This window comes from Equus przewalskii, chromosome 7 (assembly GCF_037783145.1).
Source record: "Equus przewalskii isolate Varuska chromosome 7, EquPr2, whole genome shotgun sequence".
NCBI lineage: Eukaryota > Metazoa > Chordata > Mammalia > Perissodactyla > Equidae > Equus > Equus przewalskii.
Window position 1 is genome coordinate 629,319 of NC_091837.1, and position 68,969 is coordinate 698,287.

Sequence of the window (68,969 nt, forward strand, 5' to 3'; positions counted from 1 at the left end):
TGGTCTGGGGGCCGCAGCGGCCATGGGAGGGTCGGGAGCCCTGTCAGAAATTCCTCCTGACGATGACCACGTGTACTCCAGCAGGGACAGGCCCGTCGGCCGCCCTGCCCTCTCTGGGCCAGGGCCGCTCCCTCCCGCCCAGCCCGGCTCCTGCAGCCCGCCTTCCAAGCCAGGCGCCCACTGCTCCCTGTCCACAGGGGTAACAGTGGCTCGGGGCACGGCCTCTGCACCACCCTGCCAGTGCCCAGTGGCTGCAGCCCAGGTGCTGTCAGGTGGTCCCAGGTGGGCACAGCTGAAGGAGGCCTGTGGTGATGGTGGTGGGGACATTCGCTAGAGGGCATGCCCAGCAGAGGGACCAGCATGTGCAAAGGTTAGAGGTACTGCCCACACTTGCCCCCAGGCTTCACTCTGAGGGTACTGCCTGAGGGCAGGGGTGGGGGCCCAAGGGCATCCTACGACAAGCCAAAGTCAAACCAGATGGGCTGGGGGCCCCATGGGGCATGCGGGCCATTCGTCACCGTTATCTGCCCCGCCGCCGAAATCACAAACACATTTTTAAGTGAAGGACTGGCTGCCACTGGCCTGTGGGCCCTGATGCCGCCCAGCTGTGGCCACATTGGGTGGGGGTTGGGGTTGGGGGAGGGGGTAGAGAGGGCGCATGGGGGGGCCAGCAAGTGTCCAGCCTGAGGGAGGAGTGCCTGCCACCCCTGTCATGCCCTCTAGGGCTACTCTGAAGCCTGAGCCAATGCCAAGCCCTCCACTGTCTGCCCCAGCTCTGCCCTGGGCGCCCCTGCCTCCTGCCTTCCTCCCAGGTTCATCCTCAGAGCCACACATTGACCCCAGGCTGTGTGTCATGGCTGCTTGGGGCAGCCAAGGGGCTCCAGGTGGGGGATGGGCCTTCTTCATGGGGCTGGTGGTTGAGTGGTCATTCCATGGGATGGAGCTGGGGGCAAGACCCAGAGGGACAACGGCAGAAATAGGAGCCAGTGATAAAGAGAGACAGAGATGGGAGGGTGAGCCTGGTGGCTGTCACCAGAGACCCACCCTGTGTGTCACCACAAAGTCAGCCTCAGTGGCATGGCCCAGTCTCACTCTTGCTGTAGCCTGGCTATGTGACAGTGCAGCACGGCTGTCCTCCAGGGCGTGCAGGTGAGGGTGGGGCTGGCCTCTGTCTGGCCATCACTCTAGGAGCCAAATGCAGGTCCTGCCCGGCACCCTGGACTCTTGGGCTGGCCCACGGGGGTGGGGGCGCCGGGAGAAATGGCGTGTGACGGGGGTGGGCGTCCCGGGTGGGAAAGCAAACAGTGTCAGCGGCTAATGAGCGGGAACCGGGCCTGGGGCCGAGAGCCCAGAGAGGGGCACGGCCATCGCTCATCCTGACAGGCGGGCGGCGAGGGGGGCCGGGGACCAGAGATTGGAGGGAGCATGAGAGCCGACAGAGGGTCCCCTGGAGACCCGACCCTACACACAGACAGACAGAAGGACAGAGCAGGGCATTGAGGGCCCCCAGCCCCGGCTGGCTCCCAGTCTCGGCAGTGGCCCCGAGCAGACCTGACTTGCTCCATCATCTTCCCCTGCGGACCAGCTGACATCATCTTCCCAGCCGCCCCCTCCCCCACCCGCAGACTTTGCAGGACAAAGGAGATTGCCCAGGGATGGGGGCTAAGCCAGGGACCCCCACATTGCACGCTGAGGAGCAGGAATCTGGGGTCTTGAGGCCCTCCCCCTCCCTGGACCTTGGTTCCCCATCTTCACAAGGCAGAGGAGAACAGGCGTGCTCTGAGGGGCCCTCCCGGCCGTAACTTTCCACAATCACCTCTCCTTCCTCCCTCGGTGCAGCACCAGCTGCCCTCAAGGTCTCCACCCTTCCAGACAGACCTCCCCAAACCTCCCTGCCTCCAACAGGCCCAGCAGCAGTGGATGGGCGGACACCACGCCTGAGAGAAGCGACCCATCCAGTCCTGCACATTATAGCTACTGCCCCGTTTCACACGTAGGAAGACTGAGGGGCAGAGTCGGGGGGGCAGATGGACAGGGAGGGCATCGACCGAGCTCTTGGCTTCTATGCCTCAGGCAGGTTAGAAGCCCCTGCAGCCCAGCCCTCGCCCAGGTGGAGCCCATCCAGCCTCTTGGCCTCCCATCTGCCCTGAGCTCTCTGAAACTGCTGGGTTTCTGAGCAGGTGAGACCTTGGGGGCGCTCCTGAGACCCTCCTGGCCCAGCCCCAGTCCCAGTGGTCCCACGACAGCCTGGCCGGCTGAGTGGCCTGTAGCTGCCTGCTTGTGGGGCGCTCAGGCCCCTGTCCTGCCTCAGCCGGCAGGGAGGGGCAGCCATAAATTCGCACCACCAGCCGCCCGCGGGATAAATGTGTCATCGACTGCACGATTTACGAGCACACCCCTGGCCCGCAAGGCAGAGAAAACAAGCCTCTGTGTACACATGGCACGGCGGGCGGGGACAGGCGGCTGCCGGGGGGCACACGAGGGCACAGTGGGCCAACAGGACACGCGCACACAGGAGGTGTGAGGACATGCACAAACTCACAGGGATGTGGGGTCACAGACACGCAAGCAGATATTTGGGGACACAGACACATTCACACGGGGAGGTGGGACTGTACATCTCCAATATACCCATGCACACGCACATGCACAGTGGTGCTTACGCACACCAGAAGCATGTGTGGTTAGCCTCGTGTTCGACCCACCCTGGAGGTGTGCTCTCTCCAAACCCTCAGAGGAATCAGACCCAGGGAAGGAAAGCCAGGAAGGCTCTCTGAACGCTGTGTGTGCATGTGTGTGTGTGCGTGTGTGGGTATGTGTGGGTGACTTTGCAGGATCTCCCCTCTCCTCAGACAGTCCATGAGGAGGGTCGTGGTGGAGGGACCCAGGGCTACTGCATGGGGAGGCAAAGGCAGAGCAGGGGACCAGCTGGCCAAAGGAGGACACGGCGAGCGTGCAGAGAGACAAGGATGTGCAGGAATGAGGGCGCGGTGGTGATGCCTCCGTCTTGTTTGGGTCCCACCTGCTTTGAGGCTTAACTGTCTTGGAGGCCCGGGGGCGCCAGGCAGCCACGGCCCCGCCAGGCCAGCCACTGAACACAGCCCAGACACCAGTGCTAAGGGAAAGAGGCCACAGTTCATCCTCGTGCCTTGACAGTCCTGCTGCCAGGCTTGCCCACCACTGTGCCCATTGCCCACCTTGCCCACCAGGACGGTTCCAGGCTCAAGGCTCCAGTGGCACCACCCTCAGTTACCTGCTGGGACCAATCCAGGGAGAGCAGTCCCAGCCTGAGAATGTGGAGGCACTGCAAGCGGGAAGCCTCAGGGAGCACTCAGCAACGACCTGAGGAGGATTAAGGAAAGGTCCTGGGGAGGACTCTGGACAACGCAGGAGGACTGGAAGGACTTGTGGAGGACCTGGGGAGGAGTCGGGAAGGGGTCAGTGGACTCAAGACTGCATCACTGCAGGCTGGCAAGGACCTGGGGGTCTCGTGGAGTTTGAGGCTGTGGGTCAACCTTAGCTGTCAACACCTTTCCATGGACGATCTGGGGACACAGTCATGCTCCAGCCACTCCTCCTGCTGGCCTTGCCACAAGAGGCCCTGGAGTGTGGCCCCCTGGGAGGATTCTGATGGATCCCCAGCCCAGAGAGAAAGGCTCATGGATATCCTAGAGACCACTGTAGCAGAATCATGTCACCCTGAGTAAGGAGACGCAGCATCACTGACCCCCACACCGGGGACCCGTGGGGAAGAGACATACGGAGCTGGGGCCCGAGACGAGGGACTACAGCAGAGAGATCCACAAAATACAGGCCCCCACCAGGGCCCCCAAAGCAGGGGGTGCCCAGGTGAGGCATTTAGTGCAGGAGAGACCCAAGGCTCCTACGAACAGGCCTGTCCCCACTTTCCTGTAAAGAAAGTTGGTGACCTCCACTGTGACCCTCAGCGTGGCTGCCTCAGGATTGCAGCACCCATGGGCTCCCACCTGCTCTGAGTCTGTGTCGCAGGTGCTCTCCTGGGCCTGGCCCCAGGCTGGGCTCCCGCGGGAAGGTGAGGCAGCGCAATGTGGGAGCACCTTTAGTGGGCACACAAGGGCATGGGCAGGCGTGCTGGGACAGGAGGCTGTCAGGGCGCCTGCCCTCCCCAACCCTGCCAGACAGAAGCCCTTTCCTCCGTATCTGCAGACTGGCTGGAATTCTCCAAGAGCATCTTTAAACAAACAAAGCCTAGAGAAAAGCGAACTCCCAAATACAAATCACATCAAAATAGAGTTCCACGCAGACGCACGGCAGAGCTTGGCCTTCGGGCCTCCCACAGGCGCCTCCTCAAAGCCCCCTAAGCCTGGGAGCCTTCAGAGGCCAGAAGCACAGCCAGCCTGGTGACGCACAGGTGGACCATGTGGGCCCCACTGCCCTTGGACCCTCACACCTCCCCGGACCCCAGCCCCAGGCTGCAGCCTCCCCTTGGAGGTGGGCATGCCAGTCCTGTCTAAACACCTGGGCAAGGGAAGTGGCTGCCACGGGGACCCTCTACTTCCTCTGGGGTCTGTACCTCCACACCCCAGGGAGTCCATCACGCAGAGCTTGAAGGATCCCCTTCCAGTCCCTCCCACCTCTGAGGATTTCTTTATCCCACTGGGGTCATAAGTGACCTTGTGGGGATGGCCCCAGGATCCCGTGTGACTGGGACAGAAGCAGAGACACCTGGGCAGGTGGGGTAGGTGGGGCAGGCTGGTCCCTCTGGTTGAAGGTACCCTCCCTTCCCCTCTCCGCCCCTCCCCTTGCCACATGAGGGTCTGTCTGGCCCAGAGCCCCTCAATTTGTCTGACGTGCTTCGACAGGGCGAAGTGAGCCCCCAGGGACACTGGTAGTAGGGAGCTGGCCAGTTCCCTCAGGCAGGCCCCATCAGGAGGGGTAGAGGGAGGGTGGGGCCTTTGCTGAGGGAAGTTCTGGGGACCGAGGGACCTGTACCCTCCCCCCTCGCAGCCAGCACCTCCAGGCACGGCTGCGCACTGGTGGGAACCACGAGGATTGGGAATGAATGAACGAGTGGCCCCCTGTGCACTGGGGCGCCCTCCGGTCCTCCCTCAACACACTGGGTCAGTGCTTCTGATGTCCCAGTGCCAGTGCGGCTCAGGAGCCTTGTTCTGAGGGTCACAGGAGGCCCAGGCCAGGCCACTGGACACTCTCAGGCACAGAATTCCAAGAGCTCCGAGGGTCTTTTGAGACAAGGAAGCTCCCATCTCTGCCTCCGCTGCTCTTTGAGATAAACCACGAAAGATTTCACGATGGACATTTTGTGCATTTCCCTGTGGACACGTGGCCTTATCTCTGCTGCATGAGCCCTGAGGGACTGTCTGCAGGACAGACCCCTGGGGCAGGGATCGCTGAGGCCTGCCTGACTGGGTTGGGGGTCTGGGCAGTGGGGGTGCTGAGCACACTCCGTAGGTCCTGGGAGCACCCCCAGATGCTCTCTCGAGCCTTATCCACCAAGGACTGACCCCCCCAGGGGGTGCTCACACCTGCGGAGGGGGGCCCACCCAGCCCATCTCTCAGCACCCTTTGTCCAGCTGGCCCTCAGCACCCTGGGGGGGGGGGTGGTGACAGGAAGGTAGGACAGAAAGAGGGACAGACGGCATTTCCCCTGGGGCAGAGTGGATCTCTTGGGGGGCTTCACTGACCCCCAGTTCCTGCAGGGCCAGCCTATGGGGTCTCCTCATAGGACAGGACATCATTCCCTGCTGGCGTTTCCTGTCTGTGGACAGAGATGAGGGCAGTGAGTGGTCATGTAGTATAGACAGCACTGGGTGTAGACAACTCTGGATATGTGACTATGCTGAGGAAAAAGAGAGGTGGGGGCTGGGGGAGCCCCCAAGGGCTGTTGAAGCAGGGAGGGTCATAGCTAAGGCCAGGCCCAGTCACCAGGACCAGTGACCCCAAAGACCCCCCCCCCTCACGGGGAGGGGCTGGGGGAGGGCTTGCAGAGAGCCCCCTGCTGATTTATGGTCCTGGGGGCGGGAGTCTGGGAGTAGTGGCTGCTGAGGCCTGCTCCCTCCCTCCTCCTCCTCCCTGTTGGGGTGGGCTGGGGTTGGGTGACTCTCAGCTGGTTTCCAGATGGGCCTGGTTTGGGGGGGGCGCGCCTGGGGGCAGGAGGCCAGACACCCTGTGCCAAGGGACCTGGCTGGTGTCAGCCGGCCAGCCATAGCTGCCATTGTCTCTGTGGTTGTCTCTCTGTCTCTAGGTCAGTCTCTGTCTCTGTCATATGCAGACCCCCTTCCCCACAGCCGCCTGGGTGGGTGGGGGTGGGGGCTGGTGATTTATCACCCGCTGCCTGTCTTCCATCGGAAACACTGGGGGTGGGCACAGACGGTGCAGTGAGCTATGGGCCCCCAGGGCCTCGCCACCCACCCCAATGTTGTTGCTCTGTCTGGGCGGCGGGTGCGCCCACCCCCCAACGTGGCCAGGGCTTCAGCTCCCCAGATCCTCCCAAGGCCGAGAGGACAAGCCCCACTTAAGTCCCCAGGCTGGAGGGGGCCCACCCAGGACCTGCACACAACCCCCACTCCTACGTTGGTGGGGAGGTAAGGGAACCTCTCTTCCACTCCCCCGGAGAAGCCTGTTCCAGGGCCCCCCAGCCGGCATCCCGGGCAGAAGTGGCTGAGGCCAACCTCTCCCTGTCGTCCTCCACGCCCGCCTGGCAGCTGCTGGCCCTGCCCGGCCGCGCACACAGCAGGGGCTCAATAAGTGTTTACGGAGCAAACAGGCGGCGGGAGGGCCGAGGGCGCACCTGGGCTGACCGCCCCCTCCGCCGGCGGAAGAGGTCCCTTATCTTCCCGGTTGACAGGCTGTCAGGGAGCCCGCGGGGAAAGGGAGGCGGATGGAGGGGCGCGCTCACCACTCCCCGTCTGTCAGCGCCGCTCGGCGCACCCCTCCCCTCCCCCACGGGGGTGCGACCGGCCCGCCCCTGTCGGCGGTCCACCCCCGCCAGCCTGGGCAAGTCCCCCTCTCCCGGCCTCTGTTTCTCCGCCGGCCGGGTGTTTGCACCCCCGGCGCCCGCTCTGGCGGCCCTGGCCCACCAAGGCGTTTCCCGCAGCCCGCGCGCGCCCCCTGGTGCCTGTGAGGGGGCACTGGACCGGGCGTCGGGGCGGGAGGTGGGCAGCGCGGGCGGCGCCCATTTCACAGGCAGGATGAGGGGCTCGGTGGGAGGTCACGACTGTGTCTGCCCCGGGAATGCCATCTGGCGCTGCAGGGCTCACTCTATGCAACCCCTTGGTGGGTCACTCGTTCTCCAGGTGGCTGCACCCAGGCCCTGGATGTGGCTTGAGCCTGGCCCGACTTCAGGGGCCCAGCATGGAGGCAGTGTCCTGAGCCATGTACTGGTCCAGGGCAGGGCTGGAAGCGCTCTGCAGAGGACATGCTTGAGTGGGCCTTGTGTAGTGAGGACAGAGTCCCAGGAGGAAGGGCATGCCGCGCCTTGGGACTGGCGTGGCAAGGGTGTGGAGGGCCTGGCGCTGTCGGGGAGGGGGCACCATGGCTTGGGCCTGATTGAAGGCCAAGGATCCCGGGAGCCCAGAGAGGCTGGGTGGGCAGCAGTGTGGTCAGAGGACCTTGGGCTGTAGGGCGTGGAGCCCTGAACCAGCCAGCCTGGGGGCTGGAGGTGTGGGGGCTCAGCAGGGCCTTGAGTGGACCCCGACCTGTTCCTATCTGGAAGGAGTTTGAGGCCACAGTGGGAACCAGCCTGTCAGTGGGGAAGGGGCCCTGCGGCAGGTGTGTTGTCCACGAGATGGAGGACACTGCTGGGGGAGGGGCACAGTAGGCCCCTGAGCTGGGGGAGGGGTGCATAGTCCCCCTCTGGGCACAGGGCCATTCAGGGGCACTGAGCTGGGACCGTCCACTTCTCCACACTCCTTGGAGGCTGAGGCCCTGGCCAGCTTGTGGAGGGTCAGCTCAGGGTCAGGAGTTGGGATTAGGCGCTCCCAGGCAGCCTGGAGCAGGTCAGCCAGCGAGGCCAGGTCGGCGCCCCACCGCGGCCGGTACCTTGGCAGGAGCCAGTCTAAACAGTGGACAACTGGTGGGGGGCCCCAGAGAACCATGGGGTGCAGTTGTCCCACTCGCCAGCTAGCAGGAAGTTCTTCCCTAGTTCTGCCCACACCGCGGTGCCAGCCTCTTTCTTCCGCGCACTGCTCCCGCGGCTCCTGCTCCTCAGGGCCGTGCCCACCCTCTCAGCCAGACTGGCCTGGGAATCCTGAAGCCTGTGGGCAGTGTGCAGTGTGCCTGCACTCCCGCTGACCACTCCCCACAGCTCCTGCTGGGGCCTTGTCCCACAGGAGGGCCACTTCTGTTAGCTTGGGGTCACCTAGGACCCCCAGACTACTTTCTCCTGGGCCCTGAATTTGTTCCCTGAAGGCCTCCGTGAGGAGGAGAAGTGTCTGGGGGCCTGGTCTCGGCTCTGCCCGGGTCAGCCGTGGAGGCTCTGGGGCCCAGCAGGGAGCCCCGCTCTCAGATCTGGTTTCCTCCTCTGAAAGTAGGGGGACGCCCCACCCTGTGCCGCGTTGGGACTGAGTTTGGGGGCTGGCTTGTGTACCTCGCTGTGACAATGACTGTTCCTCTGACAACCCCACCAGGGGCTCTGGGGGTGCTGGGCTCCCTGTGGGGAGGGCAAGGTGGCAGTTCATTTGTACAAAGACGGCCCCCATCCCCAGTGTGGTGATAAGGCCGGATGGACGGCTCGACCGTCGGTCACAGCCCACAATGGGCCGGATGCCATGCACCTGCCCACAAAGGAGGGGGTGGCTCCTGTCTCACGTCCGACCGGCAGCCTGGAGATAGCATCAGCCCGACCGGAGGGTCATCCGTCTTGTCCCACAAAGGCCAGGACAAAGGCCGTGTCAACGGCAGCCTCCCCGACCCGGTCAGTGGGGCCAGGGGTCTTCCTGTGCCAGGCGGCTGGGGCCCAGGCCTGAGGCTGCTCATCGGTGTCCTGTTTGCGGTCTGTGGAGAGTAGCCTTCACTATTCACAGGGCCAGCCAAGTGGGGACCACACCTAGGGCAGGAGTGGGACCCTGATGGTGAGGAAAGTGTCACTGTGTCATCTGGGCACCCTAGGACACTGTTGGCAACCTGTGCCAGGCTCAGGCACCCATGGAGGAGCCCCAGGCCCTGGTTGCTCGGGTTTAGGGCTGGGACGGGGGACCAGGACCTGAGGGCCCTGAGAAGCCCCTGGCCGGTCTGGGTGGTCAGAGGTACCTTCCTGCAGGAAGCATGGTCAGGTGGAGCACGTGATTCGAGACCCTGCCATGCCCGGTGCCCCTCAGCCCTGCAGTGACAGCCACAGACCCACCTGGCAAGCCTTGGGCCCAGTGACCCCGGCCCCCAGAGGCTGAGCTCCTCACTCGGGTGCCCAGGGAGTCGCAGGCAGGCCGCCAGACTGTCTTCACTGTCCCCAATCCATCGCTAATTGCCCCGAAAGCTGGCCCCATGGCATGGTCACTGCCACTGGGGAAACCTCACACCCTGAACTGTCCTCAGGCCACCTCACGGCCCCTCACTGTCCCCTGGAAATGCTCACTTCACTGCCCCTCACTGTCCTCACTGCCCACAGTGTCCTGACTGCCCACAGAGTCCTCACGGCCCACAGAGTGCTCACTGCCCACAGAGTCCTCATGGCTCACAGAGTGCTCACTACCCACAGAGTGCTCACGGCCCACAGAGTGCTCACAGCTCACAGAGTCCTCACTGTCCACAGAGTCCTCACGGCCCACAGAGTGCTCACTGTCCACAGAGTCCTCACGGCCCACAGAGTCCTCACTGTCCACAGAGTCCTCACGGCCCACAGAGTGCTCACTACCCACGGAGTCCTCACGGCCCACAGAGTCCTCACAGCCCACAGAGTCCTCTTGGCTCACAGAGTGCTCACTACCCACGGAGTCCTCACGGCCCACAGAGTCCTCACGGCCCACAGAGTGCTCACTGTCCACAGAGTCCTCACGGCCCACAGAGTCCTCACAGCCCACAGAGTCCTCTTGGCTCACAGAGTGCTCACTACCCACGGAGTCCTCACGGCCCACAGAGTCCTCACGGCTCACAGAGTGCTCACTCCCCACAGAGTCCTCACGGCCCACAGAGTGCTCACTACCCACGGAGTCCTCACTGCCCACAGAGTCCTCATGGCTCACAGAGTGCTCACTCCCCACAGAGTCCTCACGGCCCACAGAGTCCTCACTGTCCACAGAGTCCTCACGGCCCACAGAGTGCTCATGGCCCACAGAGTGCTCACTGCCCACAGAGTCCTCATGGCTCACAGAGTGCTCACTACCCACGGAGTCCTCACTGCCCACAGAGTCCTCACGGCTCACAGAGTGCTCACTCCCCACAGAGTCCTCACGGCCCACAGAGTCCTCACTGTCCACAGAGTCCTCACGGCCCACAGAGTGCTCACGGCCCACACAGTGCTCATGGCCCACAGAGTCCTCACTGCCCACGGAGTGCTCACGGCCCACGGAGTCCTCACTGCCCATGGAGTCCTCACTGCCCACGGAGTGCTCACGGCCCACAGAGTCCTCACGGCCCACGGAGTCCTCACTGCCCACGGAGTGCTCACGGCCCACGGAGTCCTCAGGGCCGACAGAGTCCCTCAGGGCCGACAGAGTCCTCATGGCCCACAGTGTCGTCACTGCCCACAGAGTCCTCACTGCCCCCTTCTGTGTGCCCACTCTCATCCACTGCTCCCTGCCTTCCCAGGTGACCCTCTGTGATCATCAGTGGAGGGGAGAGTTTACTCAGGGACCTTGTGTTTGCCTGGAGGCTATTTTCGGGCATGTAGCTGTGGGGTGTCCCCTTGAACCCCTCCCAGGGGTTTTCCCGCGGTTTGGGGAGGTAGATTTCCACGTGGCGCGCCGCAGAGCCAGGTCGGATTTGGAGCAGGATTTATTCGCACTGGACTTTGGCCCGGGGGACCCGGGCGGGGTCCGGGCTGCAGCTCACCGCCTGGACCTGCCTAACGTGCAGGGATTGGCTTCGCCTCGCTAGTGGTGGCGGGAAGGAGCAGAGCCCATGTGGAAGGGCCTGCCGGGGGCGGCGTGGTCTGGGAGATTGTGCCTGGGCGGCGGAGGGGCATGGGTCAAGGTTAGGGCGAGGACTCCCGGGACTGGGTCCTGTCGGGTTGGCTCCGCGTCGCTCGGCTCTCAGGACTCGCCGGCTCCAGCCGGCTCCGCCACCAGCGGGGCGGTCAGCGACAGCCGGTGCGCGGCGCGGGTGCGGGCGCGGGCGCGGGCGCGCAGCCTCTGCAGGCGGCACAGCAGCAGCAGCAGCAGCAAGGCGTGCAGCAGCCCGAGGCCGAGCAGCAGGAGCTGCGCCGCCAGCGCCCCCCAGCAGAGCGCGCTGGGCGTGCAGGCGGCGCGCAGTTCGTCCTCGGTCAGGTAGGGCAGCAGGCGGCCGCGCAGCGCGGGGGGCGCGGCGCAGCGCAGGTCCCGGTAGGGCGAGCGCTCGGGCTGGCCGGCGAGCCAGGCGCGCAGCGGCACCAGGTGGCAGTCGCAGCGCCAGGGGTTAGCGCCCAGGTGCGCGGCGCGCAGCTCAGGCAGCGCATCCAGCAGCCCCGGCGGCAGCGCCGTCAGGTTGTTGCCGGTCAGCACCAGATCGGTCGTGTCTGATGGGAAGGCGGTCGGCAGCGAGGCCCACGTCAACCCGCGGCGCCCGCAGTCCACGAGCGTCCCCGCGCAGACACAAGGAGCGGGGCAGCGTGTGGCCGCGCAGCTCCGTGGCGCGAGCAGCAGGAGCAGCAGGCTCAGCGCCCTGCGCGGTCCTGGAAGGGAAGCGCGCGTTGAGCTGGGCGGCCTGTGGGGCACCTGGGCGGCATCTCTGAGCCTCCGGAGCGCCAGGCCAGGCCCGCGACCCCCATTGCCCGAAAGGCTCTCCAACCGCACCACCTGCGCACTGGGTGGAAGTCTCCTCTAAGTCCGACCCAAATCTCTCCCTGCTGCAGGCAAACGACTGGCGCCCCTCCCAACGCCATTGTGCTTAGGGAGCGGCAGGGGCTTGGCTGGACCCTAGACTCACCGGAGCTCATGGCGAGAGGATAGTGACCCGGCTGGCTCTGGAGCGCCAGGCGTTGGCCAGAGAACCAGGCGATAAGGCCGCCCACCCCTGCCAGGCCCCGGCGCCAGCCACGCCGACCGCAGCGCAGCCGCCCCGCCAGAAATAACCCCGAGGACGCGCGGACAGGCGCTGCGGCCCCAGATAGAGCGCTATCACCGGGCTGCCAGCTGCCCGGCTTCCGCCCCCACTGCTCCCAGGGGCGCACAGAGCACTCAAAGCCTGCTGCGACGGTCACCAACATTGTTCTCCTGTCACCTGGACAGGACCCGGCATTCACAACTGAACAAAACTGGAGAAGAGGGTTTGTGGAGAGGGATCATGCGGGTGGCGGGATGGGGAGGGCAAAGGCTAGGGAACCCTGGGCGACAGTGCTGCTGGGGAGAAGGGACCTCCAGCCATGGGCAGGGAACGGCAGTCTAGGCATGGGAGTTGCCAGGGGGTCACCCACCTCCCACTGCTCCTGGAGCCCTGGGACCCCTTAGTGGGGGGCCCGCCGGCTGTCACAGATGGCCCCGCTCCCGGAGCTCCTCCCCCTGCAGCTGGCTGGCCTCCTCAGGTCTGGAGGGATCCTAATTGCTTCTGCTGCCCAACCCACCTGCTGAGCTGCAGGTGAGATGAGGGAGAACCTGGCCCACCTTGGCACAAAGCGCGGTCCCAGCATACACTGTGGCAGTGGGCGCAGGAGGGCTCCCAGGTCTGCTCTGCAGCACTCGCACGGGGGGACAGGCCCAAGACCCTGGGGACCTGCGCCCCTATTCTGCCTTGGTTTACCCACCCCGAGTAGGGCCTGGAGTCTGAGTGCTAGGATCTTCTGGGGTGGGGGCAGATCTCAGAAGTCACGGCCCAACGAAGCTCCTGGTCCCTCAAGGCCAGAAGGAACTGGTTGTAGGGGCAAATACAAATAAGAGGAGGGATTGATGCTGAGAATAAATTAGGGTTGGCTGGGGGGTGCAACCCCGCGTCTCCGGGTCAGGTCTGGAACGGCAGGGAACAGTTCGGGTCTGGGCCACTCTGGGATTGGGGTTGTGTCCAGGCCTGTCAGAAATCCAGATGAATCCAGGGTAGAGTACAGACCAGTAGGGATCCAGGGGTGGGAAGGGCCAGCCTGGAGACTGGCAGTATATCCATGGCAATGTGAGGCTGGGGGGTCACTGGTCCTGCATTTGCTGCTTCATCTTCTGCAGCATCTCCTGCATGCGCCTCAGCTGGTAGGGGGAGAAACTCGATGGGAGAGGCCTGGCCCTTCTCCCTGCCAGCCCGTTCCTCCCCTGCCACCTCACCAACCTCCTCATCCTTCATCCTAATGAGCTTCTCTGTCTCAGCGTCAGGCGTGGGCAGTGGCAGGATGGGGATGGGGCTCTCCATGCGGCTGTCCTGGGTGAGTTTGCTGTGGGGTGGATGAGAGGGACAGCACTGATGGGAGGTCCAGCTGACCCCAGGTACTACCAAGCCCTGCCCTCCTGTGCTCCCACACCTCTGGGCTGGCTCTGGGGAGACAAGGCACTGGGCAGCTGATTTGGGGGCTGGGGCAAGGTTCGGGTCTAGGTGGGTGGTGGGGACCAGCCCTCCGTTACGGAGACGTGGCTGGGGCCACAAGGTACATGGTTCAGGTCCAGGGCGGGAGCGCACCTGGTCATCTGCTGGATGCAGTGCGCACGGTAGTTCTCGTAGTGCACGTCGCATGTCACGTCCTTGAGGTCATGCATGTGTGTGCGAATGAGCATGTTGCGCAGCTTCACGAAGTCGCAGTGTGCCTGGTTCTCTACTGCAGGGCAGGGGTGAGTGGTCAGCTGGCGCCAGCCAGGGGAGCCTGCCCACCCTGGACCCTGTGCCCCCTGCCCGAACTCACCCTCCACGATCCCCCAGGGGTACAGTCGCCCCCGGACCCGCTGCCCCTTGGCCTCCACCACCGTGTTGCTGCCGATAACAGCGAAGGGCGCACTCTCCTGGGAAGGGGCAGGTGAGGGCTCATGCCCAGTAAGTATGAAAGTGAGTTAGTGGCTGGAGAGGGGCCTGAGCCTGGTGGGGCCCTTCAGCATCACCATCAACAACCTCTCCCCAAAGAGATCCCGACGTTGCCCCTGCTTCTAGCCACTCTGCTGCCAGCTGAAGCCGGAGCTGGTGCAGCTCACACTCTGCGGCCTTTGCCAGGCTGTGCCCAACCAGGCATGCTCTCCCCTCCCAATACCCACCTCAAGGCTGCTCCATCTGGCTACCTCTCCCTTCCCTCCCCAGAGCTGAGCCCAAGCCTCTGGCTAGTGATGCCCCTGCTGAGTTTGGTTGGGGCCAAAGGCCAACCCTGCTCCTGGCCTGATGGCTACCTGTCCCCTGGCTTGAGCTTAGTCATCACCACTGTAGCTGCTGGGACACCCAAAGCCACCACCATCCTCTGGAGCTCAGAATTCTGGGAGCCAGGGCATGCACAGGCCTGTGGCCGTTGGGCTGGGCCCTTCTGCTGGTGAAGAACACTGAGAAGCAGGGTCAGGGTGGGGGCCTGGCCAGCAGCAGTGCCTTTGGGTCCCAGCAAGTGCTCCATTACCCACTAACCATTTGGGGCCCAAACTACACAAGGCAGCTGGGGACACATGTGATCTTAGCCTTCTAGCCCTAGGTGAAGGGCCTCTACTGGCTGGACAAGAGAGCCCTGCCCCTACCAGGTTGGACCTGGGGGCTTGGCCCTCCTCCGGGCCCTGCGTGAACTGGCCTCTGGCTCCCTCCCCTGCCCCACTGGGCTGCATGCTCACCTTCAGTTCCCGATCCTGCTGCTTGAAGTCCTCGTCCTCATCCGAGTCACACTCAGGGAACTGGTACACGTGGATCCCGAACTTGTCAATCTCCTCCCGGATCTGCGGCGGGGCAAGGGCTGTCAGATTTGGGGCTGGCCAGGTCCCCTGAGCCAGGTACAGTGATGCCTGGGGTCACCATAGCTGGTGCTCGCAGACCCAGAGCCCTGGGCCAGGCCCCACTGCCACAGCAGGCTCACCCGCTCCTTCAGCTTCCGAATCTCGCCGGGGACAAGACAGTCAGCTTTGGCGATGAGGGGCACTATGTTCACCTTCTCATGGAGAGCCTTCATGAAACTCACATCCACTGGCCGAAGCCTGCAGAGAGCAACCGGGGCGGTGACGGGCGTGGTGGGGGCTGCCGTAGTGCAGGGAGAGGGTGGGGGTGGGCTAAGGGGGGGAATGGTTGTGGGGATGCAGACAGGGGAGGGGCAATGACATGGAGATCCATGGAGGTGGGTGCCTCCCCAGCCCGGCCCGAGGACAGCCACGCACCCGTGCCCAAAAGGGGAAATGAAGTACAGGCAGCAGTGCACCCGGTTGTCTTGAATGTTCTTGCGGTTGAGGCCACTCTCGTCACGGAAATACTGCTCAAACTGCTGGTCCACATAGTCTGTGATGGGCTTCCAGCTGTGGGCAGGGGAGCGCATAAGACCAGCTGCGAGGACGGCCCGCCAGCCTGGAGGAGGCTGAGTCAGCCTGGGCAGGGACCATCCCCAGCCAGGCCTTCCTTACCACTCAGAGTTGTTGACAGCATCCCCGAAGCCTGGTGTGTCCACAATGGTGAGCTTCAGCTTGACCCCCTTCTCCTCAATGTCCACCGTGTGCTTCAGGATCTCCACTGTCTGGTTGATGCGCTCTGTGGGGGTGGGGGACTGTCTGGAGGGGCCTCTGTGACCCTCACCCCCTACTCTGGGCAGCCAAGACCCTCCTTCTCATCCATCCTAGTGTTTTGGCCCTGACCACCGGGCCTGTGGTCTGGGACACTCCTCCTAGACCCTGAACAGGAGACCCACGCTGTGGGGAGAGAGAAGCAGGGCTGGCCCTGGAAGGGTGCCTCGGAGGGGTCACACAGCAGGGGAGGGTGAAGCAGTGCGAAGGCAGTGTGGGGCCCACTCACCCTCGGCACTGAGCAGCTTCCGGTCCTTGTACAAGTCGGTCAGGAAGAGGCTGTGGACCAGTGTGGATTTCCCCAGGCCCGACTCACCTGCCCACAGGTACAGTGAAGGAGTTGAGTCAGTCCAAGGTGCCATGAAGAGCCTGGCTGGCCACTGGCCCGCCCCTCCTGGGAGCCAGGCCCACTCACCGGCCACCATGAGCGTGAAGTCAAAGCCCTTCTTCACCGACTTGCGGTGCACCTGGTTGGGCAGCGTGGCAAAGCCCACGTACTGCTTGTCGACGTCCTGGAGGCAGGGGCAGGAGCAGGGCAGGTCAGGGGCATGCTGGGGCTCCTGGGGCTGCCCCCTGCCCTGTCCCCTGCCCAGCTCAGTCAAGGAGGCAGCAGAGAGGGCGGAGTTCCCAGGGCGGGGTGTTTCAGTGGCAGAAATGGAGTGATGGACTGTGGGCAAAGGCCTGGGGGTGGGAAGGTGAGTGGCAGCTGAAGGCTCCCTTGTGCCAGCGGCAGAGAGGGGCTTCACAGGGACCCGAGAATGTGTCTGTGTGTGTAGAGAGGGGTGTCAGGCCGCAGCAGGCACAGGCAGTGTCCTCCCTTGGGTGGTGGTCAGAGACCACCATGACTGACACCTCAGACAGGCCCAAGGCCCTCCACAGGCAGGAGGAGCCCCCGGCCTCAATACTCGCCCCTGCCCAGCGCGCTCACTCCCCCGCCAGTGTACCCGGGTGGAAGGCCCCGTCTGGCCGCGATCCAGCCGCGGGGGTGGCTGGCTGCAGCGACGGCGGAGCAGGGGCTATTTATAGACAGCGGCGCCGAGCCATCCCGCTCGCGGGGTCCCTGCGCCCACCCGAGCGGCCGTGGCCCTGCTGCCCCTGTCCCGTCCGGAGATAGTGGCGGAGGCCCCTGAGGGCCCGGCCCCGGCGGCGCGCACGCGGTCCCGCATTCGCTCCCCGCTCCACACACCTTGAGCCGCCGCTGGGCCTGGGTCCGCGGTGACAGCAGCTGCTCCACCAGGCGGTCCTGGGGCGCTGCCAGCGAGTCCATCGCAGCGGCCCCTGCCACCCCGCTGGCCGCGTCAGGACCCCGGACCGGGCCGGGCGTTCTCGAGGGACGTACGCGCGGCACCACCTTGAAGCCCTGTTCTCGCCCGGGCTTCACGGACGCAGGAACAGAGGCCCGGAGCGGGGACGCCGCGCCCGGGTGCCGCCGCGCGCGGAGGCCATGCGAGACCCCTCCCGCCCGTGCGGCCCGCGCCGGCCCGCGGCCGCAGCCTCGCAGGCCCGGCTCTCGCTCCAATAGAGGCGGGGCGCGGCGGGCGCGCGGGAGGGGCAGGGACCGCCCGCCGGCGCTGTCGCCGGGAGACCGGCGCCGGGAAAGTGGGCCGCGGGCGGAGCCACGCAGGGCTGCGGGGAGGGCCGCGCGGGGCGCGGGGCGCGGGGCGCGGGGGCCGCGGCGCTGCGACGGGGCCGCGGCCTCAGTCCAGGCCTCGGGCAACCGGGGCTGGGAGCCGGGTGCCACGCGCGGGCCCGGGGTCTGCGGCCGCCGCGCCTCCCGCCCCCAGAGGTGCGGTACGGCTTCCGCCCGCCAGAGGGCGCTCCGCAGACCCGCGCGCGCACCCACGAGGGACCGGCCGGGTCCAGTCCTTCTCTGCTCGCAGATGCAGCCCGAAAACCTCCCAGCGGTGTCCCAGCGCCTCCAACCAGCCACGGACACATCCCTGCCTGCACTGCCCCTCTCCCCTCGTGTGTGTGTGTGTGTGTGTGTGTGTGTGTGTGTATGTTTGGAGGATCCCCCAAGACATGTGGGAGGGGGCGAGGGCTGAGCCTCCTTAGCCTGCACTCCCCCCACCCCCCATGTCCTCGGAGGCTTAGAGGGGGAAGTCAGAGTACTAGACGCTAGCTCCTCTACCTCTGGAAACTTGGGTGCTGCCCTACTGTGCAGCTCTACGACCCGCCACCATCCCTGCTGGCCATGGCTGCTCCCAGACCACCCCTGCCAGCCGGGACCCCTCCCTCCCCAGCAGACAGTTTCCTCTGAGCTTCCCTGTCTGTTCTGACCCACAGGACTGGGTGCACTGGGACTGGAAAGCTCCAGCCAGCTTACCCCTCACTCCCATGTGGCCACTCCAGGGACAACCAGGGTCTCCTGAGCTGCCAAACCCTTCCTCACCCCCTCATCCAGTACCCCGCCGGAATCTGAACAAGCCAGCGCCAGCCCGACAGGAGGGAGGCCTGGAAAGAGCTGGGGTATGAAGAGACGCGCCCCTGGACTGTGTGTGTCAGCAGGGACAGGCAGCCCCCCAGCTCTCCCCCACCCAGACCCTCCCTTCTTGGCTTCCCTGGTTAAGGGGCCTCTGTCCCCCCGTCCAGGCTTATGCTGTTGCTGTGGGGCCTTGAGACCGCTGGCACCTGGGGAGAAGGGGTGGGCCCACAGCTGGGAACAGGAGAGTCTTTCATCCAGAGGAGGGTGTAGAGAGCAGGGGGAGGCCACAGGGCCCCCTGCTCTCCCAGCCTGTCCCCCGGCCTTGCTCCGAGAAAGACCCCTCACTGGTCCCCAGCCCTCTGCCATGCTGACCTCAGGCTGAGTCCCACTCAACTTCACTCGTGGGTGCACTTGAGACATGGTCCTCAGCCCAGCACCGCCCAGACAGGCTGGCAGCTCAGGCCCAGGGCATCTTCAGGCAGACAGACAGACCTGGGCCTGGCATCAGGCTGAGAAGGAGCCTCAGCTCTCCCAGCCCGCTTCCGTTCCCCGCCGGTGAGGCACAGCGTCTGGGGAGCCCAGGTCGGGAGGGCAAGAATCCCACTCCCAGCTCCCACCCTGCCCGCCCCACAACCAGACCGCGCCCAGATAGGACCTGTGGATTCCCTAGGGGAGCCCCAAGGAAGGGGCCCTGCCACCCCCTTTCTATGGCCACTGAGACACAACAAATACTCCTTAGGGCTTCCCGAGCCCTAGACACAGCTGCGCCCACCTCCTCCCAATGCCTGGCTCTCGAGGCATTTCCATTCTTAGAATTACCAGAGTCAGCTCTGAAAGCAGACGCCAAAGCCGACAGAGCCCCCATCACTGCCTGAGACGGGGTGGGCGTGGGAGGAGGGGGCACAGAGCGCCACCAGAGCTCCCCCACCCCCTGTCACAGAGTGTGGATAAGCTGAGGCTCAGTAACACCAATAATGGTAACAGTGAAGCTACCACGTGCTTCTGGCTCCCCCCAGACCCACGGGGAGCCCGCCCCAAACACCTGGCTCCCTGGCCCTGCCTGGGGCTCCCCCTCCGCCTGCACGGAGCCATTTCTCTCTGGTCTTAGGGGCAGGGGAAGGGTGAGGCTGGCTCCTGGGTGACCTCGAAGGATGGGCTCCTCGAAGGAGCTCATGCCTCGGCAGGAGGGGTCTCTGGGTGGTGCTGGGCAGCAGCTGCCTGGCCCAGTGACCCCAAGAGCCTGCAGGCCCAGGAGAAGCTGTGGGAGCTGCTCTCCCAGGCCTTCCCTCTCTCTCCGTCAAACAATAGCCTGGTGGCGTGTGTCCCTGCATCTCAGGCATTGTCTGACCTGCTAGAATAGGGAGGCAGCTCCTGGCCCGGCTCCCCAGGGAGCCCCTTGCTGGCAGTGTAAGGTCGACAGGGCCCCTCCCCACAAGCCTCACCTGTCCCAGGGTGGGACACATCCTTGCCAGGAGATGCACTGAGCAGCCAGTGACTCCTGGCTCCCACCCCCCCCACCCTCCCCCCCAGGTAGCTCCTGGCCCAAGTACCACATCTTGGGCCAGGACTCCAGGGTTCTACCCAGCATCCATCCGGTGGGTGTGTGAAGCCCCATCCCCGATCGGGGCTGCCAAAGCCACTGCTGGGCCCTTCTTTTCTCTCCCAAACATGGCTGAGCTTCAGCCAGAAATGCCTCCAGCGGGGCTGCCCAGAGCCCCCAGCCCACCTGGTTACCCATGCCCACCCCACTCCCAGGGTCTCCAGCTCTGTTTAACGCTGACGTCAGCTGGGTTTTCACAGTGGGTGTCCAGGCCAGCCTCCTGTTGGGTCCTGCATTCCTGGAGGGTGGGGACCAGGCCACCCCTTTGGGAGGCCACAAGCCTATTTGTACCCACTAGGTTTGAAGACCTGTGCTGGGTACAGAGATGACTCAGGCCAGGCCCTGGAGGCTCCCAGTCTGGGAAAGAGGCCTGGCCACAGACCAGCTCACTCAAATTAGTGTGTGGGGAGAGGGGCATAAGATGCAGAAGAGCAGGGTAGGGTGGCCACAGGCTCTCTCATGGGGCTGCTCAGGGTCTCTGTGCTGGCTGGAGGACAGAGACCCCTCCCCTAGCCCGTGGCCTCACTCAGGACCCCCAGCACACGGTCAAAAGCCAGGTCAGCAAGATCCTGCTGGCGCTGGACCCATGGGAGAGGGGCACCTGGGAAGGGTGCACGGGCATGCTGTGAGGGACAGGGGCCAGGCACCCTGGGCATGGCACCCACTCCTGTCCTCCGCAGCCGCAGGCGCGGCGGCATTGCCCAGGCTGACAATCTGTTATCGCGACAGGGCGGGATGACGGCTGGCGGGGGCGGGGTCGCGCCTGGGCGCCAGCGGCGTTGGTGGCACAATGGGTGACAGCAGGCTGGGTGAGCGGCGGCGCGCACGTACCTGCTTGTCCTCTGCGGGGTCAGGGTCAGGTCAGGGTCCGGGTCCGGGTCCGGGCGGGTCCAGCCGGCGGGCGGGGGAAGAGACGGAGACACGGTGAGAGGCGGGCGGGCGGGCTGGCGGCGGGGACAAAGGCGCGCGCGGGCGCGCGGGCGGGCGCCGGGCTCACCTGGGGTCGCCAGTTTGCTCTTGTACCGCAGGCCGGTGCTCATGGTGGCCGCCGGCGGCGGGGGACGTGCGGCGGCGGGCGCGCGGGCGGGGCGCGGCGGCGAGCGACGGAGGCCGAGGCCGGGCTGCGGGGTGACCGGCCCCTCCGCGCCGCCGCCGCCGCCCGCCCCGCCCGCGCGCGCGACAGCCAATCGGCGCCCGCCGCGCCCACGCGCGACCCGGCGCGGCCGGCGCGGGCGGGGACCAGGCGCCCCCCAAAGGCCCCAGTGCCGCCGCCTCCCGGCGACGCCCTCGCCTCCAGCCTCTCGGCAGGGCCCGGGAACCAGGCGAGATGCGCGCTGCCCTCGCCCTCCGCGCGGACCTGCCGCTGCCCGCCCCGGACCCCCGCCCTCGCCACCTGCGGGGGCCGGACCCTGGCTCCCTGCGCTCTCGCGGGACCCCTGTCCGTGGCTGGGCTCTGACTGTTCCTCGATGTGGGCCTTCTGCAAAGCATGCCCCCGGGGGTCTCGCTGCCTCATGCTAGCCCCTGCGCGCTCTGCCCGCTGAGGTCAGTGGATGCCGCCTTCTCTCCTTGTCACGAGGGACGTGTGAGGCCCTGGCCTGGGGAGTTCTGTTCCCGGCTACAGCTGGAAAGGTGCTGGTCACAGAAGGCTTGATACCTGGCACAGGGCCACCACCCCAGCTACCCTCCTGCAGCCTGCTGGGTGCTGTGCCCGTGTGCTCTGGCAGTGGACACATCTGGGCAAACTGCAGAGGCCAAGCAATTGTCCTGGGCCAATGTTCCACCTCTCTTTTCCTGGGATATTTGTGAAGGGTAACTGAGCTGACATCTGGGACAGGACTGGCCCAACCTGAAGCCTGCCCCACCCCAACCCCAACTCTGCACGCTCTGCTCTGCAGACCCACAGGCAGACCTGCGACCACCCTGAGAAGGGGTGCAGGGGGGTCTCAGCCTCCTGTGCTGGAGGGCAGCCAGGGACACTGCGGAGGCAGAGCCAGGGCCTGCACCCCATTTACAGATGGGGAAGCTGAGGCCCCAGAACTTCAATGAGTTCACAAGCATGAGTGCCTCCAGATCTCTCTGTCACTGTCTGCCTGGACCTCTCCAGGGTGCCCCCAAGTGGCACGTCTGGTGCCTTCTGTCCCTCAGAAAGGGACAGTTAGGCCTGTGGGCACTAGCTCCCCAGGCAAGGGTCCCCTTGGAGGGAGATGGCCTGCTGCACCCTCCATGGCCAGGAGCTCCTCCTCCCTCCCCAGCCCCTCTTGTGCCCTTGGTCTCTTGGCTGACCCCTGGGTTCCAGGGCGGCGAGGGGCGAGGGAGGAGGAGGATTTGGGGTTCCTGGGACTCCATCTCTGAATCAACAGCACCCAGCACAGAGTTGTTTGCTCACTAAGTGAAAAAGTCACGTAAGCAGCACCATTTCTCTGCCAAGGTCCGTCGGTGGCCAAAGCCTGTTCTCCTTCTGCAGAGACCCCCCGCCCCCAGAACTGGGATGCATGGGGGACACTCCGCTGCTCCAACTCTCATCCAAAGAAAGCCTCAGGACCAGATGCGTTTGCAATTCAGAATTTTTCATCCATTACGGGACACCTTGTTGGAGCTTGGGGCTGCACCTCCTGGTCAAACACATTGCTGTGTTTGCAGTAAAGCAGGACGGGTCCCACGGCCTGGAATAAAGAGCGTGATGTGTGGCTGCCCGGCAGGTCAGGGCTGGCTTTGCCACGAGTTTTGAAAACTTTTAAGTTTCAGGGCTTTGGGCAAATTTGGAATTGTGGATAAAGGAATGGAGCAGGAGAGGAGACACATGAAGTGCCTGGCAGGACTCCTGAGCCTTCATCAGCCCCAAGGGTCTCAAGGGGAACCCCGTCTCATGGGGCCTAGAGCTTTGCAAAATGGTTCCATTGGTCAGTGAAAAATGACGTTTGGACATTTAGCATGGACTGACCCTTGCTTGTGCTCTTGGGGACAAAGGAGGAGAGACAGAAATCTGATCTTGAGGAGGCAGGCATGCTCCTGAGGCAGGCAGCACTGGGGCTCAGGTGGGTGGGGCTCCAGGCACCCGGGTGGGGGCGGGGGTGGGGTGGGGCGATGGGGGAGTGAACTGCAATCAAAGGCATAGCTGGGGAAGAGGCAGGGACATGCGCGGGTACAAGAATCTGGGGTTTAAAAGTGATTCTGCAGATGGGAGACAAAAGGACGAGGTGCACCGCATGAACAGGATCTTTTCCACTGAGGTAAGTGCGCTCCAAAAGACGACATACGGAGACGCAGCAGGATTAGAGCCCAGCATTTTAGGTCTGGAGGGTTGGTGTGGAGCTGGTGGAAAGAGGACTGGGAGCCACTCCCTGGAAGAAGTCAGAGGCAGGCCTGGGTCAACGCCTCCTGAGCTCCCTGAGGGTGACCAAAGGCTCCCGGGCGGGTGGGGTCTGCTCCTTACCCTGGGGCTTTGGCCTCCCACTTCTGTGAGTCCAGGGGACAGCCCGAATCCCACCACAGACACCCTGGGGCTGTCCCCCTCTAGCTGAGAGACCGGAGGGGTAGCAGCACCCGTTGCTCTATAGGCAAAGTATCTGCCTGGGACATTTCTGAAGTCAGGAAATTGGGCCACCAGGGTGTTGGCCAGCAGAATCGTAGGATGTGCCCCCAGATTTCCCAGGTGGAACAGCATAGGGCCTCTCTCGCTTTCTTCAGCCGGGATGCTGCTAACCCTTGCACGGCTCCTGTCCATCAAACAGGGCAGCTCTGCAGGGGTGACAGGGACGTGCAAGGTCAGGAACGGGTGGAGTGGTAGGGCCTGCTCTGGACGCACCACCTATGCCTACATCCTAGGGGCCATGGCGTCCTCGAGCAGGATCTGAGTCTCCCTCCCCAGCAGGCAGAGAAAGTGCTGGTTGTGGCACTGAGAGAAGTAAATAAAATGCTCCTGGGTGGGAAAAAAAATGCTACTTTTTAATTCATAAAGAAAAGAAGTTAATGAGTGATAAAATAAGCTACACCCAGAAAAATCTGCTCAACTGACTTGGGCTACAAATAGCTTGACGTTTTTCAGGAAAAAACCTCCTTTAGTGAAGAAATTCTCTAGAGGCTGCGTGTAGCCTGTGCTGTCTCCCTCCCCTCCAGCACAGACTCGTGGGCGTCCGTGTGGTCACCTGGGGCCGGAAAAGGAAGCAACTTGTGGGGAGATGGGCTCTGTGTAAACCACAGTGACAGGCATGACGGAGGTGGCAGGTGACACGGGTGCCAGTTTCAGAGATGGAGCAGTTTGCTCCAGGTGACACACAGATGTCAGGTAGAGCAGGCTCGGGTGCTTGCAGCCCTTACCTACCCCGCCCTTCCCGGAGGCACCAACACAGGCTGGAATGGGTGTAGTTGGGCCCCTGCTCAGACCAGGAAGCGGAGGTTCAGAGTGTGGTGAGACCAAACAGCGAACCCCAACCTCTGGGCCCAGACCTCGCTCCCCCAAAGGGTGTGACCAGCTCCCAGGCAGGCCAGGGACATGCCCTGGTTGGTCAGGCTGCCCCATTGGGCTCTGATGCCCTCCTGGGCCCTGCCTTTGTCTGATTGTGGGCACCGCTCCCACGTACTGTCCTTGCTGGGCCTGCTGCACTGGCTCAGCCATACAGGTGAGAAGACCTGAGACCACTGAGTCAGGAGGGCTGCCGCCCCACTCACACCTCCTGCCCTGCACTTGTGGGTGCCCCCTGGCTTCGTGCCTCCCTCTGCCTGGACTACCCTTCCCATCCCTGCTGACCCCAGGCCTCGGAGCCTCGGGCAGGTGGCCGAGTCGGGTGCGTGGGCCCCAGGAGCTCTGGAGGGGGGCTTGTGTGTGCAGTGAGGGCCATTGGAGAATGTTTCTCTTGATCTCCTTGTTAGAAAAATGTAAGAGCGTGATGACACACACCCGTCCTCGTCACCGATGGACACAGGCCAATTAAAAGAGCTTGGAGTCCACAGCAGCTGCCCTGCCAGGAGGGCACGCTCACCCCGTTAAAGCGACTGTGTGCTCCAGGGACAGAGAGGCTTCCAAGTGGGGCAGAGCCTTGGTCCACACTGCATCCGCCACTCACTGGGCAGCTGGAGCAGGCCACAAAGGGCGCCTGTGCTCTGCGGCGGTGAGCCAGCCTTGGGACCCGGGGACCCAGAGGGGAGGCGGGCGCCCCTGCCCCCTCGAGGGTCAGTGGTCAGGGGACTGTGGGCCTCCAGCTGCAGCCAATGAGAGACAGACCACTGAAGGGCCCTGGGAGAGAACGCAGCCCAGGGCAGGGGTCGGGGTGACAGGGACCCTGAGCACAGTGTGACTCAGTGGGGAAGAGCTGCCTGACCGTGTGACCCTGGGGGCCCTCCAAAGGGATGCGCTCAGGGGCTACCAGGGGGCTGGAGGCGACCTCCTCAAGGTGTCCTGGCATCTCTGAGACTCTCTGTCCTCGCTGTAGCTCTGTAATGTCACGAAAAGCCGAAGGTGCAGATACGAAATGGCACCAACACTGAGTTTCTCCCAGAGGCATTCAGGTATTTAAAAAATCCCACGGAACACAGCTTGCGGAAGGCAGAGAGTGAGGCTGAAGCACGATGACCTAGATCTGGAGGCGGCCCGCCAGACAGCGGAGGGAAGCTCCTGCCCCTCCCCCACGGCCCACCTCTCTGCCAGCGAGGGCCGGGGCTTGGGGTTGCAAAGGCTGGCTCCAGCTCTCCACTGCATCCCAGCTCCCCGGCTGGCCATGCGAGCATCAGGCCAGACAGATCGGAAAACCCTCCCAGAATCAACAGGACGCAGCGAGGGCTCTGGTGCCCACTGCCCAGCTGCGCAGGCCAAGGCCCTCCGTGGCCCTGGTACCTGCCCTGCTGGTGGCACCCTGCCTGGTGCAGGCTGGCCTTGGGGCCCGGGCACCAGCCGGGGAGGGCAGAGTGGGTTGGTGGCACAGGTGCACTGGCTGTCATGCCCAGGTGAGAAGGCGGCGACCAGAGCCCTCAGAGCAGACATCCATCATCTGGTTTCCTGGTCTCTGGTGACTGGTCATACTTGGGTGAGGGCAAGGACTCAGGGTCTCAGTTCACTCCCCTTCATCATCTCCTTCCCACCCCTCTTTCTGGCTGCAGGTCGTCGGGGGTTCCTCTGCCTGCAGAGAAGAGCCATCTGCAGAGCTCTGCCTGCCCGGCACAGGGCAGAGGTCTGGGGCCAGGATCACGGTGGATGCTTAGGAGGTGAGGGGCTGCCATCCCCAATGCCTGGGCGAGGCCTCCTGCTCCCGCCTCCAGGGTGAGGGCCCGGCTCTGCCCTGCTCCTCTCTGCTCCCGTTTGGCCTCAGTCCCCATCAGGTGTTCCCTGCACACTCACCACAGGCCAGAACCGCACCAAGCCCTCAGGAGGGGAGGGGCTCCCAGTTGGTGGTAGACAGACCCACCACCATACGCCATGATGCCTGCAAACTGATGAGGCGAGACGTCTCAGGTGCTGGGCCAGCCCAGGCCAGCCCCAACAACGAATACACGAGGCAAGGCAGTCGCTCTCCAGCGGGGTGCCCTCCTGTCCTGCGCTGAAATCGGCGCCTGTCCCCTCCCTGTTCCAAAGGCTGTCTGTAAAGTGGAGCCCCCGGGGCTGCTCCAAGGCCAATGGGCAGGACCACTATCAGGGTCCCCTCGAGGTGGGGGAGTGGCAGGAGACCGAGTTCCCGAGCCCAGGCTGCTCTTGCAGGGAAGGAGGGCCTCTTCAACATCACCAGTGGCTCCAAGCAGCCTGTGGGAGGCATGGGCCCAGCTACCAAGCCTGAGCAGTTCTGGCCAGCATCCCACCAGGGGTGGCTGAGCCGGGTCAGACCAAAGAAGCATCACTAGAGTACATTTGGGAGCTGGAACTGGGGACACGCAAGTGAGACCTCACAAGAAAAAGGAATCACTGGGTCTCATTTCCCTCTCACAAACTCTTACCAGACTCATTTTTGCAGCCACGACTCTTCGCAACCACCCCCAGGTGCCGCTGTCTTCTGGGGCGTGTGCTGCCCCACGCTCTAGCCTCGTGAGCAGCCGTGCATGGCCCCCGGGGCAAGATGCACTGCCGGTGTGCTAGCCCTGTCCTCCCTCCAGGACTTCCCAGGCAGTTGCCGGCTGCAGGCAGAGGGCACAGAGTAGGCAGGACTGGTGCTTCTGGCCTGCATGGCGGCCACCAGCCCTGTCCGGCTGCAACACACAGCAGCACATGCAGGAGAAAGCGGTGGTCGCCACCCTCCTCTCCCAGGGTTCACACTGGGGGGTCAACATGCCACAGGTCCCCATGAGATGCTGACCACAGGCCAGGAGAAAGGGGCTGGGCACAGAGGCCCAAGGGACCGCCTAGAGAAGGGCGGAGGGACCCCAGGCAGACGATGGCCAAGTTGGGGCCCAGAAAAGCAGAGAAGCCTTTGGGCCTTGCTGCCGCAGTGGCCTTGAGGGCTCTGCCAGACCTCCTCCCCAGGCCCGGGTCCACGATTCCGATGAGAGACACCAGTGTAACCAGGAGTACAACCAGAACGCCTTTGCACCCTCCAGTGCCCTGTCCCGGGCCACTGTCCCCAGGCCCAGCTGTCCCGAGGTCAGGAGGTCAGGAGCAGGCCTGGCTCAGTCTCCCCATCTGTGCCCAGGGGGACTGTTTGGCTGCAACTGGTCTTCGAGGTTATTTTGAGCATCAAAAAGAGCGACAGTCCCAATTGTGACAACATGGATTTTCAAGGGAAGGAAGCAGCCCGGGCCTCCTGGAACCCCAGGGAGGAGACAGCTGTGACAAGGGGTGGGGGGGCAAGGATGGAGAAGCACGACAGTGGTGGTCTTGGTGATCGCGTGGCGACTGGGGATGGCATTCCAGGCCTGTTGATGTCACACCCGTGGAACTCAAGGCAATTCCAAAGGGGAGATGGGTAAACAGGTAATGAGAAGATATGGTGGCCGAGCAGGAAGCTGAGAAAGGGGGCCTCAGCGTGTTGGTAGGCTCTGCGTCAGTGTCTGGAGAGGAAAGGGACTGGAAGCAGCCAGAATTATGGGAAACAAGCGTAAGCGAGGCCTCCATGACCACCTTCTGGGCCCAGTTGATGCCAGCCCCAGTGCCAGGCCTCCTGCCAAGCCTGGCAGGGTGCAATTGGGGGGCGGGGTTGTGTTGGGCACAGACCATCTACCTGACCCCCAGACTGGGTCTTCTCCATCCAGTCACTGGAGAGGCTCCTGGGCAGCAAGCAAGACACTGGTGGCTGCTCATCTGCAGCCACATGGCCATCTGGCATAGACAATGTGTTCAATAACTGATGCTTTTTGGGACTGAGAGGAAAGAGAGGCACATAGCTGCTGCGGATGTGGGACAGACAGAGGGTGCCTGAAGGATGTCAGAGCCCTGGGCAATGAGGCCCTGCCAGAAAGGGGCCGCGGACACACTGTGGGCCTGGGGCTATGTGTGTGGACACCAGTCCCACTTCTGGTCTCACCTGCCTCCCAGGATGGTGTAGGACTAAGCCAGCCATAAACTTGTTATTCTGAGATGGAGTTGTAAGAAATAAAACAGAGAGATCTCATGTTCACCTGGTTTCCCCCGATGGCAACATCTTGCAAAACTATATGATAATATTGCAATCTCCCTCCATTTCTATAATTTTGTCATTTTATGAATGTCACGGTGATGGAATCCCACAGTGTGTAGCCTTCAGACAACGGCGTTTTTCACTCAGCGAATTCTTGGGAGCTTCATCCAGGTGGTGTGTGCCAGCAGTTCCTTTCTTCTTACTGCTGAGTAGGATTCCCTGGAGTGGATGGCCCGGGTTCACTGACCCATTCACCCATTGAAGGACTCTGAGTCGTTTCCAGTCTCCAGCTATTACAAATACAGCTGCTGTTAACATTCACGTCCAGGTCTTTGTGTGGACATAAGTTTTCATTCATCTGGGATAAAAGAACTTGAAATCAGCAATTCAAAGAGACTTCTGCACCCCTATGTTCATTGCAGCACTATTCACAATAGCCAAGACGTGGAAGCATCCCAAGGGCCTATCGACTGATGATTGGATAAAGAAGATGTGGTATATATACACAATGGAATACTACTCGGCCATAAAAAAGGGTAAAATCGTCCCATTCACAAGAACATGGATGGACCTTGAGGGTTTATTTTAAGCCAAATAAGCCACATAGCGAAAGACAGTCTCTGTATGACTCCACTCATATGTGGAAGATAAACAAACACGTGGACAAAGAGAACAGAATAGTGGTTACTGGGGGGAGGGGAGTGGGCACAAAGGGTAAAGGGGTGCACCTGTAAGATGACTGACAAATAATAATGTACAACTGAAATTTCACAAGGTTGTAAACTATCATAACCTCAATAGAAAATATAATGGAAAAAAAATATGACCAAGAATAAAAAACTCCACAAAAACCTGAAACATTTATCTGGGATAAATCTGGGTCCTATGGGTCCTATTGGGTCCTATGATAGTTGTGTGTTTAGGTTTTTAAGAAACTTTCAAACTGTTTTCTAGAATGGCTAGACCATTTTACATTCCCACCAGCGCTGAATGAGTGATCCAGTTTCTCTGCATCCTCACAAGCATTAGGTATTGTCACTTTTCTCCCATTCTAATGTGTAATGGAACCTCATTGTGGTTTCAATTTTCACTTCCCTCATGGCTAATGATATGCTTTTTTGCCATCTGTGTATCTTCTTTGGTGAAATGTCTCATGTCTTTTGCCCATGTTCTAACTGGGTTGTTTTTTTACTGTTGCATTTTGAGAGTTCTTTATATATTCTAAATACTAGTCCTTTGTTGGATATGTCATTTGCAAATATTTCCTCCCAGTCTGTAGCTTGTCTTTTCATCCTTCTCACAGGAGGTCTGTCGCAGAGCAGAAGTTTTGATTCTGATGAAGTCCAGCTCATCAATTTTTCTTTTTATGGCTTGTGCTTTTGGGATCAAGTCTAAGAATTTGTTGCCTAGTCTTAGATCCCAAAGATTTTCTTCTGTTTTTTTTTCCTAAAAATTTTATAGTTTTACATTTTAAATTTAAGCCCACAGTACTAAGTTGAGTTAATTCTTGTTTAAGGTGACAGATTTGGGTTGAGGTTGTTGCTCCCGCTGCAGCTGTGGCGCCCTCCCTTCACTGAGCTGCTTCTGAACTCCTGCCAGAATCGGTTGGGCATGTTTATGTGCCTATGATTCTGGGTACTCGTCTGTTTCACTGATCTATGTGTCTGTGCCTCTGCTAATGCCACACAGTGTTAACAACTGTAGCTATAGAATATGCATGTGGAAATGTATAGAGTGTAGAGCAATCTGGTAGACTGTCCCTTCTCACTTCAACAAGGCTGCAGGATACAAAAGTCAATGGCATTTCTGCATACTAGTAATGAACACACGGAAACAAAAATTAAAAATATAATACCATTTACAGTCTTTCAAAAAATGAGATACTTTTGTGTAAATCTAACAAAACGTGTATAGGATTTATATGCTGAAAACAAAATGCAGATGAAAGAAATCAAAGAAGATCTAAATAAATAGAGGGACATACTATGTTCATGGATTGGAAAACTCAACATTGCAAAGATGTCAACTCTCCCCAGACTGATATATAGTTATTCCTATCAGATTCCTATACCGTAACGTGCCACATAACGACGTTTCAGTCAACAACAGACTGCGTATACGATGGTGGTCTCGTAAGATTCGTATCAGATAGTCCAGATTTGTGTAAGTGTGATGTTTGCAGGGACGAAATTGCCTAAGGGTGCATTTCTCAGAATGTATCCCCACCATTAAGCTACCTATGACTGCATATCAAAATATAAAAGTATCAAAATCCCCACAAGATTTTTAATAAATATGGATAAGGATATTCTATAAAATTCATAGGAAAAGGCCAAGGAACTAGAATAGCTAGCATTGTTATTTTCACCCACTTAACACAGATTGGGCACTCCTTTCACTTTTTTGTTTTGTTTTAAATTATTTTACTGTGGTAAAATTTACGTGCAGTGAAAGGCACAGATCTTAAGTGCTGATTTCAATGAATTTTGACCATTGTATAAACCTATATAACTGAAACCCCAATCAGGACTCCATTTTCCTTTCCCCATACAGCTTCCTGTGCCCCTTCCCAGTCAACTCTCATCATCACCACCACCCCTGGCCCAGCCCCAGGCAACCACTGATCTGCTTTCTATCACCACAGATTAATTTTGCCTGTTTCAGAACTTCACATAAAGTACATACAATAGTACTTAAAAAAAATCTGAGGGGCTGGCCTGGTGGCGCAGTGGTTAAGTGTGCATGTTCCTCTTCAGCGGCCCGGGGTTTGCCGGTTCAGATCCTGGGTGTGGACATGGCACTGCATGGCAAGCCATGCCGTGGTAGGCATCCCACATATAAAGTAGAGGAAGATGGGCATGGATGTTAGCTCGGAGCCAGCCTTCCTCAGTAAAAAGAGGAGGATTGGCAGCAAATGTAAGCTCAGGGCTAATCTTCCTTGGGGGAAAAAATCTGACTTTAACTCAGCATAATTATTTTGAGATTCATGCCTGTTGCTAAATGTATCAATAGTTCACTATTTTTTACTGCTGAGTAATATTCCATTGTGTAGCTATACCACAATTTGTTTATCCTTTCACTGTTGATGGGCATTTAGGTTGTTTCCAGTTTCTGGCTACTACAAACACAGCTGCTATGAACATGTGTACAAATGTTTGTTTGGACATATATTTCCTTTTTTCTTGGGTGTATAATTGGGAGTAGAATGGCTGAATCAGATAGGTGTATGTTTAACTCTATAAGAAACTGTCAAACTATTTCTAAAGTGGTTGTACCATTTTGCTCCCATCTGCGTATCTGAGAGTTTTGGTTACTCTGCATCTTTGTCAACACTTATTAGTGTCCGTCTTTTATTTTAGCTATTCTAATGGGTATGGAGGGGTGTCTCCTTGCAGGTTTCATTTGTATTTCCCTAATAACTAGTGAGGCTGAGTGTCTCTTCAGTGTCTCTTATTGGCCATTTGTGTGTCTTCTTTCATGAAATGTCTATTCGAATCCTTTGCCCATGTTTAAATTGGATTGTCTTCTTATTATTGATTTGCAGGAGTTCTTTAATATACTCTGGGTACAAGTCCAATGTCAGATGTGTTCACTGCAAGTATTTTTTCCCAGACAATGGCTTGATTTTCATTTTCCTAATACTGTCTTTTGAGAAACAGGTGTTTATAATTTTGATAAATTCCAATTTAGCAATTTTTTATTTGATATTTCATGGGGTTTTTTTGTCCTTTCTGAGAAATCTTGGCCAGTTTTCTCCAAGGTCATGGATATAGTCTCCTCTGTTTCTTCTAGATGCTTTACAGTTTCAGTGTTACGTTTAGGACTATGATCCATCTGGAATTAATTTTTGAGTGTGGTGTTAAGTAGAGGTCAAAGTTCATTCTGCCTCCCTGCCCCACTTTATCCAGTAGTCCCAACACTGTTGAAAAAAATTGGCTTTCCCATTGAACTGCCATGGCACCTTTGAGGAAAATCAAGGTTTTGGCTATATATTGTGGATCACTTTCTGGACTCTTGATTCTGTTCTGAAATGATTATCTGTTGCTGCATAGTAATTCAAAATGTAGTGGCTTAAAACATCGATTTAATCATTTTATTATCTACCGTTCTTTCTGCAGGTCAGAAATTCAGGGGGGACTCTGCTGGGTAGTTCATGTGACTTCAGGCAGACAATGTCTGGAGCTGGAGCAACTGGCTAGACGTCTCCCTTTCCGTGAAGTCTCAGCATTTCTTCCTAACAACTCTGCAGGTGGGCTAGCCTGGCAATCATCTCTTCAAGTGTGCTAGCCTGGTATCCTGAAAGCACAGTGGCCCCAAGGCTCTAAGCACAAGTGCTCCAGCACCCAAAGCAGATGCTGCATTGTCTTTTATGACCCAGTCTCAGACGTAATGCAGCATCACTTCTGTATTGTTTAAAAGATGGTATAAGATCACGTACATTCTTGAATGTGAGAATCAGGGGGGTATCAAGGTTCTAAAGAGCATGTGGCATGGAGGACAATGTCATGGCCCTCTTTGAAAAATATGGTCTGTAAAATCTCGTTGGTTTGGGGGTCGATCTTTTCCCTCTGTTCTGCAGACTGGATAATTTGTATTGATCTGTCTCTGGCCAGCGGTGTAGGGGTGGATTGAAGGTGGCGGGCAGCCTCCCCCAGTGGGGTGAGCTATACCGGAGGCCTGCAGGGCAAGGGCAGGGTGTGGAGGGGAGAGGGCTGTCGGAGGTGTGTGTGCAGGGACAGCTGACAGGGCATGTGAGGGGAGGCGGGGCAGGGGCAAGTGCGTCCCTGTGGACCTGTTGACCCGAACCCGCCTCTGAGACATCGTGCTGGGGAGGTGAGTCTGGACTCCACCAAGGATGCCTCCCGGGGTCCTTGGGCTGTAGGGTGGGTGGGTGACTGGGCTCAGGATAGAGGAGGACAGCCGGCGGGGTGTGTGGCCTGTGGGCCCACGGCCTGAGAGCCGCCCAGTAGTGTTTGGGTTGGCGGGCAGGTGGCCATCTCAGGCTCCAGGGCAGGCGCTGAGGGAGAGGGTGCATCCCGGGCTGGTGGCGCCTCTCCCTGACCCAAGGACAGGCCTGGCGCTGCTGGGCGGCTGGGGAGGGGCCACGGGCTCTGTTTGGCTGGCTCTCTCCAAGGCGTCGACACCCCTGGGCCCACAGAGGCTCCAGCCATCTCAGCGTTGTTCCTGTGTAGACGACACCCCCTTCCCAACTCACGGATCCAAGGAGATCCCTAAGAGGTCACTGCTGACAAGAGGTTGAGCTGCTGTAACCCTGCCCCAAAGTGGCTTCACCTTCGGCAAACTCACCAGGATCCTGGGTCCAATCCAGGGGTAGGGGAGACAGTCTGGGTACCCCCTGGCCCCTCTCCCTCAGCTGGTCTCCTTGGCTCCACCAGCTGCCCCATCTTTCCCCAGCTGAACTCCATCCCGCTTGGGGCCTTTGCTCGGTCCCTCTGGCTCCTCCTGCCGTGCCCTGCTGCGCACACTGCAGCGCTCTCCAAACGTCTTGTTTTGCTCTTATGTGTCAGTCTCCCCCTCACAGGAACCAGCCCACTGAGAGCAGGACCCTGGCCTGTCTTGCTCACGTGGCTTCCCTGTGACACGTAATGGGCCCGGTGCACAAAACCATGGCGGGAGGAAGTGACCTTTCCCACACAGACGGGGCCCAAGGGCACCCTTTGATTTTTCTTGTGGGCAGGTGAAGAGACCTCGCCGTGGAGCGGTGCCCACAGCAAAGGAGCCTCGAAGGAGGCTGTGGTCCCCGAGCTCGGGTGAGGGCCAGCATTCCTGGGGCCTGCCCAGGGTGGGTCTGCGTCCTTGCCCAGAAATCCAGAGCCCATCTCGCCCACCCACCTGCTCACCTGACAGTGGCACGTGAGAGTCCCGAGGGTGTCACTCTGGATGGGCCCCGAGCGAGCAGCACCTGCTCCTGCCTGGGCTCTCCCATCGACGCACACCACCATCACCCACCACTTGCTCAAATAAAAATCCCAGGCATAGGGGCTGGCCCCATGGCCGAGTGGTTAAGTTCTCGCGCTCCGCTGCAGGCGGCCCAGTGTTTCGTTGGTTCGAATCCTGGGCGCGGACATGGCACTGCTCATCAAACCATGCTGAGGCAGCATCCCACATGCCACAACTAGAAGGACCCACAACGAAGAACATACAACTGTGTACTGGGGGGCTTTGGGGAGAAAAAGGAAAAAAATAAAACCTTTAAAAAAAAGAATCCCAGGCATACTGTTTGTCCCCTTTCCCTCAGCCTCTACGTCCACATCCAATGCACCAGCAAATCCTGCCGATTCTGCTCCCAAATGTATTAGAATATGCTCAATCTCTCTGTCACCCCTGTAGCCGTGCTGGGGCGTGCCACCGACAGCACCGCCTGGCACTTAAACAACAGGAGCGCCTTTCCTCCCCCTTCTGGAGGCTGCGCATCCACGGTTGAGGTGCCGGCAGGCTGGGGTCTCCTGAGGCCTCTCTCTGTGGCTGGCAGAGGCCCGTCATCTCCGTGTCCTCACGCGGCTGTCCGTCTGCGCACCTGTCCTGATCTCTTCTTATGAGGACACCAGTCATCCTGGCTTAGGACCAGCCTCCGACCTCATTCCCCCACAGTCGCCTCCGTGAAAGCCCCCTCTCCGAGTGCAGTCACGTTCCGAGTGCTGGGGGTCAGAGCTTCAGCATAGGCATCTGCAGGGCACAAGTCAGCCTGTGATGCTGCCCTGTGCCACCTGCACCTGCACTGCCTCCGTCGGGCCCTGGGTCTGGCCCTCTCGCATCCTCGACATGGCAGTAGGGACCCTTTAGAATCGAGCATTTGGGTCTCAGGCTCCACCCCTCGCCGTGCACACAGGCCCACGGGAGGAGCCCTGAGCCCACGCCCAACGCCCGCCTCACTTCCTCCCTTCACCCGCCTCAGGCCCCAGGGCTCCTCACCTTCCCTCAGACACCAAGCTCGTCCCCGTCCTAGGGCCTTTGTTCCACCTGGAGTCTCCCCGGCCTTCACTGCCAGGGCCACCGAGTCTATCTCTCACAGCCTGGGTGTGCACCTGTATTTTCTTTTATCAATAATAGTTTTATTGAGGGGGCCGGCCCCGTGGCCGAGTGGTTAAGTGCGCACGTTTCACTTCTGTGGCCAAGGTTTGCTGGTTTGGATCCTGGGCGCGGACATGGTACCGCTCAGGCCATGCTGAGGTCCCACATGCCACAACTAGAAGGATCTGCAACTGGAATATACAACTATGTACTGGGGGGCTTTGGGGAGGAAAAAAAAGAGGAAAATTGGCAACAGATGTTAGCTCAGGGCCAATCTTGAAAAAAAAAAGCTTAAAAAAATAGCTTTATTGACACCATTCACATACCATACAATTCAATCAGAGCATGCCATTCATAGGCTTTCACAGAGTACATTCGCAGAGGTGTGCAACAATCACCACAAATTTAGAACTTTTTTTTTTGAAGAAGAAGATTAGCCCTGAGCTAACATCTGCCAATCTTCCTCTTTTTGCTGAGGAAGACTGGCCCTGAGCTAACATCCATGCCCATCTCCCTCCACTTTATATGTGGGACGCCTGCCACAGCATGGCTTGCCAAGCGGTGCCCTGTCCGCACCCGGGATCCAAACCAGCGAACCCAAGGCTGCCAAAGCAGAACATGCACACTTAACCGCTGCACCACCGGGCCGGCCCCTAGAATGTTTTATATTGAGACATAATTCCCAAACCATAAAATCCATCCTGAAAAGTGTATAATTCGGTAGATGTTTAGTGCATTCACAAAGTTGTGCAGACACCACCACTGTCTCACTCTAGAACATTTCCATCACCCAAGAAGAAACCCATTTGCATGCAGTCTCTCCCTGTTCTCCCCTCCCCAGCCCCGGCCCCAGCCCCCCTTCCTTAAAAAGGAAAGAAATTCTGACACAGGCTGCAACGTGGATGAACCTTGAGAACATTGTGCTAAGTGAACTAAGCCAGATGCAAAAGGACACTGATTCCACTTACGTGAGGGACCTGGAATAGTCAATTCATAGAGGCAGGAAGTAGGATGGAGGCTGCCAGGGGCTGGGGCGTGGGTGGGGAGTTCTTGTTTAATGGGGACAGAGCTTCAGTTTGGGAAGATGGAAAGTTCTGGAGGTGGATGGGGGTAATTGTTGCACCACAATGGGAATGTACTTAATGCCACTGAATGTACATTTAAAAATGGTTAAAATGGTAAACTTTATGCTATGTGTATTTTACGACAACTAAAAAAAAATAAAAACCAATTCGTGAGTATAAAGTTTCAGTTATGCAGGATGGTTAGGCTCTAGAGACCAGCTGTACAACGCTGGGCCTGCAGCTAACACCGTAAAACATTTAAGAGGGTAGATCTCATGATAAGTGTTCTTAGCACAATAAAAAAACAAACAAAAGTTGCCGGCCTGTGGGCATAGCACGCGGCCGTTGTATGAAAAAGGTGGCAGAAGAAAATCTCTGTTCCTACGTGCACACATGTGCTTGTCCATGCACGCCATACCCTGGAAGGACCCCAAAAGCTGCCCACCGGTGGGCGAGCAGCAGGGAGTTGGGTGTGCAGGCAGGAGCGGCAGGCAGGATTCTCCACATGGGAACCTTTTATGCTTCCAGAACCTTGGATCTTGGGGCCCTGTTACCTACTGGAAAAAGTTAGAAAATAGATTGCTGACAGAGGCCAAGCCCAGGAAAAGAGCCAAGGCCCCAGGCGAAGGCTGCCCACCCCTACGGCGGGGAGTCTGCTGGAGGGAGGAGCCGCCCACTAACCCTGGGCGCAGCTGGCGCTTCTGCAGACGCAGCACCGGTCCCTGCGAGGCCTCCGCAGGGAGACTTGAAGCTTCCGTCCCCCAGTAGCCGAGGACGGTGATGAGTGTCTACGTACCAACCCGGGGCAGCCAGCAAGGAGGCAACTTGGTTTCTTCTTCCCCTCTAACCTTGCACATCCTCCACTCATGAGTCCAGCGGTGCGGTCGGCCTGGCCCCAGCGGCCAGACCAAAGAGACCAAACATGTTTGCTTAGACTGTGGAATTCTGAGCAGAAGGCAGGGCAGGAAGAGCTCGGGCGTTCCCGGTGGTGATGCTCAAACCCAGAGCCCAAACTCCCAGCCAAAGGCCGCGTCTGGGCTGTGCTGGGCAAGAGCCCTACAGAGCGGGGTGGTCCACAGCGGAAAGAGCAGAACGGAGTCGACAGTGAAGTGAAGGCTCGAGTAAAGGCAGTTAAAATCAACTCAGTGTGAAGTCAGGGATGTTAGGACAGACAGAACGTCTGGAAAAGAAAAACATAGTCCCTTTTATTCAGAATTTATATTCCAGCAGCCCAAGAAGCCAGGGACTTACGTAATTAAGGAGCAATACTAAGGTATATTACCAGCTGCTATTTTTATTCTGGAAAATTTCCAAATAAGTTACTACAAAACTGGCTTGAGAATCAGAAGAAAAATCTATATTAAAATTAAGAAGTCATTTCATAGTATCTGACAGGTGATCAGCAAAATGAGAGAGAAATTTTCTTAGGTTGGGTTCCCCCAAAATAGAAATTTCTTATGCTTTCTCACCAAAATGCCAGCTGCCCCAGATGCTTCGATAAGACACTTCCTTCGGAGAATGAGAATATTCTCTGGGAAGAGAGGCGCCAGCATCAAGCAAAGTCGGCCTCTACTTGGCGGGGACAAGGGCCGTGCAGGGTCACCCAAACATCTCTACCCCTCACAGTTACCACAGTGCAGGGCTGGCCCCCCACAGACGGCGAGGGGACAGATGGCACAGCCTTGCATGTCCGTGCGCTGCGGCTGAGTCCCAGGATGTGGCTGGTCCTCAGGGAGATGAGCTGTGGGAACAACACACACCCACTTGAGATCGGAAGAAAGCAGCCCACCTCATCAATCGTCTGCTTACATTGACTGCATGTTGAAACGACATTTTAATATTTTAAGTCAAAAATATTAAAATTAATCTCACCTGCTTCTATTTTTTTTAATGTGGCTCTTAGAAAGTTTAAAATTATACATGTGGCTGACATTCTATTTTTACTGGATGGCATTGGCATAGAATATTCCAGAACAGACCCAAGCTCATCTGGAGATTTAGTACATGACAAACGCAGGGGAAAGAGGGACTTTATAAAAATAAATGACGCTGGGACAACTGGGAAGCCATTTAGAAAAAGGTAAAATTAGATGCACGCTTCACACCTTTACAAACTTAAACTATGGATGGACCAAGGATCCAAAGGTAACAAATGAAATCGGACAGGTACTAGGAGAGAACATGGGTGAATTCTTTGCAGACTGGGTGTGGGAACTCAAAACTCCATACACAATAAGAGAAAAGATATAAATTCAATTACCTGTAAACAAAACACTGCCTGGTGGCGAAAGACGGCACAGGATAGACAGACGGAACACAACAAATGGGCAGGGAGGAACTGCGGGTTACGTGCCAGTGTCCCTAATATACACAGAACCTAGCAGTCAAGGAGGGAGGAGATGAGAAAATGGGCAGAAGATACAGACAATACGCAACACACAACATAAAAAGGGTTTTAAATACACGCCGAGATGCTCCGGTTGACACACAACGAGGGAAGTGCTGACTGACCCGCACGGAGTCAGCTCACCCACGGGCGGACGTGCATAGCCAGAGGTCGTGGGGCAGGCGCGCCTCACACGGGGCACAGGGGGCTGCAGCACGCCTCAGCCCCACGTGTGGTGGGCAATATCTGGTGAGACTGTGTACGGCTTTACCCTGCGACCTGCCACCCCACCTCTGGGGATTTGCCCTGAAGACACACCTCTAACAGTTCGAAGACGCTCGAGAACAAACGTCCTCACTACTGGTCATCACATGTCTGGGAACATCTAGAACCACAGAGCAGCAGCCATACAGGGAGCGCCTCAGGCGTGACCTCCTGGACCACGAGGTGTGGTTCCAGGCTACATTTATGTGAAAAAAAGATACAAAAAGAGCACAAGTGGTATGCCAGCTTTTGTGTGAGAAAGCGAAATAAGAGTACATGTGAATGTATATATCTTCTGATATGTGCAGAAGCAAGCAGGAGAGAGAACCGGAAATGAATGACACTAATTGTCTAGCAGGGGTGGAAGGAGGCAGGGCCGTGGCGAACGGCAGTGACCTTTTGTATATCTCTGATTTCAGATGTTAATGTTCCCTGTAGTCATAAATAAAATTCAATCGAGAGCACTGGAGAAGGAACCCTAAAAATGAATACAAGCAGAAAACCCAACTCAGCCGTGTCTCACATGTATAACATAACCACAGAGAAGAAAACAAAAAACAAACCCAACGAATTTCTGAACACAACACTCAATCTAAAGATGAGAAGAGCAGACACAGCCTCTTCACAGGTTTGCCATTTTTGGTGGGTGGGTACAGCAATTCTGGAACGGTTCTGTGTGTTTGGATGATCAACTAGATGATAAATACGTATGGCGTTGCTGTCAGAAGTTAGGGCTCTCTCGTGGGAGCAGGAGATGCAGATGTGGACTGGTGGACTCAAGGAGGGGCCTGTGGTGCTGGGGTGGGACCAGAAGCAACCATGTGAGCTCATGATATTATTAATGATGTACCTTTCTAGGACCTAGATGACACCTTCGTGCAAAGGAGCACACCCAGCTCCTAGGTCTCGGTGTCAGAGAAACATTCTGCTCTAAAGGAACCCAGGAGAAGTGGCTGATTCCAGGGTTGGAGCAGTGAAAGAAAAGGGAAAGGAAAGCAAGAAAGTGCTCAAAACCAATGGCAACATGTCAGAGGACACAGGAGCCAGCCTGACAGCATCAAAATGAGCAATGACAGTAACGGACTATAGCTCACTGAACTAAGTGAAAACCCACAAGCCTGTGCTCCTACTAGAGAACGGACGGCTCTTTCTTGCAGCTGAATGCCAACTAACGCCTGGAGAAGGGAGAGAGTTACAGAATTATTATCTCGCAACCACTGTCATAATAAACAACTCCAGCAAGAATGGCTGACAGGTGCTAGACAGCGGCTGGGCAAGAGGTGCTCAAGGAAAGGGTGTTTGCTCAACCTCAGAGTTTCCATGTGGCCATGTGCATCTCAGCTGGAAGAAATGGTCAGGCACACCCGGCAAGGGACATGCCGCAGAGCAGGTGGCCGATGGCCATAGAGGCCACTGTTGGGGACACAGGCAGGGCTGAGTGGCCACTCCAGACTCCTGACAGGAAAACACAGGGCGTGGTCCTGGATGGGAGAAAACGGCTGGAAAGAACATTACTGGTACAACTGACGAGATGTGAACTGGACTGTGTGATTAATATCGACAGTAAATTTCCTGGACTGTGCACTTGAGCTGAGCGTCCTTGTCCTTAGGTGAAATACCCTGAAATTTTAGGGGTAAAGGACTACAACACTCCTAAGTGGTCCGGTAACAATGATAGAATCAGCAGTGGTACTGGCACTGTGCACGTGTATACAGAGAAAGGAAATGAGGCAAAATGTTAACAACGGGGAAATTGAGGCGAAGGGCTGAAGGAGCTCATCCTACTTTCCTCTTCTGTCTGTGCCAGAACGCCCCAGAGAGAGCCTGTGGCCATCTGGTGTCTGGCCATCCAGAGGGCAAGGTCTGCCACACGACTCCTGGTCGTCACATGAGATCCCCGCTTCTCCCCACACAGAAAAAAGTTGACAGGATCCAACAGGACCCCGAGGTCAGGGAGGAATGAGAGCTGAGACTCCGGCCTGCGCTCAGCTCCATGCTGCCCCTGCTGCCTACCCCGTGTGACATGGCACGACCGGCTTCCACGCTGACCCATGAAGAAGCAGTGCCTTGGGCTCAGAAGAACGTGCTTAATGAAGGGCCGGGCCATGGGTCGGTCTTGCCGCTTAGCGCTGACTCGAGCTTCCACGTTCACATGCTGGGCTGTGCTCAGCTGGGAACACGTGGTTGACCAGGAACGGCCCCTGCGATGTCGCCCCATTCGCATCTGAGCTGCATCATCACCATCACCTCCTGCATCCAGAGAAGCTGGAGGGGTCATATTCAAGGCCTCTAACAGTGGGGTCTGTCCCCTCTCCTGGGGGGATGGGGCCATCTGACCTCATGTCCTGCCATTGTGACCCCTGACCCCCTCCTCTCCAACAGAATGACGCCACTGATCACTCTCAGCACCTGGTCCTTCCTCTTCCCGTCGCTAGGTGCCTGTGAGCAGAGGGTGGCCGGAGGACGAGGAGCTGGCAGAGGAGGTGACAGAGAAGCCAGATGGCGTGGAGACAAAAGCCACCGTGTGGGCTGCTCCTAGGAGGCAGCAGGCCTGGAGACAGAGTGCAGGGGAGCAGGGGAGCAGAGACCCTTGGAGCACAGCCGGGAGCAGGGGACACAGCCTGGCGCGTCAGGGCTCCCAAACCCAGCCCAGCAGTCCATTCCAGGCAGGCCTGGCCTCGGTTCTGGGGGATAAGACGTGCCAGAAAGCACAATATGACCCGGACACGTCCCAGCAGACTCCAAGCAGCCAGCAAACCGTGCCTCTGAGCCAGAGGAAGCCATGGGTGCATGGGTGGAGCCACCAGAGAAGAGCACTGGGGCCAGCCCATGAGCCTAGAAGACGGGAAGATTCAAGAGGGAGTGGTGGAGGACAGGGCCAGTGGGCTGGAAGCAGCATGGCCAAAGGAACCGGGTGGAGCAGCTGGTACGGGGTGGGGTGGAGCTGGGCTGAGGAGGTTACGGCCCCGCTGTACCTTTTGGAGAGAGAGACTAGGGCACTTACGACAAGGAGTGGCATCGGCAGACCAGTGTTTTACAGGGAACAATGTGGGAGCGTCAGCCGCTGCCAAATCCCTAGGAGGCAGGGGTGATGCTTTGCACCCAGGAAGCTGCGGAAGGCAGGGGTCCTCTGGGTCAGTTAGGGAGAAGAGTGCTGGGGGCCATGAGCCAGAAGGCAGGCAGGAAGGCAGGGTGGAGATGGATGGTGAGATGCAGAGTGAGGACACAGCTGTGAAGCAACCCCAGCAGCTGGCTCCATTCAAGCTGGTGCTGCTGTGGTTTCCAAACTTGGTGGCTGTGACCCCAAATTCAAAAGCCAACTGCAGACTCAAGGGCGCTGGAGCTGTGACGGCCCAGTCCTCCAATCTCCTGCCAGACGCCAGTCCACCCAGCAAGTCCCAGCACAGGAGCCCCGCCCAAGCATCGCCCAGCTCTGCAGGGAGGTGGCAGGCAGGGTCACTCTGCACAGGGCATGACTGTGATTCTAATACCCAGCTGTCAGGAGGGCCAGCCCGGAGAGGCGGGTTGTCCCACTGCGTGCAGACCTGGGTGCAGAGAAGCAGCTCCCAGCCTCCCCAGCAGGTTCCTGCGGCTGAGGCAGCCCCGCTCCCCAGATGTGTGGAAACATGCAGCGCTGTGTTGCAATTTATTTCTTTGGCAACTATGACCCAAGAGGAAGCTTGACCTGAATCAAGAGCAGAAGACAAACAGGCTCCTTTTTTTTTTAAACGCAGATACTGGCTTATTGCTAGACATGCAGTTCAGTGAGCCGCATGACTCACACTTGTTCTACGTGATCTAAGTTATCCATTACCACCTGTTCTGTACTGAAACCTCTTTTTAATTAAACATTTCCCTTCTTGAGATAGCTAGATTCACATGTTGTAAGAAATAATGGAGAGAAGTCCCTTGTACCCCGTATCTAGTTCCTCCTAATGGTAACATTTTGCAAAACTGTAGTACAGCATCACCACCCGGACACTGCCACTGGTAGGGTCAGGACATGGGACGTTTCTGTCACCACAAGGACCCTTCCTGGGGCCCTTTTGTAGCCACGTCCGCTTCCCTCCTGCCCGCCCCCCTTAACTCCTGACAGGCACTAATCTGTTGCCTGTCTTTATAATTTTGTCATTTCAACAATGTTGTGGAAATGGAAGTGGAATCACACAGCACGTAACCCTTGGGACTGGAGTTTTTCACTCAGCATCGTTCTCTGGAGCTCTCCCCATGGTGTCGTGCACGTCGACAGCTCGTTCCTTTTTTCTTCCATCAGCGTTGTGCAGTTTTTTGTGTACAAATTCTACATATGTTTTGTTACACTTACATCTGGGTATTTTATTTTGTGAGTGATTTTAAATGTTACCATATTTTTAATTTTGACGTCTATGTGTTTATTGCTAGATAAGAAATACAATGACTTATTTTTGAATTTTTATGTCCTGTGACCTTGCTAAACTCACTTATTAGTTCTAGGAGGGTTTTTTGGTAGATTCATTGGGGTTTTCTACATAGACAATCATGTCATCTGCAAATGGGGGCATTTATTTCTTCCTTTCCGATCAGTGCCTTTTGTTTCCTTTTCTTGCCTCATTGCACTGGCTGGGACTTCCAGCACTGTTTTGAGTAAGAGCGGCAAAAGCAGACATCCTTGACTTACTCCCACCTCAGAGGGAGAGCGTTCAGTGTTTCACCATCAAGTATAATGTTAGCTGCAGGTATTTTGTAGATGCTGTTTATCAGGGTCAGGAAGTTTCCCCTTTGTTCCTGTTTTTAGAATTTTTATCATTAATAAATGTTGAATTTTGTCAAATGCTTTTTCTGCATCAATTGATATCATCGTGTGATTTTTCTTTTTTAGCCTGTCAACTTGGTGGATTACTTTCATTGTTTTTGAATGTTAAACTAACCTGGCATCCCAGGAGTAAACCCTACTTGGTTGTGGTGTATAATTATTTTTATCTATTGCTGAATTCTACTTGCTAATTTTGCTAAAGACTTGCGTGTCTATATTCATGAGGGATAATGGTCTGTGATTTTCTTTTTTGTAATCTCTTGATTTGGTTTTGATATCAGAGTAACTCTAGCAGCATAAAACAAACTGGGAAGTGTTCCCTCCTCTCCAGTTTTCTGAAAGAGATTGTGTAGAAGTGGTGTTAACTCTTTAAAGATTTTTTAGAAAATTCTCCATTGGAACTATATGGGCCTGGAGATTTCTTTTTTGGGAGTTTTAAAATTATGAATTCAATTTCCTTAATAGTTATTCAAATTATCCATCTCATATTGGGTAAGTTGTGGCAGCATGTGTCTTCAAGAGACTGGTTCCTTTCATCTAAGTGGTCAAATTTGTGGGCATAGAGTTGTTTGTAGTATTCCCTTATTATCCTTTTGATGTCTGCAGGGTCATGGTAAGGTCCCCTGTTTCATTTCTGATATCAGTAATTTGAATCTTTGTCTTTTCTTTGTCAATGTTGCCAGAGCTTTGTCACTTTTATTCATCTTTTCAAAGAAGCAGCTCTTTCTTTCATTGATTTTTTCTATTGCCTTTGTTTTCAATTTCTGATCTTATCTTCATTATTTTCTTCCTTCTGCTTGTGTTGCGTTAATTTTGTTCTTCTTTCCCTAGCATCTTGAGGTTTGAGCTTGGATTATTGATTTGAGACGTTTGCTCTTTTCTTTTTCTTTCTTTCTTTTTTTTTTTTTTTGAGGAAGATTAGTCGTGTGCTAACATCTGCTGCCAATGCTCTTCTTTTTCTTGAGGAAGACTGGCCCTGAGCTAACATCCGTGCCCATTTTCCTCTACTTTATATGTGTGATGCCTACTACAGCATGGCTTGCCAAGTGGTGCCATGTCTGCACCCGGGATCCGAACCGGTGAACCCCGGGCCGCGGAAGGGGAACATGCGAACTTAACCACTGTGCAACCCGGCCGGCCCCTGCTCTTTTCTAATGTATGCATTTAGTGCATACATTAAATTTTCCCTTTCAGCACTGCTTTTTCTGTCCACAAGTTTTGACATGCTGTATTTAATTTTTATTTAGTTCAATGTAGTTTTTAAAATTTCCCTGAGACTTCTTTTTCTCCCCATGGGTTATGCATAAGTGTGTTATTAGTTTTCAAATATTTGGAGATTTTCCCATTATTTTTCTGTTATTGATATCTAGTTTGAATTCATTGTGGTTGGAGAACACACTCCATATGATTTCAATTTTTAGAAAATTGTTGAGATTCGCCTTATGGCCCAGGATGTGGTCTGTCTTGGTATATGTTTCATGGGCACTTGGCAAGAATGTGTATTCTGCTGCTGTTGGGATAAAATGTTCAATAATGTCAATTAGCTCCTGTTGGTTGATTTTTTGTCTAGTATTTCTATCAATTGTTGAGAGAGGAGTTTTGAAGTCTCCTTTTGGTTCTAGCCATTTTTATTTTATATATTTTTCAACTCTGTTGTTTGGCGCATATGCGGTTAGGATTGCTGCGTATTCTTGGTGGATTGACCCTTTTATTATTGTATAATGTCAGTCTCTGTCCCTGGTAATTTTCTTTGCCTTGAAGTCTACCTTGTCTAATGTTATACAGCCAATCATGCTTTTCTTTGATTAGTGTTTGTGCGGAATATACTGAAATGAACTTCTTGTAGATAGCGTGTACTTGAGGCATGTTTTAAAATCCATTATGCCAATCTCTGTCTTTTAATTGGTGAATTTAGACATTTTATATTTAATGTAATTCTTGATACGTTAGGGCTTAATTCTGCCATTTTATTCAGTTTTGTTTTCTACTTGTTCTCTCTGTCTTTTGTTTTTGTTTTCTTTTTCCTGCCTTCCTGCAGGTTTTAAAACATTTTTTAGAATTCCATTTTGATTTATCTATAGTTGTTTTTAGTATATCTCCTTGTATAGCTTTTTTAGTGGTTGCTCTACATTATGTATAACTTATCACAGTCTACTGCTGTGGTCATCTTACCAGTTTGAGTGAAGTGTAGAAATCTTACCTCTCTTTACGTCCCTTTACCTCCTCCATTTATAATATAATTGTCTTAAATCTTTCCTCTCCTACATTTAGAACCATACTAGGCAGTGCTATAAATTTTGCTTCAACTACCAAACATAACTTAGAAAATTCAAGAAGAGAGGAAAGTGGATAGTATTTGTCTATGTTTTTATTTACTGTGTTCTTTCCTTCTTCTTGATGTTACAAAGTTCCGTCTTTTATTGTTTCTTTTCTGTTTAGATAACTTCTTTTAGACATTCTTTTTGGGCAGATATTTTGGCAACAAATTCTCTTAGTATCCTTTGTCTGAGAATGTCTTGATTTCTCCTCCATTCTTGAAGGATTGTTTCACTGCGTACAGGATTCTGGGTTGACAGGTCTCTCCTTCAGTACTTGAAAAATATCGTACCACTTCCTTGTAGCTTCCATCGTTTCTGGTGGGAAATCTGCTGTAATTCACATGGTTGTCCCCTTTTAGGGGCGGTATTGTTTTCTCTGGCTGCTTTCAAGCTTTTTCCTTTGTTTTTAGTTTTCAGAAGTTCACTTGTGATGTACCTCAGCGTGGATTTCTCTGGGTTTACCTAATTTGGTGTTCACTCAGTTTCTTGAATCTGTAAGTTCATCTCTCTTGCCAAATTTGGGAAGTTTTCAGACATCATTTATTTGAGTACTTTATCAACTCTGCCCTCTTTCTTCCTCCTCTCCTTCCAAAACTCTGAGGACATGAAGGTTAGATCTTTTGTTGTAGTCCCACAGGTCCCTGAGACTCCATTCCTTTTTTTTTTTTTTTTCCCCTTTTTCTCCCCAAAGCCCCCCGGGACATAGTTGCATATTCTTCGTTGTGGGTCCTTCTAGTTGTGGCACGTGGGATGCTGCCCCAGCGTGGTCTGATGAGCAGTGCCATGTCCGCGCCCAGGATTCGAACTGACGAAACACTGGGCCGCCTGCAGCGGAGCGCGCGAACTTAACCGCTCGGCCATGGGGCCAGCCCCGACTCCATTCCTTTTTTTTCTGTCTATTTTCTATCTCAGCCTGGGTAATTTCTATTGTTGACTTCCAGTTAACTAATTCTTTCCTCTGCACCCTCAATTCTCCCCTTGAGTCCATCCACTGTTTATATTTTTTATTGTATTTTTCTTCTAAAATTTCCATTATACTTTCTTTATATCTTCTATTTCTTTGGTAAGACTCTATTTCTTTGCTTTCCAAAGAAATAGTAGCTTTCCATTTTTCCTAGTCTATTTTTTCCTTTGTTTCAAGCGTATTTGTAATTGTTCATTGAAGCATTTTTATAATGGCAGCTTCAAAATCTTTGTCGGATAATTCTAACATATCTGTCACCTCAGCATTGGCGTGTATTGATTGCCCTTTTTCATTCAGTTTCATTCCACAGCTTCATTTTAACAGGAACCATCTTTGTGGTTCTTGGTATGATGAATGAGTTTCTACTGAAACCTGGAAATTTTCATGTTAGGAGACTCTGGATCTTATTTTTTTTTATTTTTTATTTTGGTGAGAAAGATTCTCCCTGAGCCAATGTCTGTTGCCAATTTTCCTCTTTTTGTTGCTTGAGGAAGATTAGCCCTGAGCTAACATCCGTGCCAGTCTTCCTCTGTTTTGTATGTGGGACACCTCCACAGTATGGCTGATGAGTGGCGTAGGTCTACGTCCAGATCCAAACCCGTGAACCCAGGCCACCGAAGTGGAATGAGTGGAACTTTAACGACTTGGCCATGGGACCAGCATCCTGGATCTTATTTTTTATTTTTATTTGTTCATGAGGAAGATTGGCCCTGAACTCACATCTGTTGCCAATCTTCCTCTCGTTGCTTGAGGAAGATTGTCACAGAACTAACATCTGTGGCAATCTTCCTCTATTTTTTTGTATGTGGGATGCTGCCACGGCATGGCTTGATGAGTGGTGTATGGGTCCACACCCGGGATCTGAACCTGAAAACCCCAGGCTGCTGAAGTTGAGCATGTGAACTTAACTACTACACCACTGGACCAGCCCCCCTGGATCTTATTTTTAAATTTTCTTTTAGTTGTTTTTTTTTTTCAGCAGCTTTATTGAGATATAATTAATATATAAAAAACTACACATATTTAAACTATACAATTTGATGAGTTTTGACATATGTATACACCTGTGAAACCATCACCACAATCAAGGTAATAAACATATCCATCACCTCCAAAAGTTTCCTCCTGCTCCTTTGTTTTGCCCTTTATTTTTTTGAGGAAGAGTGGCCCTGAGCTAACATCCATGCCCACCTTCCTCTACTTTATATGTGGGATGCCTACCACAGCATGGCTTGCCAAGCAGTGCCATGTCCGCACCCAGGATCCGAACTGGCGAACCCCGGGCCGCTGAAGCGGAACAGGTGCGCTTAACCACTGAGCCGCTGGGTGGGCCCCTGTTTTGCCTATTTTTTAAGTGTCATGTTATTTTTGTTATTCCGACACTGCTCTGGCAACTGTTACTGCAGGCTGGAGATAAAGCTCGAGTCCCCATTCAGTCTCCACTGACACCAAAGGCGAGGCCCTCTCCTCTCTCCTCTGGGCAGGGTTCTGGCGCCCCACATGGTCTCTGCTGGTTCCCTGTGGGGTGGCCGCATTACCTCTGGGTGATGAAAGTCCTGGGCCGCTGCTCTGCCTCCTCTGGCACCACCCCAGCAGGGGCGGGGAGGAGAGCTTCCTTACCGGCAGGTGGGGGTGGAAGTCCAGGCTCCCCCAGGTGGTCTCCATGGGGGTGGGGGCCGCTCTGACCAGTGGGGATGGTAGTCTCAGCTCCCTGCTTTGCCTCTTCTGACACCGTCCCCAGGCAGCGGCATTGGAATGCCTTGTTACAGCTTCTCAGTCTAGGCTCCCACCGGGCCTTTGCTAGGGGGGTAGGGGTGTGGCCACAGTGTTTTCAGTGGTATTGGTTGGAGTAGGGTGGTTATTGCCCAAAAGGTTTTTTCTTGCTAGGCTGCTCCTTGCTGGTCCTGTGGATAAACAGAATAGATTTTTGTTGGGGCTGTTTCTGTGTGTCTCCATTGGCATTTCTGAGTTGCCAGCTTCTTCAGCTCCAGGGGTGAGATATACGAGGCAAAAAGAAAACCCAGGGCACCTGCCACCATGTTATTCGTTGAATCTCAAGGCCCCAAGCTGATCTGTCTTCTCCGCACCTTTCAGAGTTTCCCGTGTTTGTTATACACATGCTGTCCAAGACTTTCAGTTGTACTTAGTGGGAGGAATGGGAAAAAGTATGTCTGCTCCATCTTCCCAGAAGTGGAAGTCCCAGTAAGTTTTTTACACAGTTTCCCTGTGTGACTCTTATATAGCCAGCTCTGCAAGCCTACGTGGTGGGCATGGGAACCGGGCCCTGGCCTGCTCTGCTCCCTCCCCAGCAGAGACACCTGAGAGGTCCCCAGACTCTTAGATGACTGGACAACAGGGAACCACTTCTAGATCCGAGCCCAGAGTGTCCCCCAGGGCCTCAGGGCTGGTCCACCTGAGAAGCCTGGTCCGGGATTGGAACACAAAGGCTCCCATCACAGTGGCCTCCTGCAGGCCACACTGCCCCCTGGTGGCAGGGCCTGGTCAGGGCTCTGCGTCTCCAGGGTCTGTGTGGAGCGATCTCTGGGGCAAGTACTGGGGGTGGAGATGTGTATGGAGCAAGTGCCTGTGCTTTCTAGAAACCCTCTCCAAGGTTTTGTAACACACATGGAAGCCCTGACCTGTCTTGCAGATTAGGTGTCCAGGTGGCAGGACTCCAGATGGCCCAGAACCCTCTCAGGACACAGGGTCAGAACTGAGAGTGCCTTTTTGGGCATTCAGTCCCCGCTGGCACCCAGAGAGGGGCAGCCTGACCCACAGAGGCTGGTTGGGCTCAGGACCCTGACCAGATGTGGCCACTTGGGTGTTCTGTGACCACCTTCCGGGGGTCAGGGCCCCTTGAGGAGAAGGGCTCCTCCTCAGCACCCCGCCTCCAGGCCGGTGGGCACGGATGCTGGGCCTGAGGAAGCCTGCCTCCTCCCAGGGGCTCCAGGAGCCTCCTCAACCCCCGTGCCATCCTCTCCTTCATTCCACTGAACTCCTGGGCCTCTGTTCAGGGGTCTGGAGGAGGCCCGGTCCAGCCACAGCCCAAGGTCACTCAGACGACCCCCTCCACGAGACCAGGTAACTACAAGCTCAGGCGTAAGTAGAATGAAGAGAAAACTCACAAAAAAAGAAATAGGATTGGCTCGTCAACATTGGAAGATATGTTCCTCTCACTGATTTTTTTACTGTGGTAAATATACACAACATAAAATTTACCGTTTTAGCCATTTTCAAGTGTCCAGTTCAGTGGCGTAAAGTACATTCACAATGTGGCGCGACCATCCCCACCATCCGTCTCCAGGACCCTTTCCATCTTGCAAAACTGAAACTCTGTCCCCATTAAACAACAGTTCCTCCTCAGCCCCCCGGCCCCAGGCACCCGCCATCCTACTTTCTGTCTCTATGAATCTGATGACTCGAGGGACCTCCAGTAAGTGGACTCATACAGTAAATTTGTCCTGTTGTGACGGCTTAGTGCACTTAGCATAATGCCCTCGAGGTCCATCGATGCCGCAGCGTGTCAGAATCCCCTTCCTCTTTAAGGCTGGATAATATTTCAGCGTGTGGATAAAACACACTTTGCTTATCCATCCTTCAGTCCATGGACACTTGGGTCGCTTCCGCCTTTCAGCCATTGTGAACGATGCTGCTATGAACTTGGGTGTCCAGATATCTGTTTGAGTCTCTGCTTTCAGTTCTTCTGTACATGTACCCCGAAGTGGAATTGCTGGGTCAAATGGTAAGTCTATGTTTAATTTTTTGAGGAACCACCATGCTGTTTTCCACAGCAGCTGCACCATTTTACATTCCCACCAGGAACGCACAAGTGTTCCAGTTTCTCCGCATTCCCACCAACACTCGTTATTTTATTTATTTATTTATTTTTTTAAAGATTTTATTTTTTCCTTTCTCTCCCCAAAGCCCCCCAGTACATAGTTGTATATTCTTCGTTGTGGGTCCTTCTAGTTGTGGCATGTGGGACGCTGCCTCAGCGTGGTTTGATGAGCAGTGTCATGTCCGCGCCCAGGATTCGAACCAACGAAACACTGGGCTGCCTGCAGCGGAGCGCGCGAACTTAACCGCTCGGCCACGGGGCCAGCCCCATCGTTATTTTATTTTTTTAATGATAGCCATCCTAATGGGTGTGAAATGGGATTAGTTAAAATACTAATTTTTAAAGAGGTATAAATTTAAACAATGTTGAGGTACATTGCTTATCCACATTAGAGAAGTTTAGTTTTAAAAATTAGAATACCCAATGATAGGCACGCTTCTCCTGTCTGTGGGTGCAAGCTTTTTGGAAAGTGGTTGGTGACACGCCCAGGAACCCTCCCAAAGGCTCATGCCTTTGACTCAGTAACTCTAGTTCTGGAAATCTAAGCCCAGAAAATAAGCCTGCGTGAATAAAAAGATACACGTGCTTGATAGTCTCTGAAGGGTTATCCATATGAACAGAAAAATGGCCATAGCGGTCAATAAAATTGGGACAACTGGCTAGCCAATTGGAAGCAACAAAGGTTCGAGTCATAGATCCCACAGAAAAATGCGTTGCAGACTGACCGAGGAGCTCTACACGCACAGAAAACTTAGACTATCAGAAGACATGACTGGAACCTCAGGTTGTGAGAAGCCGGGTTTATCCTGGCTCCATCCTTGACCCTCACTAAAATGACAGCAAAGGAATGAAGTGGGCATAGATTTGGGGGCGACAGAGAGTCGGGGGCAGGGAGTGATAGACTTAGCCCCAGAGCAAGTGGAGACCTCGTCCCTGGGCGTCGCACGAGGCACCAGGCACCTCAGAGGGGAGGCCGGGCAAGGTGGGGAGGCCAGGAGCCTTTCTGGGCAGTGGCCAGGTCCCGCCAAGAAGCAGGATGGGTTCCTCCCCTGGCAGAAGGTGAAGGTTAAACGGTGTCAGAACTGGTGGGCGTGCAAGCAGGTCTTAAGGAGAACAGGCGTGAGTGTGAGTGTGAGTGTGTGTTTGTGTAGGTCTGTGTCCTAGAGGGAGAACTACATTTTCTTTCATCACCAAAATAGTCTGTTATCCCTCTGTGCTTCCTAACATACTTTTATATCTTTTTTTAAAGGACTCCTCGTTTTTGAAAAGGTTAAAGTTCCCCATAATCATTATCATTTATTGGTATGTTTTCAAAATATTATCTGTAACCATTTCTTGCTTTAAGTAGATATTATATTCTCTGACAACTCTTTTTGACTTTGTCTTTCTCAAATCCAGAACAAAAACATTTAAATGTTTGGTGTTTTTTTGCCTAAACTATCATTGGGTTTCCTGGAATGGCCATTAAAAAAAAAAGAATTACCCCTTCATCTTATTAATGGAAGGATAATAGGAACAATTAGATTCATTTGTCATTCTCTAAATTTAAATTTATTCAAAACTATTGTCAGAGTTCTATTGTTTACCAAATTCAGGGTGAAAAAAAGGAAAAAGTGTTCACTCAAAAGAGATTTTCAGCATTCCTAGGTTAATTATGAGTAAACTGTGCATATTTCAATCATTGTGTACCTTTCAGGTTAAAAATACTCATATTCATGTAGTACAAAGACTGACATAACAACCGTCTAAAAGAACGCTGTGTTTCTGGGTTAACTATGCTTGTCAATTGCTGATATTTGTAATTCAGTTAAAGGGATAAATCAAAGGTCTGGAGATTTTCTTCTTCCCCAAATAACGACTAAATGAATCCTTAGTTATGTGATGCTTCAGGTGAGTATTCCCTGTTCTGATAAACTGAGTCACCACAATACACAAACTGGGCCACATCGTCTCCCTGTCGATAGGAGCTTCTGCTTGTTCCTGACTTTCATCTCCAGGCTCCTGCACTTTATGAAGGTCACAACTGAACCTTATGGAAGAGACGTCAGAAGACCTTCAGTGAAGGGCTGTCCCAGGACTGACTGTGACTACTGCTTCCACAGCGCAGTGCCCATGTCGCCGCCACAGACCCGCATCTGGGTCAGGGGTCCTGGGGACGTGTGGTCCGCAAGCAGAGGACCCGTGGGGAAGAGCACTCTCGCCCGCTGCTCTGGGCTTCTCTGCGGGTCTCTGTGCCTGATTTGCTTGGTCACGTTCCCTCTCTGCTGGCTCAGGTGCTCCGTTGCTAGTGGACAACCCTGTTTTTAGTAATGGTGCGCCCCAGACCCCAGACAGTCACAAGGTGTGGAACTAATTCTCCAAACTCTAGCAAAGCTGAACACATTATATCAAGATCAAAGGGAACAACAACTTGGTCATCTAAAAAAGGTCCAAATTGATCATGGAACATAGGAGACGTTTCACACAACAATAAAAACCCTCGTCTTAGTGTTTATCCGTGTAGCAGTCGCCGGGTGTGTGAGCTCCAGATTCTGGAATGCTGCCGCTCAGCCGCTGTCCCACCAAACGATCCAACAGGAAGAACAAGGGGGCTGGATGGCACAGGCATCCCAACGGCCACCATTGTGACTTGACACACAAGTGAACAATGGTACAGGTCTGGACTGATGCTGCGCCCAGAAGAGAACAGCCTGTCCTTCCTCCAAGGATGACCAGGAGAATGGCCAGGAGAGGGACTGCCCAGGTCCTGCTGGCATCCAGGCTGTAAGGAGGAACTAAGAATTGAGGCAAGCCACAGCTTGCAAAACATACCCTGACTCACAAAAGGGAGAAACCACGCCCGACGAAGCCACGACGGCCATCACCTTTTGACGCCAGTTTATTCAGAATTGTATGTTCTAAGACAAACCGTTGCAATGATCTGAATGTTTGTGTCCTTCCCCAACAAATTCCTATGTTGAAATCCTAACCCCCAAAGTGATGGTTTAGGAGGGAGGCACTTTGGGAGGTGCTTAGAACATGAGGGTGGAGCCTTCATGAGTGGGATGTGTGCTCTTATAAAAGAGACCCCTGAGAGCTCGCTCACCCCTTCCGCCCTGTGAGGACGCGGCCAGAAGGCACCGGCTATGAACCGGAAGGCAAGCTCTTGGCAGACACTGAGTCTGCGGGGTCTCGATCTCCAGAACTGTGAGAAATCAGTTTCTGTTGTTTATAAGCCACCCGGTCTGTGGTGTTCCGTCACAGCAGCCCAAAAGCACTGAGACAGCTCTGGACAAACTGGTCCAACAGTGACTCCACATGAATTCGTGTGTTCTAAAGACAGGACCACTCACTCGCTGTTCCAGCAAACCCCTGTTTACAAACTCTGTCCACTCCCTGCCAAGATGTCCTGTGAATAATTCTAGTCCCAAACCCTGTAACAGCCCTTCCCTACCCGCGCGCCCCCTCCCGGGGCCTTAGAGCTGCCCTCAGACCCCAAGGTGCGCGGGCTCCCTTGCTGCGGCAGAGCGATAAACCCAACCTCGAGGGTCCCTGGTGTCTTTGTCTGAGGGACATTGATGCTGGTGAGAGATAAGAAGAAGAAGAAGAAAACAGAGGAAAATTGGTTCACGAACATAGAGTAAGGTATACAAAACATAGCTTTGAGAAACCGTAATGAAAATACTGATAAATGTGACTACATGAATACTTAAACTTATCGAGGACAAAAGACACCAAAACCAAAGTTGCAAGAGAACTGATGGGCTGGGAGACACTGTTTGGAACGTACGAAAGAGGCACTGGATTGGTGGCAGAATCCACAAGGATCCTCTCTTAGCAACCAGGGGACGAAGCACCTGAAAAAGACGGGCAATTCGCACACAACAGCGGAAGCAAGAATGATCAATAGACAAATTGCAACAGAGTCCAAACTCAGTGACGTGTAAGTTAAAATGAGGTACTCTGTCTTCCATCAGATTACCGAACATTAAAATGTTTGATAATAACAAGTAATAATAAGGATGAAGAGAAATAGTAGACTGCTGGTAAGAGGGTAATTAAAGCAGATGTGTTAGAGGGCAATATGGCATTATTAATATGACTAAAATTTTAAATGTGCGTCCCCAAGACCAGCAATTCTGCCTCTTGACTTTCCCTTACAGGAACCCGCACGTGTGTGTGAGGAAAAATGATGCCGATCAAGGCAGCACTGCTAATAAGAGCAAAATCTCTGTGGATGAAATCTGAATGTCCACAGATGCCAGGGTCGGGGGATGGAAACGGCATGTCCATAGCATGGAACATTGCAAAGCGATGGGAAGAATGTGCGTCAACGTGTCTGGTCATGGGAAGATATCAAGACATGTTACTGAGTAGAAAACTGGTGAGCCACAGGATGCCATGTGTGGTGTGACACCATTTACATAAGAAAAAAAAAATCCCAACTGTATTTTTGTTAAAGAGGTAAGTATGGAAATGCAGAGAAAAAGACCTAGAATGCCATGCACCAGTCTGATGATGACAGCCGTGTCTGGCAAGGGGCACTGGGTGGCCAGAGCACTCAGTGTCATTGGGTCATGGCATTGACATAATGTCACCTGGGGAAAAGCAGACATAGAAAACCACACCTGGGGTTTGGGGTGACAATGCCTTCAGAGTGCTTTGTGACCAGGGTGGACGTCAGAATCACCCACAGGGCTGTCCTAGGCCCCGTCTGTGCAGTTCCGCCCTGGAAGCCCCACTGGGGCAGATCTGGGGACCCCAGTCACGTCCTGGGAGAGCCCACCCCCACACTCCAATTCTGACCCACCCAGGCGGGCCCTGCAGGGCGGTGGGATCACAATTCTTTCCAGCCTCCTTCAGAGTTCTGCCTCCAGTAGGCATCACTTTCATAATCAGATAAAAATTTTTCTTTTCAAAACGGAAGCCAGAAAAGTGTATTTGTTCCTTCTTCATCTGGGCTGTCCCTTCTGTGCTGGGTGAGGAGTGTGCCAGCTGTAGAGCACTTTTTAAAAAAGAATTATTATTATTTTGTACTGATGTAAATTGGTTTATAAAACTATATAAATTTCAAGTGTACATGATTATAATTCGACTTCTGTATAGACCACATCGTGCTCACCACCAAAAGTCTAGTTGTCATCCTGTTGAGCACCATTTTTTCCTTTTGTGCTGAGGAGGATTGTCCCTGAGCTAACATCTGTGCCAATCTTCCTCCATTTTGCATGTGGGACGCTGCCACAGCACGGCTTGATGAGCAGCGTGTAGGCCTGCACCTGGGATCTGAACCTGCGAACCCTGGGCCGCTGAAGCAGAGCACACAAACTCAACCACTACTACACCATTGGGCCATCTGGCCCTTTTTATCTCCCATTTTGCTTTCGTAGATCACGGGCGGGAGAAAAAAGAAGAAATAACCAGAGGGGAATGCCAATTTCCTCAATTCTATCTATGCTTCAGTTTGAAGCCTAAATGGACAAAAATAGGCATCCCGTTGAGAGACGTGGACTCTTTAGGGAGGAAGGTTGGGGGTGGCGTGGGGTTGATTTTAGACTACAGACACGCCAGCAACTTCAGGATGTTCCCACGATACTGGCTGCATTTGTTAAAAATACCTTCAATTCCAAAAATTACAAAGAGTTCAACTAATCCTGTTCATTAAGGCCAAGAAAAACACACCCGAGTCAAACACAATGTATGGCTGAGAGGAGGGATTTCCACTAAGAAGAGGAACGTGCAGCTGCCCAGCAGGCTGGGCCGGGCCTGCGTGCCGTGCGCTCGCCCCTGCCCCCAGACAGCAGAGCCCAGCCCCTCCCTGGACACCCAGCTTGGCTCTCTCCAGGGTCGGCTGACTCCAGCCCCATACAACCCACCCTCCAAACTCCAGGCCAAACGGGCTGTTTTTATGCCCAGCAGAGTCCTTGCCCAGGCTCCAGCAAATCACTTTCTCCAGATTTCCAGAGAAGAAAGCAAATCACTGGTCTCCAGCAGGTGCCCCCCATCCCCTCACTGGCTCCAGCGAACAGTGGGGTGGAGGGCCAGGTGGTCGCAGAATCACAAAGGAAACAGAATGTTTCAGGTGACAAGAACAGCCTGTGGACTGTGTGTGACTTTCACATACAACTGGCTCGACCCTACAGATCTCTATGGAGGGGATTCTGAGCCCATCTCTCAGACAGGAGATTCCAAGGCTCCAATGTTGTCCAGGCAGCCTGCGCTGCCCCAGGGTGGTGGCCGGACCTTGAGTCAGGCCGCCATCCTCTGAGTTCCACTGGGCTGTGCCCTCCCTCCCACTGACCCCTGCAGGGTCTGCGTGCCCTGGGCTTCTTCCTCCCCTGCTTCCTGCCCAGCGACCCTGGGCGGCGCTGCCCAGCCACAGCTCCTGCAGGAAACGGGGCAGGGTCTTTCGGAGGGAGAACTTCCTCCTGGGCCTTCCTCATGCCTGTCAACTCCCAGCTTCAGGTCGGACCTCCTGCTGGTCTGCAGCCAAGGGTGTGCCTGCCAGTGACCCAAAGCGACTGCCCCAGAGGGCCGGGGTGAGGCAGCGCGGGGCCACGGCACGCACACGGATGAGCAGGCACAGCCTGCCCGTCCACATCCGCAGAGGCTGCTCTCTGCCGACTGCAGGGCTGGGACCCCCTCAGCTCGGCGGCCCGGTCCTCCCTGATGCGCTGGCGCAGTGCGTGCCGCTCGCTCTGTGTCCAGGACCCACCACAGACAACTTACTCTGTGACCCGGCCTCTCTGAGCCTCACATTTCCTTTTTTTAAAAAAAGTTTTAATATACTTTAATTGACTCTAAAAAGAGTAGTTTTAGGTTCACAGCAAAACTGAGCGGAAAGTACAGAGAATTCCCATATCCTCCTGCCCTGCCCCCCGCAGACTCCGCTACTATCAACGTCCCCCACCAAGTGGCGCATTTGTCATTGATGAACCTGCACTGACGCGTCATGATCACCGAGTCCACAGCTTACATTAAGCTCATTCCTGGTGTACGTTCCACCGGTTTGGACAAGCGTGTAACAACGTGGCCCCATGATGACGGTATCACACGCAGCAGTTTCACTGCCCTAACATCCTCTCGCTCGGTCCATACGTTCCCCCCCCCGCGACCACTGATCATTTTACTGTCCCCATAGTTTGCCTTTTCCGGAAGGTCACATAGTTGGAATCATACAGTGTGTGGCCTCTTCAAATCGGCTTTTTTCACTTAGTGATATGCATTTAAGTTTCCTCCGTGTCTTCTCATGGCTTGGTAGCTCATTTCTTTTTCATTTATTCCCTTGTCTGGATGGACTACAGTTTATTTATCCACTCACCCCTTGAAGGACGGCTTGCTTGCTTCCAAGTTTGCACAATTCTGAATAACGCCACTGTCATCATTTCTGGGCAGGTTTTTGTGCGGACGCAAGTTTCAACCCATTTGAGTAAATACCGAACAGCGTGGTCGCTGGATCACGTGATAAGAGTATTTTAGTTTTGTAAGAAACCGCCAAACTGTCTTCCTCAGGGGCTGCCCCATTTTGCCTTCCCACCAGCAATGAACGAGTGTTCCTGTTGCTCCACACACACTTTCAAAGCCACATTTATTTATTTTTTACTATAAAATGTCTTCTTTATAGAAAATTTGAAACCCAAAGGGAAAACATAAAGAATAAAATGAAAATCACTAGTGATCCCCTGAGCCTTCACTCATTCAGGAATGAGCGTCCACCCTGCCAGGCATGCTGCAGGGCTCAGCCACCGGCCCCCGGCTGGACCTGTCTTCAGGAGGGGAGCCCGCTGACCAGATACCGAGTCAGTCCTCACTATAACCTGCAGTGGAGGGGCGGCAGACGGTGAGGAGGCCAGGGGAAAAGGCAAGCAGGGGAGGGAGGAGAGCACCTGGGTGAGGGCAGAGGGCAGGAGCGGAGGGGAGGACCCAGCGAGCCACCACAGGAGCCGCTCTGCACAGCACGAAGGCGCATCGGACTGATTTGCACGGCTAGCGAATAGGCCGCCCTGCCCCCAGCTGGCACTGACCGAAGCCAGCCCACCCCGCCACAGGTTCCCTGCTCTCTTGGCTGCAGCGAGGTGACTTTATCCGGTAGCACAGCAATCCCAGAGATTCAGCCAGTGCCCTTCTGAGAGGTGTGAGCAGTTTCCAGGATTCGGCCAGTGTAGACGGTCCAACAGTGAGAGCCCTCGTTCACAGCCTGGTGACCCCAGGCTTGCGCCCTGGCGGACACAAAGCTGGGGTGCTGCTGTTTGATCAGATGTTTGTGTTCATCTGAATAATCTATAGGGTTTCTAAATCTCATTATTCTATTTCATTCCTAAAGTGACAAGATCATAATATCCTCTATTTCTATTCAAAGAGAACAAAATCATTTAGAAGTAAGTGAGCTAAGTGGAGAAAGCATCTTTGAATGTGCGCTTCCACTTGGCCACTTTCTTAGTGGAAAATCTTCATAGAGATAGATAGATAGATAGATAGACAGATAGATATTGATGTTAATTTATCTCTATATCTGCCTATCACGTGAGAAAACATTAAACAGAACCTCCATATACTCATCAGCTAAATTTTAAAATTATTAACGTTTTGTCATATCTACTTCATTTCTTTTTTTCCTTTGCTAAAGTATTTTCCAGGATGGCCCAGACGCATTTTATCCCTAAATATTCTGGGAAACATTCTGGAAAGAAGCAAGGTAAGAATGTTTAAACATCATCACAATACCATCATCACATCTGACAAAATAAAAAGCAGTGAAACACAATTCCTTTCAATCATCTACCATCAGCTCCCACTCTCTGGCCCAGGGCGGACATCTCGAAGCCTGGGGCTCCATCTTGCTCCGGGACTAGAGCCCCATCTCGCAGTCCCTGAGCTGGACAGCAGGGCAGCCGCCGCAGATGCTGCCCTGTGCCTCCTTCTGCCCCAAGAGAAAGGGCAGGATGGGGGACCTTTGCCCCACCAGGCACAAATACACTCCATCAAACCTACCTATAACCCAAAAGACATTTATCTTGCTTTGGAAGAAAAGTTTAGAAAGAAATACAAAGTATTTCAACCAAAGTAATTTTTATGTTACTGATCTTTTATTTGTGAAGAAAAAGGTCCATTTCTACTCATCAGAACAATCATACCCCGCGGGGCAAAGCTCAGAAGGGGCTCTCTGATGAACGGGGTTCCCTCACTTCCCAGCTGCAGCCCCACAACACGCCAGTGCTTGCTCCGGTCAGCACCACCAAGTCACTCTTTCTCTTTTGGGTTTGGATTTTCATGTTTTTTTAATGATGTAATTCATACACCATAAGATTCACCCTTTTAAACCATACAATTCAGTGGTTGTTAGTATATTTAAAAAGTTGTGCAGCATCATAAACTATCAATTCCAAAATATTTTCATCACCTCCCCCAAAAATTCTGTATCCCTCAGCAGTCACGCCCCATTTTCCCCTCTGCTCAGCCCTTGGTAACTGCTAATCTACTTTCCGTCTCTGTAGCTTTACCTATTCTGGACATTCATATAAATGATGTTTTCCAGGTCTTCCATGTTGTAGCCTGTGTCAGTCCATTCCTTTTTATGCCTGAATAATACTCCATTGCGCGTAGCTACAACACTTCGTTGATCCGTGCTTCAGTTGATGGACATTTGGGCTGTACTCATTTTTAGGCTCTTATGGATAATGCTATGGACATGTGTGTACAAGTTTTTGTGTAGACATACGTTTTAAATTCTCTTCGGTATATGCCTGGGAATGGAATTGCTGGGTTTTACGGTAACTCTTTGCTTAACTTTTTGAGTAACCGTCAGACTGTTTTCCACGGGAGCTATGCCATTTCACAGTCTCATTAGCAATGTATGAGGCTTCCAACTTCTCAACAGTCTTGCCAATACTTATTATTGTTTAGCTTTTTGATTATAGCCATCCTAGTGGGTGTAAAGTGATATGTTATTGTGGCTTTAATTTGCATTTCCCTGATGACTAATAATGTTGAGCATATTTTCATGTGATAATTGGTCATTTTTATATCTTCTTTGGAGAAATGTCTATTCAAGTCCTTTGCCCATTTTTAATATGGTTATTTGTCTTTTTATTGTTGAGTTGTAAAAGTTCTTTATATATTTTGGATATAAGTCCCTCATTAGACATATGATTTACAAATATTTTCTCCAATCCTGTGAGTTGTCTTTTCACTTTCTTGATAGTGTCCTTTGAAACACAAAAGTATTTAAATTCTGATGAAGTTCAATTTATCTCTTTTCTTCTTTGATTGCCTGCGCTTTTGGTGTTATTTATGTAGGAAACCTTTGTCAAATCCAAGGTTGTGAAGATTTATATCTACATTTTCTTCTAAGACTTTTATAGTTTTAGTTCTTACACTTACTTGGTCTTTGACCAATTTTGAGTTACTTTTTGTATATGGTGTGAGGTAGGGATCCAATTTCATTTTTTGCATGTGGCTATCCAATCATCCCCGTATGATTTGTTGAAAAGACTATTCTTCCCCCCTTATCAAATTGTCTTGGCACCCTTATCAAAAATCAATTAACGGTAAATGTGAGGGTTTATTTCTGGACTCCAAATATTCCATTGGTCTATATGTCTGTCCTTATGCCGATAACACACAGTCTTGATTTCTATAGCTTTGTAGTAAGTTTTGAAATCAGGAAGTGTGAATCCTCCAACTTTCTTCTTTTTTTCCAAGATTGTTTTGGTCATTCCAGACCCTTTGAATTTCTGTATAAATTTTAGGATCAGCTCATCAATTTCTTCAAAGAAGTGAGATTGCATTGAATCTGTAGCGCAGTGTGGGGAGTACTGCTGTCCTAACAACATTCTGTCTTCTAAGCTGTGAAGACAAGATGTCTTCCCATTTACTTAGGTCTTCTTTAATTTCTTTCAGCCATGTTTTATACAAGTCTTATGCTTCTTTGATTAAATTTATTCCAAATATTGTATTCTTTTTTGTGCTATTGAAAATGGAATTGTTTTCCTACTTTCATTTTTCTATTGTTCATTGGTAGTGTGTAGAAATATAATTGATTTTTGCATATTGATCTTGTATCCTGTAACCTAGATAACTATTAGCTCTAATAGTTTTTTTTTTTTAATTCCTTAGGATTTTCTGTATACAAGATCATGTTATTTGCAGATAGAGATAGTTTTACTTCTTCCTTTCCAGTCAGGCTGCCTTTTCATTTTCCTGCCTTATTGCCCTGGCTAGAACCTCCACTACAATGTTCAATAGAAGTGGCAAGAGCAAAAATCCTTGTCTGTTCCTGATCTTAGTGGGAAAGCTTTCAGTCTGTCATTATTATGATGTTAGCTGTGGAGATTCTTGCAGATACTCCTTATCAGGTTGAGGAAATTTCCTTATCATCCTAGTTTGTTGAGTTTTTTTTTTTTAATTGTGAAAGGTTGTTGGATTTTGTCATATCTTTTTTCTGGGTCTATTGAGATTGTTATGTGTTTTTTGGTCCTTTATCCCATTAATATGGTAGATTGCATTGATCGACGGTTGAACCAACCTTGCATTCTTGATATAAATATTATTTGGTCATGGTGTATAATCCTTTTTCTGTGTTGCCTGGTTTGGTTTGCTAGTATTTTGTTGAGGATTTTTGTATCTATGTTCATAAGGGATATTGGTTTGTAGTTTTCTTTTCTTGTGCTGCTTCTGTCTGGTTTTGCTATCAGTGTAATTCTGGCCTTATAGAATGAGTTCAGAAATGTTCCCTCTTTATTTTTTGGTAGATTTTGTAAAGGATTGGGGTTAAATCTTCTTTAAACATTTGATAGAATTCACCAGTGACACCATCTGGCCCTGGACTTTTCTAACGGGAAGTTTTTGATCATTCACTCAGTTTCTTTATTTGTAGGTCTATTCAGATTTTCTATTTCTTCCTGAGTCAGTTTCAGTAGTTTCTACTTTTCTATAAATTTGTTTATTTCATATAGGTTGTCTACTTTGCTGTCATATGTATTCATTTCCTATCACATTGTAACAAAATACCACAAACTTTGTGGCTTAAAACAACACAAATATAATATCATACAGTGTCTGAGGTCAGATGTTCAAAATGAATTTCATTGGGCTAAATCAAGGTGTTAGCAAGTGTTCATACCTTCTGGAGGCTCCAAGGAAGAATCCGTTCTCTCATCTTTTTCAGCTTCTTGAGGCCGCCTTTATTTCTTGGCTTATAGCTCCTTCCTCCATCTACAAAGCCAATAGCATAGAATCATCAAATCTCTGACTCTAATCTTCCTGCCTCCCTTTTTCTCTTATAAGGACCCTTGTGATTGCTTTGGACCCATCCAGATAATCCAAGTTAAGACCCCCATATCAAGATCCTGAACTTAATCATATCTTCAAAATTCCATTTGCCATGTAATGTGATCTATTCATGGGTTCCAGGGATCTGGACATAAAGATCAAGCACTGTTCTGACCACCACAGCATATAACAGTTCATAGTATTCCCTTATCATCTTTTTTATTTCTGTAACTTTGGTATAATGCCCCCTCTTTCATTTCTGATTCTAGTAATTTGTCTCACTCTTTTTCTTGGTCAGTCTAACAAAAGATTATTAACTTTGTTGGTCTTCTTAAAAAATTAACTTTTGGTTTTGTAGATTTCTCTATTATTTTTTATTATCTTTTTTATTTAATTTTGTTCTAATATTTATTATTTACTTCCTTCCACTTGCATTGGGTTTAGTTTGCTTTTCCTTTTCTAGTTTCTTAAGGTGGAAACAAGTTATTGATTTGAAATTTTTCTTCTTTCCTAATAGAGGTGCTTACAATTATAAATTTCTCTTTGAGCACTGTTTTAGCTGCATCCCATAAGTTTCGGTGTGTGGTGGTGTTGTTTTCATTCATCTCAAAGTATTTCCTAATTTCCTTTATGATTTCTTCTTTCTCACTTAGTACATATTGTTTAACTTCCATGTGTTTGTGAATTTCTCCAATTTCTTTCTGTTAATTTTATTTCCTGTGTTGGAGAAGATAATTTGTATTATTTTAATCCTTTAAAATTTATTGAGACTTGTATTATAGCCTAATATATGGTCTATCCTGGAGAACATTCCACGTGAACTTAAGAAGAATGTATATTCAGCTATTAGGTGGAGTGTGCTGTCAATGTCTGCTGGGTCTAATAGGTTTACAGTGTTCAACTCTTGTATTTCCTTATAGATCCTCTGAGGGTGGAGTATTGACCTCTCTCTTGTTATTGAATTGTTTATTTCTCCATTCAATCTGTCAGTTTTTGCTTCATGAATTTTGGGGCTTTTTTGCTAGGTGCATATATGTTTATAATTGTTATATCTTCTTGATGGTTTGATCCTTTTATCATTATAAAATATCCTACTTTGTCTCTAGTAAAACTTTTTGTCTTGAAGTCTATTTCGTCTGAGATTAGTATAGCCATTCCAGCTCTTTGGGGGAACTGTTTGCATGGTGTATCATTTTCTCTCCTTTTACTTTTAACGTTTTTGTGTCTTTGAACCTAAAATATATTTCTTGTAGACAGTATATAGCTGGGTCACGTTTTTGTATCCATTCTGCATATCTCTGCCTTTTAATTGGAGTGTTTAAACCATTTATATGTAATGTAAATACTGATAAGCTAGGATTTTTTGCCACTTTGCTATTTGTTTTGTACATGTCTTATGTCTTCTTGGTCCTCTATTCCTCTATTACTGCCTTCTTTCGTGTTAAAATATGTACCATTTAATTCTCTTTAAATGACTAAGAAACAGTCATTTCTTTTACTATAAATATTTTTACTTATTTTTTTTTTAGATTTTATTTTTTTCCTTTTTCTCCCCAAAGCCCTCCCAGTACATAGTTGTATATTCTTCGTTGTGGGTCCTTCTAGTTGTGGCATGTGGTGCCTCAGCGTGGTTTGATGAGCAGTGCAATGTCCGCGCCCAGGATTTGAACCAACGAAACACTGGGCCACCTGCAGCAGAGCATGCAAACTTAACCACTCGGCCACGGGGCCGGCCCCATATTTTTACTTATTTTATTAGTGCTTTCCCTGAGGATTACAATTAACATCTTAATTTATAGCAATCTAGTTAGGATTAATACCAATTTGTTCCAATAGTATACAAAAATTTTGCTTCTATGTAGCTTGGTCCCCCACCTGTGCCATCATTGTCACAAATTACATCTTTCTACATTGTGTGCCCATCAACCTAGATTTACAATTATTGCTTTATGCACTTGCCTTTTAAATCAGGTAGGAGAAAAAAGGAGTTACAAACAAAAATACATTCATACGGTCTTTTACATTTACTTATGTAGTTACCTTTCATGTTGTTCTTTATTTATTCTTGTGGAGTTGAGACTGTCTAGAGTTCTTTCATTTCAGCCTGAAGGATTGTTTCTGGCATTTGTTATAGGACAGGTATGCTAGTGACAAACTCTCAGGTTTCATTTACCTGGGAATATGCTAATTTCTCCTTCATTTTTACAGGACAGCTGTGTCACATATAGAATTCTTGGTTAACAGTGTTTTTTTTCTTCTTTTAGCACTTTGAATATGCCATACTGCTGCCTCCTGGCCTCCATGGTTTCTGATGATAAATCAGCTGTTTACCTTACAGAAGCTCTATGGTACATCATGAGTTGCCTTTTTTCTTGCTGCTCTTGAGATTCTCTTTGTTTTTGGCTTTTGATAGTTTGATTATGATGTGTCTGAGTGTGAATCTCTTTCAGTTTATTCCACCTGGAGTTTCTTGAGCTTCTTGGATGCACAGATAATGTTTTTCATCAAATTTTCAGCCATTATTTCTTCAAATATTCTTGTTGACCTTTCCTCTCTCCCCACTCCTTCTGGGACTCCTTTTATGCATTTGTTCATATGCTTGATGGTGTGCCACAGGTCTCTGAGGCTCTGTTAATTTGTCTTCATTCTTTTCTTTCTGTGCCTCAGACTGGATAATCTCAATTGACCTATTCAAGTTTGCAGATTCTTTCCTCCACCCACCCAAATTTGTTATTGAGCTGCTCTAGAGAATTTTTTACTTCAGTTATTGTACTTTTCAACTCTAGAATTTCTACTTGGTTCTTTTTTATAATTTCTCTTTATTGATATTCTCTTTTTGGTGAGGCATCATTCTCCTAGTTTCCTTTTATTCTTTAGACATGGTTTCTGCTAGTTCTTGGAACATATTTACAATAGTTAATTTAAAGTCTTTGTCCTGTGAATCCAATGCCTGGGTTTCCTCTGGGACCCCTCCCCCTGAGGAAGAAAGTATGACCCACACATGATAGAGGGGCTGTGTATGGGGCATACCTTCTTGTTTCTTCGAATGTCTCATAATTTTTATTGTTAAAAACTGGACATTTTAAATAATATAATGCAGCAACTCTAGAAATTAGATTCTGGCCACCCCTCCCCAGGGTTTGTTATTGTGGCTGTTTGTTTGTTTAGTGACTTTCCTGAACTAAATATGTAAAGTTTATATTCTTTTCCTATGTGACCACTGAAGTCTCTGCTCAGGTAACTTAACGGTCAGCTAAGGTTTGTAGAGAAATTTCTTTAGCTGCGTGGAACCGATATGTCTCTCAGCCTTTGTGGAGGGGCTCTGTGTGTGGGAGGGGGCACACCTGCAGCACCCAGCCAGGCCGTTTGTGACTCCACCTTAGCCTCCACCTTTCACTCGTGCAGAGCCCCAAGGTTAGCCAGAGGGGAGGATTGAGGTTCTCCTGAGTACATGCACAACCCTATGCACACCCTTCTCGACTCCCAAGGACATGCTAGAGCTTTCCAAAGCCTCATAGATATTTCATTTCCCAGCTTCTCCTTGTAAGTGTGTTGGTTAACCTATTGTTTTCCCCAACTGTTATAAACCACCTCAGGCAACATTTCAACAACTGTCTCTGATTGTTTTCAACAAATGCTCCTGAGGAAAAGGCTGTTTGCACTGGCCAAGCTCCAAGCCAGATCAAATGAAAACAGCCTTTGTGTGGGGGCAGTCTTCAGGGAATGACCAGGTAGGTCAAATAAGGACAATTCTCTGGAAATGGGTCTTTGAAAGAACTTCAACCCTGTTCTGCACCTTCCAGTGGCTGCCAGGCTGCTCATCTTCACCGTGATTACAGGCTGCTGGCTTTCAAGCTTACCATGGAGCTAAGGAGAGGCGAATGAGAACAGAGAGAGTTAAAACCACAAAGCTCACTGTTCCTACTAAGATTCAGCTTTTTTCCTGGAACAAACTCCCCAGATTTCTACAAGCCTTTGACAAATTTCCAGAGTTTTGAAAAAGTTGATTATGATAATAATTGAGAGTGTCCTTGTTGATTTTGCAGAGGAGAGAATTTCCAGCTCCGCCGTTTTTGCTGGTGTCACGTCTCCAGAGCAAGTCTCTTAACCTTGCTGGGCCTCAGTACCTACAGTGAATTGATGAAAAGTAGATGTTCAATATTCAGGAGAGGCAGCTCTGTAGATAGAAATCAGATTAGTGGCTGCTTTGAGCTAGAGTGGAAGCAGGGAGTGGGGTTTGCAAACAAGCACAAGAAACATTTTGTGGTGATGGAAATGTCCCAAAGCTGGACTGAGATGATGGTGGTACAACTTTATAAATTTACTAAAACTCAATACAATGAGTGAATTATAGGGTATCTAAATCATACTGCAATAAAGCTGTTTTTTAAAAAAAGTAACTGCTGGAAACCTACCCAGCTGACATGTCCTGGCGTGGAGGAGCCTCTGTTTCATGGTGGCTCTAGTGGGTAAGTAGGAAGAGGTGTGAGGTGAATCAGCCACATAACAGTGGATGGCCCCAGAGGCCAGCTCAGGCAGTAGGCGGCAGTGGTACCATCCACTGAGACAGGAAGCACGATGGGGGCAGCAGATCTGTGGCTCCAGACAAATTTTGGGGGGTCACATACCAGCGGGAGGCAAGGCCCTGGGAGAGAATGAGAACACATGAACGAGGAAAGAGCCCTGGAGGATTTCGTCACAGAGTAGAAGGGGAGACATCTAGCAAGAGACTGAGAGGTAGGGGCTCGAGCACCCCGAGGGAAAGAATAATCAAGGATGTCAAGTGCCCCAGAAAGAGAAGCCAAGTAAGAGAAGGACTCAAACAGCCCACAAGGGCTTTGGAGACCTGGGAGAAGACTTGGTGGAGAAAGTGAGTGATGGTGAGAAGTGGTGAGAAGGGGCAAAAGGATGGGAGGTGGTGATGTTCTGAGGAGCCACAGGAGGGAGCTGGGCCTGCAGGCCAACAAGGTTGTGGTCTCTGACAAGAGCATGCTTTAGTCTGACAGAAAGACACCCTCGGAAGCAAGAGGTCCAGAAATTTCTCATCTGCCCACTTTGAGTTGTTTCACCCAGCTTCCGGGTGAGCCAGCATCCTGGGTACCTGCTCTGACTTGCTGCCCCACATAGTGTGGGTGGTGCTTTACTGGCAGATTTACAAGTCTAACCTCTTCATACTTTGGTGCCCAGCCTTTTCCGGACAGTGAGGGGAGCAGCCTGTGGGTCAGGCCTGCATGCGCATCACGTCTGTGAGAGATTTGGTTTCTCCCCTCTGAGTCAACAGCCTTGCTTAAGTCCCAGGGGCCAGCTGCAGGGCTGAGAGGCAAGGGGTCTGCAAGCTCCCAGGCCCACTCCAGCCCGAGAGGCGAGTGCGTGTGGAGTGGGCCCTCAACAGCTCCGGGTCTGCCTTCCTGCCTGCAGGGCCGGGCCATCCCCACATGCACATTTTGGGAGATCCCCTGGGGGATGGGGACAGGTCCCTCCTGAGGTCCCCCACAGCACCCAGAGCGGGGAGAGTCTTCAGGCATGGCTCGTGGGTGGCAGACCAGCGCCTGATCTGAGAAGGAGGATGGACAGAGTTGTGCACTGGCAGGGTCCACGAGCTGTTGTTCCGGAGGCTCACCACCAAGTCCGGTGTGGGGACAGCCCAGCCCTGCCGAGGACACGGGTCTGTGGTGAGACACCTCCATGACTCACGTCCTGACCGAGATCACAGAGCCCCTTGTAGGATGTGCCTTCTC

The 68,969-nt window shown here is 53.4% G+C and overlaps 3 protein-coding genes and 2 long non-coding RNA genes across 9 annotated transcripts; 1 reads left to right on the plus strand and 4 right to left on the minus strand.

Moving 5' to 3' along the window:
• Positions 1-9,569: 9,569 nt before the first annotated feature.
• On the minus strand, positions 9,570-10,655 carry LOC139084619 (dentin sialophosphoprotein-like). Its single transcript, XM_070628011.1, has one exon. The coding sequence runs from the start codon at positions 10,653-10,655 to the stop codon at positions 9,570-9,572; it is 1,086 nt and encodes a 361-aa protein (XP_070484112.1).
• A 253-nt stretch (positions 10,656-10,908) lies between these two features.
• On the minus strand, positions 10,909-12,344 carry GP1BB (glycoprotein Ib platelet subunit beta). Its single transcript, XM_008544254.2, has 2 exons — positions 12,055-12,344; positions 10,909-11,800 (listed from the first exon to the last, which is right to left on the minus strand). The coding sequence occupies exons 1-2, from the start codon at positions 12,332-12,334 to the stop codon at positions 11,184-11,186; spliced, it is 897 nt and encodes a 298-aa protein (XP_008542476.2). The 5' UTR covers positions 12,335-12,344; the 3' UTR covers positions 10,909-11,183.
• Positions 12,320-20,941, minus strand: SEPTIN5 (septin 5). Of its 4 annotated transcripts, none has more exons than XM_070626758.1 (12): positions 20,790-20,941; positions 20,624-20,634; positions 16,183-16,279; positions 15,997-16,083; positions 15,612-15,735; positions 15,372-15,506; positions 15,077-15,194; positions 14,838-14,939; positions 13,943-14,060; positions 13,723-13,858; positions 13,378-13,480; positions 12,320-13,298 (listed from the first exon to the last, which is right to left on the minus strand). In XM_070626758.1, exons 1-12 carry the CDS (start codon positions 20,830-20,832, stop codon positions 13,242-13,244), a joined length of 1,131 nt encoding a protein of 376 aa, XP_070482859.1. In that variant the 5' UTR covers positions 20,833-20,941; the 3' UTR covers positions 12,320-13,241. The 4 variants fall into 4 exon arrangements, with proteins under 4 accessions (XP_070482859.1, XP_070482861.1, XP_070482860.1 ...); XM_070626760.1 differs by having other exon boundaries at positions 13,943-14,039; positions 20,790-20,939; XM_070626759.1 differs by lacking the exons at positions 20,624-20,634; positions 20,790-20,941 and adding an exon at positions 16,954-17,377 and having other exon boundaries at positions 13,943-14,039.
• Positions 20,942-22,856: 1,915 nt separating this feature from the next.
• Positions 22,857-29,185, plus strand: LOC103567567 (uncharacterized). 2 transcript variants are annotated; one of them, XR_548733.2, is made up of 3 exons: positions 22,857-23,023; positions 24,663-24,901; positions 25,887-29,185. It is a non-coding gene; the product is annotated as an uncharacterized lncRNA (long non-coding RNA). The 2 variants fall into 2 exon arrangements; XR_011541742.1 differs by lacking the exon at positions 24,663-24,901 and having other exon boundaries at positions 22,877-23,023.
• Positions 29,186-67,149: 37,964 nt separating this feature from the next.
• Positions 67,150-68,940, minus strand: LOC139084408 (uncharacterized). The gene is made up of 2 exons (XR_011541745.1): positions 67,647-68,940; positions 67,150-67,358 (listed from the first exon to the last, which is right to left on the minus strand). It is a non-coding gene; the product is annotated as an uncharacterized lncRNA (long non-coding RNA).
• Between the last annotated feature and the right edge of the window lie 29 nt (positions 68,941-68,969).

Coding starts and splice junctions, on each gene's coding strand:
- LOC139084619 (XM_070628011.1), bottom strand. CDS start 10,655: ATGAGGACTCTGTCGGCCCTGAGGGACTCTGTCGGCCCTGAGGACTCC.
- GP1BB (XM_008544254.2), bottom strand. CDS start 12,334: ATGTTGGTGACCGTCGCAGCAGGCTTTGAGTGCTCTGTGCGCCCCTGG. Junction 11,801..12,054: donor TCCTCTCGCCATGAGCTCCG/GTGAGTCTAGGG, acceptor CTTCCCTTCCAG/GACCGCGCAGGGCGCTGAGC.
- SEPTIN5 (XM_070626757.1), bottom strand. CDS start 17,034: ATGGACTCGCTGGCAGCGCCCCAGGACCGCCTGGTGGAGCAGCTGCTG. Junction 15,736..15,996: donor GAAGCTGCTCAGTGCCGAGG/GTGAGTGGGCCC, acceptor CCACCCCCACAG/AGCGCATCAACCAGACAGTG. Junction 15,195..15,371: donor ATTTCCCCTTTTGGGCACGG/GTGCGTGGCTGT, acceptor TGCTCTCTGCAG/GCTTCGGCCAGTGGATGTGA.